The 72089-nt window shown below is 41.1% G+C and overlaps 6 protein-coding genes across 6 annotated transcripts in view; 3 read left to right on the forward strand and 3 right to left on the reverse strand.

Moving 5' to 3' along the window:
• Nucleotides 1-1541: 1541 nt before the first annotated feature.
• LOC121383915 lies at nt 1542-30601 on the reverse strand. The gene is made up of 5 exons (XM_041514013.1): nt 30587-30601; nt 29619-30306; nt 14448-14626; nt 9467-9681; nt 1542-2348 (listed from the first exon to the last, which is right to left on the reverse strand). The coding sequence occupies exons 1-5, from the start codon at nt 30599-30601 to the stop codon at nt 2183-2185; spliced, it is 1263 nt and encodes a 420-aa protein (XP_041369947.1). The 3' UTR covers nt 1542-2182.
• LOC121384144 (glutactin-like) lies at nt 15499-26075 on the forward strand. The gene is made up of 2 exons (XM_041514393.1): nt 15499-15886; nt 22983-26075. The coding sequence occupies exons 1-2, from the start codon at nt 15850-15852 to the stop codon at nt 24050-24052; spliced, it is 1107 nt and encodes a 368-aa protein (XP_041370327.1). The 5' UTR covers nt 15499-15849; the 3' UTR covers nt 24053-26075.
• Nucleotides 30602-46878: 16277 nt separating the features above from the next.
• Nucleotides 46879-55883, forward strand: LOC121383917. The gene is made up of 3 exons (XM_041514014.1): nt 46879-50030; nt 52309-52412; nt 55510-55883. Exons 1-3 carry the CDS (start codon nt 46879-46881, stop codon nt 55881-55883), a joined length of 3630 nt encoding a protein of 1209 aa, XP_041369948.1.
• Nucleotides 55371-57552, forward strand: LOC121384736. Its single transcript, XM_041515263.1, has 2 exons — nt 55371-56506; nt 56638-57552. Exons 1-2 carry the CDS (start codon nt 56240-56242, stop codon nt 57496-57498), a joined length of 1128 nt encoding a protein of 375 aa, XP_041371197.1. The 5' UTR covers nt 55371-56239; the 3' UTR covers nt 57499-57552.
• A 974-nt stretch (nt 57553-58526) lies between these two features.
• LOC121383918 lies at nt 58527-59513 on the reverse strand. The gene has a single exon (XM_041514015.1). The coding sequence runs from the start codon at nt 59511-59513 to the stop codon at nt 58527-58529; it is 987 nt and encodes a 328-aa protein (XP_041369949.1).
• Nucleotides 59514-71973: 12460 nt separating this feature from the next.
• The window catches only part of LOC121383919 (protein ANTAGONIST OF LIKE HETEROCHROMATIN PROTEIN 1-like), an 870-nt gene continuing 754 nt past the window's right edge, over nt 71974-72089 (reverse strand). Inside the window, exon 1 of the mRNA XM_041514016.1 lies at nt 71974-72089. This exon is cut by the window's right edge and continues 754 nt beyond it. Within this exon, the coding sequence (XP_041369950.1) occupies nt 71974-72089 (116 nt within the window).

Below are 72089 nucleotides of genomic sequence, written 5' to 3' on the forward strand. Positions count from 1 at the left end.
CTACTGTTAATAAGTCACATTTTGCTACCACGACTAAACAAATTCAGAAATAAATAAGTTTTGTTTAACAACACTACTAGAGCGCACTGATTAATTAATTATTGGCTACTAGATATCAAACATTTGGTACCGGCTTTGGTGGCGTCGTGGTAGGCCATCGGTCTACAGGCTGGTAGGTACTGGGTTCGGATCCCAGTCGAGGCATGGGATTTTTAATCCAGATACCGACTCCAAACCCTGAGTGAGTGCTCCGCAAGGCTCAATGGGTAGGTGTAAACCACTTGCACCAACCAGTGATCCATAACTGGTTCAACAAAGGCCATGGTTTGTGCTATCCTGCCTGTGGGAAGCGCAAATAAAAGATCCCTTGCTGTTAATCGGAAGAGTAGCCCATGTAGTGGTGACAGCGGGTTTCCTCTCAAAATCTGTGTGGTCCTTAACCATATGTCTGACGCCATATAACCGTAAATAAAATGTGTTGAGTGCGTCGTTAAATAAAACATTTCTTTCTTTCAAACATTTGGTAATTATTTCACGGTCTTCAAATATATATTGTTTTGTTTTATTATATTATATTATTACCTTATTCATTAATATTACATTATTACATTACATCATTACAATTACATTATTACATTATATCATTACATTACATTATTACATTGCATTACATTACATTGTTACATTACATTATTACATTACATCATTACAATTACATTATTACATTACATTGTTACATTACATTATTACATTACAATTACATTATTACATTACATTGTTACATTACATTATTGCATTACAATTACATTATTACATTACATTGTTACAATTACATTATTACATTACATCATTACATTATATTGTTACATTACATTATTACATTACATCATTACAATTACATTATTACATTACATTGTTACATTACATTATTACATTACATCATTACAATTACATTACATTATTACATTACATCATTACAATTACGTTATTACATTACATCATTACAATTACATTATTACATTATGTTGTTACAATTACATTATTACATTACATCATTACATTATATTGTTACATTACATCATTACAATTACATTATTACATTACATTATTACATTACATCATTACAATTACATTATTACATTACATCATTACAATTAAATTGTTACATTACATTGTTACATTACATTATTACAATTACATTATTACATTACATTGTTACAATTACATCATTACATTATATTATTACATTACATCATTACAATTACATTATTACATTACATTATTACATTACATCATTATAATTACATTATTACATTACATTGTTACATTACATTATTACATTACATCATTACAATTACATTATTACATTACATTATTACTTTACATCATTACAATTACATTATTACATTATATTATTACATTACATCATTACAATTACATTATTACATTACATCATTAAAATTACATTATTACATTACATTGTTATATTACATTATTACATTACATCATTACAATTACATTATTATATTACATTGTTACGTTACATTATTACGGTGTTCAAGTGACGCTCAGTGACACACGATCGGTGTGGAGCAGACTGTTACCAGAGCTAATTGAAGTCACTACAATCTTAAAATGGCATGCTACAGATTCTTTGGTTTCACGCTTTACATGTTGATCTCCCTCAACAATTTCCGTTAGGCCCACAGCTCCTTGTGAACATGTCGGGGTCATATTTATAGGATATTACACGCGCTTCCATTTCAGTTCGAATCATGTTTATGTCCCAAGTAAAATAATTTTCAACTGTCACGAGCTTTAGCGACTGAAAATTAAAATAATTTCAAGAGTAGCGAAACGTTTATTTCTATCAATGTTCGGTTGACTGTCGTTTCGGTAAGATTGTAGTGCGCTAATCGTATGGCTGTTCACTCCCACTTTACGTTCAAGTGGGATGTGACAGTTTGATATCAACCGAGACATTCTGAACCACGTGGTTAACAATCTGGACAGCACACAACACGTGGGTAATAATATCTGAATTAGTCCAATGTCAACTACTATCAACGGCGCAGTGTCATATTTCAGTCTTGATTTCTTCTTTTGTTATGGGTAGTGTCATTTTGTCCCAAATACTCGAGGCAGGAAAGACGTAGTTCTATGAAAACTTGAGGTGGAGCGGTTACGCCCATCCCAGATACTTGTGAACGCGTTTCAGTTTCTGCTGCAGGACGCTGGAAAATCTCAGCATTTCCTTGTCGATGATGATTTCTGGAAAACACGTCGCCCAGCCCAGCGGACACGTCCTGTAGTGGTGGATGATGGCGGCATCTCGAGACAAACTGTAACTGGAAATAAAGGAAAGGAATGTCTGTTTAACGATACCCTAGCACTTTTTAAAAGAAAAATATAAATGTTTTATTTAGCGAAGCACGCATGGCATTTTAATTACGGTTATATGCGTTGGACATATGGGTTACTCCTTTCGACTGGGAGCAAGGGATATTTTATATGCGCTATCCCATAAACAGGATAGTACAAACAACGGCCTTTGTTACACCAGCTGTGGATCCCTGAAATGAGAAATAGTCCATTGAGCACACCAGCGTGGGTCGATCAGAGGAGAGTCATTGTACATATATGGCTACTTGGCTCAGGGTACAGAGGCGTTGTACATGTATGGCTATTTGGCTCACGGCACAGAGGCGTTGTACATACATGGCTATTTGGCTCAGGACACAGAGGCGTTGTACATGTATGGCTACTTGTCTCAGGGTACAGAGGCGTTGTACATCTATGGCTACTTGGCTCAGGGTACAGAGGCGTTGTACATGTATGGCTATTTGGCTCACGGCACAGAGGCGTTGTACATACATGGCTATTTGGCTCAGGGCACAGAGGCGTTGTACATGTATGGCTACTTGGCTCAGGGTACAGAGGCGTTGTACATGTATGGCTACTTGGCTCAGGGTACAGAGGCGTTGTACATGTATGGCTATTTGGCTCACGGCACAGAGGCGTTGTACATACATGGCTATTTGGCTCAGGGCACAGACGCGTTGTACATGTATGGCTACTTGGCTCAGGGTACAGAGGCGTTGTACATCTATGGCTACTTGGCTCAGGGTACAGAGGCGTTGTACATGTATGGCTATTTGGCTCAGGGCACAGAGGCGTTGTACATACATGGCTATTTGGCTCAGGGTACAGAGACGTTGTACATACATGGCTATTTGGCTCAGGGTACAGAGGCGTTGTACAGTTTTTGATATGGCTATTTGGCTTAGGGTACAGAGGCGTTGTACAGTTTTTGATATGGCTATTTGTTTCAGGGCACAGAGGCGTTGTACAGTTTTTGATACGGCTATTTGGTTCAGGGCACAGAGGCGTTGTACAGTTTTTGATACGGCTATTTGGCTCAGGGCACAGAGGCGTTGTACAGTTTTTGATATGGCTATTTGGCTCAGGGCACAGAGGCGTTGTACAGTTTTTGATATGGCTATTTGGCTCAGGGTACAGAGGCGTTGTACAGTTTTTGATATGGCTATTTGGCTCATGTCACAGAGGCGTTGTACAGTTTTTGATATGGCTATTTGGTGTGTAACAAGGTTATCTGCACACTTGGCGGAGGACGACGAGACAACCGCTGCCGTTATGTAAGCTAAGTGGTCAGTTCTATGCACTTTTTCGTAGACACGACATATAAAAGACATACCAGTTATCCCAGTCGCGAGGCGGGGAGAAACCCCGAGTCCAATGAGAGCGATCGATCGTGCGACCCAGCACACCTCGGGTGAGGGCTCTACTTTCTGAATGGGCCATACCTCCAAACGGCAGCGCTATCCAACACACCTCGGGTGATCGCTCTACTTTCTGAATGGGCCATACCTCCAAACGGCAGCACTATCCAGCACACCTCGGGTGATCGCTCTACTTTCTGAATGGGCCATACCTCCAAACGGCAGCACTATCCAGCACACCTCGGGTGATCGCTCTACTTTCTGAATGGGCCATACCTCCAAACGGCAGCGCTATCCAACACACCTCGGGTGATCGCTCTACTTTCTGAATGGGCCATATAGCCTATCCAATCGCTCTACTGAATGGGCAGCACTATCCAGCACACCTCGGGTGATCGCTCTACTTTCTGAATGGGCCATACCTCCAAACGGCAGCACTATCCAGCACACCTCGGGTGATCGCTCTACTTTCTGAATGGGCCATACCTCCAAACGTAAGCACTATCCAGCACACCTCGGGTGATCGCTCTACTTTCTGAATGGGCCATACCTCCAAACGGCAGCGCTATCCAGCACACCTCGGGTGATCGCTCTACTTTCTGAATGGGCCATACCTCCAAACGGCAGCGCTATCCAACACACCTCGGGTGATCGCTCTACTTTCTGAATGGGCCATACCTCCAAACGGCAGCACTATCCAGCACACCTCGGGTGATCGCTCTACTTTCTGAATGGGCCATACCTCCAAACGGCAGCGCTATCCAGCACACCTCGGGTGATCGCTCTACTTTCTGAATGGGCCATACCTCCAAACGGCAGCGCTATCTCGGGTGATCGCTCTACACATACCTCCAAACGGGTGATCGCTCTACTTTCTGAATGGGCCATACCTCCAAACGGCAGCACTATCCAGCACACCTCGGGTGATCGCTCTACTTTCTGAATGGGCCATACCTCCAAACGGAAGCACTATCCAGCACACCTCGGGTAATCGCTCTACTTTCTGAATGGGCCATACCTCCAAACGGCAGCACTATCCAACACACCTCGGGTGATCGCTCTACTTTCTGAATGGGCCATGCCTCCAAACGGCACCTCCAGCACACCTCGGGTAATCGCTCTACTTTCTGAATGGGCCATGTCTCCAAACGGAAGCACTATCCAGCACACCTCGGGTAATCGCTCTACTTTCTGAATGGGCCATACCTCCAAACGGAAGCACTATCCAGCACACCTCGGGTAATCGCTCTACTTTCTGAATGGGCCATACCTCCAAACGGAAGCACTATCCAGCACACCTCGGGTAATCGCTCTACTTTCTGAATGGGCCATACCTCCAAACGGCAGCACTATCCAACACACCTCGGGTGATCGCTCTACTTTCTGAATGGGCCATACCTCCAAACGGCAGCGCTATCCAACACACCTCGGGTGATCGCTCTACTTTCTGAATGGGCCATGCCTCCAAACGGCAGCACTATCCAGCACACCTCGGGTAATCGCTCTACTTTCTGAATGGGCCATGTCTCCAAACGGAAGCACTATCCAGCACACCTCGGGTAATCGCTCTACTTTCTGAATGGGCCATGTCTCCAAACGGCAGCACTATCCAGCACACCTCGGGTGATCGCTTTACTTTCTGAATGGGCCATGTCTCCAAACGGCAGCACTATCCAACACACCTCGGGTAATCGCTCTACTTTCTGAATGGGCCATACCTCCAAACGGCAGCGCTATCCAGCACACCTCGGGTAATCGCTCTACTTTCTGAATGGGCCATACCTCCAAACGGCAGCGCTATCCAGCACACCTCGGGTGATCGCTCTACTTTCTGAATGGGCCATGTCTCCAAACGGAAGCACTATCCAGCACACCTCGGGTGATCGCTTTACTTTCTGAATGGGCCATGCCTCCAAACGGCAGCACTATCCAGCACACCTCGAGTGATCGCTCTACTTTCTGAATGGACCATGCCGCCTCCAAACGGTAGCACCATCCAGCATCACGTAACACGGAAATCAATATGCGTACACGAACAATCTGTTCACGTAAAACGGAAAACAATATGCGTACACGAACAATCTGTTCACGTAACACGGAAATCAATATACGTACACGAACAATCTGTTCACGTAAAACGGAAAACAATAAGCGTACACGAACAATCTGTTCACGTAACACGGACATCAATATGCGTAGTTCATCGGCTTGAACAAACGATGTAATCATTATGGGAAGAAATACACGTAGGTCCTAGAAAACACTTTGCTGTAAAGTTGGTAAGAATAGTCTACATTATATGACGACAACTGCCGATAATAAACAATCTATTAAAGGCACTTACCCTCATTAACAGGCAGTATAGAATATGGTAGACTATTACAACAATTTTAATAATTAAATTACACATTAGGAATTCTTCAATATATTATCCCTTTTGACAAAAGCCGACGTGTTCTAGCGTTTCGGAAGCTCCCTCTGCATTTTGACAAACGCCGACGTGTTCTAGCGTTTCGGAAGCTCCCTCTGCATTTTGACAAACGCCGACGTGTTCCAGCGTTTCGGAAGCTCCCTCTGCATTTTGACAAAAGCCGACGTGTTCCAGCGTTTCGGAAGCTCCCTCTGCATTTTGACAAACGCCGACGTGTTCCAGCGTTTCGGAAGCTCCCTCTGCATTTTGACAAACGCCGAAATGTTCCAGCGTTTCGGAAGCTCCCTCTGCATTTTGACAAAAGCCGACGTGTTCCAGCATTTCGGAAGCTCCCTCTGCATTTTGACAAACGCCGACGTGTTCCAGCGTTTCGGAAGCTCCCTCTGCATTTTGACAAACGCCGACGTGTTCCAGCGTTTCGGAAGCTCCCTCTGCATTTTGACAAACGCCGACGTGTTCCAGCGTTTCGGAATCTCCCTCTGCATTTTGACAAAAGCCGACGTGTTCCAGCGTTTCGGAAGCTCCCTCTGCATTTTGACAAAAGCCGACGTGTTCCAGCGTTTCGGGAGCTCCCTCTGCATTTTGACAAACGCCGACGTGTTCCAGCGTTTCGGGAGCTCCCTCTGCATTTTGACAAAAGCCGACGTGTTCCAGCGTTTCGGAAGCTCCCTCTGCATTTTGACAAACGCCGACGTGTTCCAGCGTTTCGGAAGCTCCCTCTGCATTTTGACAAACGCCGACGTGTTCCAGCGTTTCGGAAGCTCCCTCTGCATTTTAGGCGAACGGGGCAGGAACTAGCTCAGTCGGAAGATTTTTTTGTTTTCTTTTGTTTAACGACACCACTAGCGTACATTGATATATTAATCACCGGCTACTGGATGGCAAACATTTGGTAATTTTGACATATAGTCTTAGAGGAAACCCAGCTACATTTTTCCATTAGTAGCAAGGGATATTTTATATGCACCATCCCGCAGACAGGATAGCTCATACAACGGTCTTTGATATACAAATCGTGGTGCACTGGCTGGAACAGTCGGTAGAGCGTTCGCCTGAGGTGATCGTGCCACAGGATCGAACCATCTCGCTGGCATATGGTGTCTGCTGTCCTGTGTAGGAAAATGCGTATAATATAAAGATCACATGGTGCTAATGGGAAAATGTAGCGGGTTTCTTCTAAAACTACGAGTCAAAGATCACCAAATATTTGTCATCCAATAACTGATGACTGAAGAATCAATGTTTCCTAACTGTGTCGTTAAATAACAACAACAAAAAACAACGTTTCTAAAGTTTAAGAAGGAAGGAAATATTTTATTTAACGACGCACTCAACACATTTTATTTACGGTTATATGGCGTCGAACATATGGTTAAGGACCACACAGATATTGAGAGAGGAAACCCGCTGTCGCCACTTCATGGGCTACTTTTTTCGATTAGCAGCAAGGGATCTTTTATATGCACCATCCCACAGACAGGATAATACATACCACGGCCTTTGATATACCAGTCGTGTTGCACTGGCTGGAACGAGAAATAACCCAATGGGCCCACCGATGGGGATCGATCCCAAACCGACCGCGCATCAAGCGAGCACTTTATTCGTCTATCCTGAATAGGTAATGAACACAGCGAGATTTAGTGCCCTGGATAAGGAGAGCGTGCTTGGACCTTAAGTGGATTTCCATCTGGTCAGGTCACGTCAGGTCACGTGCACATTCAGAACAAGCTATTGTATCGCACGCCTGTCCTGGGCGCAGGTGCCGGCCTCGGTCGGCTCTTCCGTCTAGGACAGTAAAAAGGTTGGGGTGGGTGGAAGGAAGCAACAGCAGTGTGACCGGAATCGGTAGCGGGCGGGTTTTCTCCATCTGCAACAAGATGTCTTTTATGCGTAAAAAGCTATTCCGATGATTATATTATTATTATTAAGCCTGGCGTGGTGTCGTCCTTCAAGAGTAAAGGTAGACAACTCTTTAAAGCCTAAATAGCTGAAGAGTGTCTAGTACCAGATTAAATCCCAGGGATGACAAAGTTAACATGGTTAAAGCTGCATACATGCAACGTTTCAATGAATAAGTACAACATAGAGATAAATACTACAATCACTCACCCTTAAGACTATAATACGACCAGGCAAAGTGTTTCTGCCTTATTTATCCACCAGGCAAAGTGTTTCTGCCTTATTTGTCCACCAGGCAAAGTGTTGCTGCCTTATTTGTCCACCAGGCAAAGTGTTGCTGCCTTATTTATGTGGCAGTAAAGGGATACACGCAGCGCTAAAACCAATCAGGCGAACGTTTGTCTTGCTCTCTCAAAAGGAACGTAGTGTTCAGACAGACCGACAAGAAAAACGTTCGCAACGTTAAAATGATATAGTTCGCAAATTTTAGCGAAAAACGGCTAAACCAAAAGAATATGTTGAAACGGGTTAGCTTATTCTACCACCCCTCCCTCGCCCAGTGAAGCACGCCTGTCGAGGTCACAACTTTGACTTCGCCAGAGTGTTCTGCTCACAACAGACGTCATTTACCAACGGAAGCCGGGCGTGGCTTCAATCGAGTGAGTGTGGGCCAAGTGGGTTCTCTCAGTTGGGTTCTCTCGGGTGGGTTCTTTCAGGTGGGTAGGACGTCACTTACCTACGGAAGCCGGGCCTGGCTTCAAACGAGTGGGTGTTTGCCAGGTGGGTACTCTCAGGTGGGTTCTTTCGGGTAGGTTCTCTCGGGTGGGTTATCTCGGGTGGGTAGGACGTCACTTACCTACAGAAGCCGGGCTTGGCTTCAAACGAGTGGGTGTGCACCAGGTGTGTTCTCTCAGGTGTGTTCTCTCGGGTGGGTAAGACGTCACTTACCTACGGAAGCCGGGCTTGGCTTCAAACGAGTGGGTGTGGGCCAGGTGGGTTCTCTCAGGTGGGTTATTTCAGGTGGGTTCTCTCAGGTGGGTAGGACGTCACTTACCTATGGAAGCCGGGCTTGGCTTCAAACGAGTGGGTGTGCGTCAGGTGGATAGGACGTCACTTACCTACGGAAGCCGGGTTTTGGTTCAAACGAGTGGATGTGCACCAGGTGGGTTCTCTCAGGTGGGTCTCTCGGGTGGGTAGGACGTCACTTACCTACGGAAGCCGGGCTTGGCTTCAAACAAGTGGGTGTGGGCCAGGTGGGTTCCCTCAGATGGGTTATTTCAGGTGGGTTCTCTCAGGTGGGTAGGATGTCACTTACCTACGGAAGCCGGGCTTGGCTTCAAACGAGTGGGTGTGCGCCAGGTGGGTTCTCTCAGGTGGGTAGGACGTCACTTACCTACGGAAGCTGGGCTTGGCTTCAAACGAGTGGGTGTGCGCCAGATGGGTTCTCTCAGGCAGGTAGATGTACTTCTCGCACTCCCAGCGAGGTGGCGTGCTCCGCTGGTAGTCGAGGAAGAAGACGTCGTGGTGGGCGTGGCGGCCCCAACTCGTCACGTGGAACTGCACGTGGAAGAGGAAGCCAGCAGCATCCGGGAACCTCTTCAAGTAGTCCTGTGTGATAAATATAATAGTTACACCACACAGTTCCACCGTCCAACAAATATTATCATAGTGCTGCTCATATCTGTTAAAAATTAATAAATCGACGTGAAAATATCACAAAATATCAGTACTGTCTTGAGGCATTATGGGGAAAACGTCCGGAAAGCGTATTGTGAGACAGATGGATGGGCAAACAGACAGACAGAAGGACAGAGCTGAAACATATAGTCATCATCTCCGTGCGACAACATCTTGTCACCTCCATGCGACAACATGTCATCATCTCCGTACGTGCAATTATGCGATAACATCTCGTCATCTACGTGCGACATCTCGTCGTCTCCTTGCGACAACATCTCATCATCTCCATGCGACAACATCTGGTCATCTCCGTTCGTGTGACAACATCTCGTCATCTCCGTGCGACAACATCTCATCATCTCTGTGCGTGCGACAGCATCTCGTCATCTCCGCGCGTGCGACAACATATCGTCATCTCCGTGTGACAACATCTCGTCATCTCCGTGCGTGTAACAACATCTCGTCATCTCCGTGCGACAACATCTAGTCATCTCCGTGCGACAACATCTTGTTATCTCCAGCACATTAACAGCCGAGACGTGCGATCATGTTTCCCAACCCTGACAGACTAGAAATGTTACGAATCACTTTCATAACCCTGACAGACCGACTGCTGGGCCAGCGCTAGAAATGTCACGAATCACTTTCATATCCCTGACAGACCGACTGCTGGGCCAGCGTTAGAAATGTCACCAATCACTTTCATAACCCTGACTGACCGACTGCTGGGCCAGCGATAGAAATGTCACAAATCACTTTCATAACCCTGACAGACCGACTGCTGGGCAGGCGCTAGAAATGTCACCAATCACTTTCATAACCCTGACAGACCGACTGATGGGCCAGCGCTAGAAATGTCACAAATCACTTTCATAACCCTGACAGACCGACTGATGGGCCAGCGTTAGAAATGTCACAAATCACTTTCATAACCCTGACTGACCGACTGCTGGACCAGCGATAGAAATGTCACAAATCACTTTCATAACCCTGACAGACCGACTGCTGGGCCAGCGCTAGAAATGTCACAAATCACTTTCATAACCCTGACAGACCGACTGCTGGGCCAGCGCTAGAAATGTCACAAATCACTTTCATAACCCTGACAGACCGACTGATGGGCCAGCGTTAGAAATCACTTTCATAACTCTAACAGACCGACTGCTGGGCCAGCGCTAGAAATGTCACAAATATCACGACAACCCATGTATACGTGAAACTCGGTATGGACTTAGCTCAGTGGTAGAGCGCTCTCAACTGACGAGCTATATAGGTCGCAGGATCGATCCCCACCGATAGCTTTGGGGTTTTCTCTGTTCAAACCAGTGCTCCATGACTGTAACATATAAAAGGTCTTGGTATGTATTGTCAGTCTCATCACCAGCAGGTTTTCTTTCTTTGTATAGAACAAATGTGATAATGTTTAAACATGTGCTGATGTATTAATATCCTTTCCTTTTCTAGGGATGAATAAATTTCAACTAGCTAATGATGGTTATGATAAACACGATGGTGGTGACAACCACGATGACGACGATGACGATGATGATTGCGTTTGAGTCGGTACATAAATGCGAACGTACATACCAGTCTTAAGTCTTACCTCCATGAACTGTCTGAGGCCCTGGTTCCTGTAGTACACGTCGTGTGGAGTCTTAACTCCATGAACTGTTTGAGTCGCTGATTCCTGTGGTACACATCATGTGGAGTCTTACCTCCATGAACTGTTTGAGGCCCTGGTTCCTGTGGTACACGTACGTGTAGAGTCTTACCTCCATGAACTGTTTGAGTCGCTGGTTCCTGTGGTACACGTCGTGTGGAGTCTTACCTCCATGAACTGTTTGAGGCCCTGGTTCCTGTAGTACACGTCGTGTAGAGTCTTACCTCCATGAACTGTTTGAGGCCCTGGTTCCTGTGGTACACGTCGTGTGGAGTCTTACCTCCATGAACTGTTTGAGGCCCTGGTTCCTGTAGTACACGTCGTGTGGAGTCTTACCTCCATGAACTGTTTGAGGCCCTGTTTCCTGTGGTACACGTCGTGTGGAGTCTTACCTCCATGAACTGTTTGAGGCCCTGGTTCCTGTGGTACACGTCGTGTGGAGTCTTACCTCCATGAACTGTTTGTGTCCCTGGTTCCTGTGGTACACGTACGTATCGAGTCTTACCTCCATGAACTGTTTGAGGCCCTGGTTCCTGTGGTACACGTACGTGTAGAGTCTTACCTCCATGAACTGTTTGAGTCGCTGGTTCCTGTGGTACACGTCGTGTGGAGTCTTACCTCCATGAACTGTTTGAGGCCCTGGTTCCTGTAGTACACGTCGTGTGGAGTCTTACCTCCATGAACTGTTTGAGGCCCTGTTTCCTGTGGTACACGTCGTGTGGAGTCTTACCTCCATGAACTGTTTGAGGCCCTGGTTCCTGTGGTACACGTCGTGTGGAGTCTTACCTCCATGAACTGTTTGTGTCCCTGGTTCCTGTGGTACACGTACGTATCGAGTCTTACCTCCATGAACTGTTTGAGGCCCTGGTTCCTGTAGTAGACGTCGTGTAGAGTCTTACCTCCATGAACTGTTTGAGGCCCTGGTTCCTGTGGTACACGTCGTGTGGAGTCTTACCTCCATGAACTGTTTGAGGCCCTGGTTCCTGTAGTACACGTCGTGTAGAGTCTTACCTCCATGAACTGTTTGAGGCCCTCGTTCCTGTGGTACACGTCGTGTGGAGTCTTACCTCCATCAACTGTTTGAGGCCCTGGTTCCTGTGGTACACGTCGTGTGGAGTCTTACCTCCATGAACTGTTTGAGTCGCTGGTTCCTGTGGTACACGTCGTGTCGAGTCTTACCTCCATCAACTGTTTGAGGCCCTGGTTCCTGTAGTACACGTCGTGTGGAGTCTTACCTCCATGAACTGTTTGAGTCCCTGGTTCCTGTGGTACACGTACGTATCGAGTCTTACCTCCATGAACTGTTTGAATCCCTGGTTCCTGTGGTACACGTCGTGTCGAGTCTTACCTCCATGAACTGTTTGAGGCCCTGGTTCCTGTAGTACACGTCGTGTGGAGTCTTACCTCTTTGAACTGTTTGAGTCCCTGGTTCCTGTGACACATGCACGTGTCGAGTCTTACCTCCATGAACTGTTTGAGTCCCTGGTTCATGTGACACATGCACGTGTCGCGTCTTACCTCCATGAACTCTTTGAGTCCCTGGTTCCTGTGGTACACGTCCTGTCGAGTCTTACCTCCATGAACTGTTTGAGGCCCTGGTTCCTGTAGTACACGTCGTGTGGAGTCTTACCTCCGTGAACTGTTTGAGTCCCTGGTTCCTGTGACACATGCACGTGTCGAGTCTTACCTCCATGAACTGTTTGAGGCCCTGGTTCCTGTGGTACACGTACGTGTAGTCTTACCTCCATGAACTGTTTGAGTCGCTGGTTCCTGTGGTACACGTCGTGTCGAGTCTTACCTCCATGAACTGTTTGAGGCCCTGGTTCCTGTAGTACACGTCGTGTGGAGTCTTACCTCTTTGAACTGTTTGAGTCCCTGGTTCCTGTGACACATGCACGTGTCGAGTCTTACCTCCATGAACTGTTTGAGTCCCTGGTTCATGTGACACATGCACGTGTCGCGTCTTACCTCCATGAACTCTTTGAGTCCCTGGTTCCTGTGGTACACGTCCTGTCGAGTCTTACCTCCATGAACTGTTTGAGGCCCTGGTTCCTGTAGTACACGTCGTGTGGAGTCTTACCTCCGTGAACTGTTTGAGTCCCTGGTTCCTGTGACACATGCACGTGTCGAGTCTTACCTCCATGAACTGTTTGAGGCCCTGGTTCCTGTGGTACACGTACGTGTAGTCTTACCTCCATGAACTGTTTGAGTCGCTGGTTCCTGTGGTACACGTCGTGTGGAGTCTTACCTCCATGAACTGTTTGAGGCCCTGGTTCCTGTAGTACACGTCGTGTGGAGTCTTACCTCCATGAACTGTTTGAGTCCCTGGTTCCTGTGACACATGCACGTGTCGGGTCTTACCTCCATGAACTGTTTGAGTCCCTGGTTCCTGTGGTACACGCCGTGTCGAGTCTTACCTCCGTGAACTGTTTGAGTCCCTGGTTCCTGTGGTACACGTCGTGTCGAGTCTTACCTCCGTGAACTATTTGAGTCCCTGGTTCCTGTGGTACACGTCGTGTCGAGTCTTACCTCCGTGAACTGTTTGAGTCCCTGGTTCCTGTGGTACACGTCGTGTCGAGTCTTACCTCCGTGACTGTTTGAGTCCCTGGTTCCCGTGGTACACGTCGTGTCGAGTCTTACCTCCGTGAACTGTTTGAGTCCCTGGTTCCCGTGGTACACGCCGTGTCGAGTCTTACCTCCGTGAACTGTTTGAGTCCCTGGTTCCCGTGGTACACGTCGTGTCCAGTCTTACCTACGTGAACTGTTTGAGTCCCTGGTTCCCGTGGTACACGTCGTGTCAAGTCTTACCTCCGTGAACTGTTTGAGTCCCTGGTTCCCGTGGTACACGTCGTGTCATGTCTTATCTACGTGAACTGTTTGAGTCCCTGGTTCCTGTGGTACACGTCGTGTCAAGTCTTACCTCCGTGAACTGTTTGAATCCCTGGTTCCTGTGACACATGCACGTGTCGCGTCTTACCTCCATGAACTGTTTGAGTTCCTGATTCCTGTTGGTCACGTACGTGTCGAGTCTTACCTCCATGAACTGTTTGAGTCCTTGGTTCCTGTGGGGCAAAATGATCTCGTCCAAGTCTATGCCGGCCACGTACGTGTATCCCGCCAGCCGCTCCCGGCACTCGTACACGGGCAGGTTCTCGTCGTGGGAGAACTGCGGCTTCACCTGCCTCTCGAGACTCAAGCCGCGCACTGGAACACCTGGCGTTCAAAATGAAACATTCGATTGTTTAACGACATCACTAGAGTACACTGATTAATAATCATCGGCTATTGCATGTCAAATATTTCGTAATTTTGTAAACTCAGTTTTAGCGAAACCTGATAAATGTTTCTTTTATATGTACCTTCCCACATACATGACAGCACATACCAACCGTGGGTCGTCAATGGCTGGCAAGTTAAGGCAAGTACTGGATCTGATAGAAGTTTTGACATTCATAAAAACCAAAAATACATGTATGTATTGATATGGATGCACACATTAATTTTCTTTTTATTCATGCTTTTTAATGTACTGGCATTACCTCTTTATTTTAAAGAGCATAGCGCATATCGATTCAAAATAACAATACTTGTAAAGTGTTATTAGTTCAGATTAACAATATCTTCAAAGTGTGTATTAAAATCGAGGTAAAGCAATCACTTAAGTAAACTGGTAAGTGTTATTAGTTCAGATTAACAATATCTTCAAAGTGTGTATTAAAATCGCGGTAAAGCATTCACTTAAGTAAACGGGTAAGTGTTATTAGTTCAGATTAACAATATCTTCAAAGTGTGTATTAAAATCGAGGTAAAGCAATCACTTAAGTAATCTGGTAAGTGTTATTAGTTCAGATTAACAATATCTTCAAAGTGTGTATTAAAATCGCGGTAAAGCATTCACTTAAGTAAACTGGTAAGTGTTATTAGTTCAGATTAACAATATCTTCAAAGTGTGTATTAAAATCGCGGTAAAGCATTCACTTAAGTAAACTGTAAGTGTTATTAGTTCAGATTAACAATATCTTCAAAGTGTGTATTAAAATCGCGGTAAAGCATTCACTTAAGTAAACTGTAAGTGTTATTGTGAGAATCCGGGATTACGATATTGCCAGTAAATTATTTTCTATAAATTATTAAGCTATAATTCAAGTTCGTTTTGTTTTAGCGCCAACGTGCATCGTAGTCTATATTTGTTTACATTGAACAGCGCAATTCTATGCGCCGGGTCAATAAAACAAGGCCTTGTTTATCGTATAACATTTATACACTTAATCATTAGTGTTTATATTATCAGTAGTCACAGATAACTTACCTTATCAAGTGTTATTAAGTTGTTAAATTGGCATTTTTATACAGCCGCAAATGTAAAAAGATCGAAGCCATGCTTTTGTACGAGCCTCGTTCTGGATTTTTTGAGAGTTACTTCCGGGTTTTTGTCAATGCTATTTTTGACGTCTGTCACACTGTGTGAGTTAGGTAAATATTAGTAATTTCAGATATTACTAATGTAACTTATATCTAATTCGGAATGGATATGGAACTTATATTTATTTGTGTATATATGCTTAATTGTATTTATTTCGTTCCCATTATAGCATAGTAATTAAGGTATAAAGGCCTGTAGGGCCTAATGACGTTAGCCAGTAGTAAATGACGTCATTGGTTTTCTAACCCGCACTGCGGGATTTACAAATTCTGCAATGCAGGATTGTACCCCGCACTGCTGGATTTTACCCCGTTTTGCGGAATGCATAATTCTGCAGTGTTGGATATTAACCAGTATTGCTGGATTTTGGCGGGGGTATAAATACGAATCCCGCAATGATTTGTCAGTTTCGGTCAGACGTTCGCCCCGATAGGTGGGTTGGGTTTATTAACAGAATACTAAATTATACGGGTTTTACATGTGTATGTTATTGGGATAACTTGTAGAGACCAAACTCACAACCTTAATGATTAGATAATTAATAAAGATTAAAGGGTATTATTTTCGGTATTTATTATTCATAGAATTTAGGGAGATAGACAGCACCCATTACACAAAAGAGGTGTATGCCCCGGGTGTTGTGGTTTTTATGTGGTAAAGTTTAAGGCATATTATATAGAGAGGGATTGAGTTAGAGAGATGCCTATGTAGTGGAAGTAGGTCTGTGTACCCAGACAAAGTATTTAAAGTGTATATTCTTGCTGATATTGATGTTCTTGGTCCAAAATTAAGTTTGTGTATATCATAACGTTGGAGACTTAGTATATTAGGAATAATTATTATTGAGCAACTTACCGGTTTCAGGTGAATAAGACTCAGTCTTTTAAAGTAATTTAAGAATTGTGGTATATTTCAAAGCCTGAAAGTAACTTAGCCATGTTTATTCAATTATTTATGTGAATTTTATTACTAAATGAATCAGTGAACATACAGTTCAACTGCGAATGTAATTTGAGGTTATTGTTAAATAAATATTGTTGAATTTTAATCTTGTTGGTGATCTTTTGCCTTCATAGTTAGTGGTTATGGCCATTTACAAGGACACCCTCTAATCCAGGGTCGTCACATTTTCTGGTGTCAGAAGTGGGATGTGTTAAATTAATTTTTTTAATTGTCACATCCAGCGATTCGAACCTCAGGTTTTAAAATAATTTTAATTGTAAATGGTCATTCCTCCTGAGTATTTGCATTATTTTCTTGAAGGCAAAGGAACATTGTAGTAACGAGACTTAAATACATTGGGGAAAATAAGTCAGTATTAAAGTAGCAATGTCTCTTAAAGATAATAATATAATGACAAGGTCAAAGTCCCAAAAAGTGTGTCCCATGAATTCGGGTTCATTGTGTATTGAATCAGAGCAATGTAATCGAGATGTGTCGCAGTCTGGCAATACAAGAGATGATGGAGTATCTGACATTAATGAGAATACATTCAGTGTGATAGATACTTCTCCAAGGATGTCACAAGGTATTCGAGATGACACACAGAATGGATGTAGCTCGAACTGGCAGTCACATCAACATAGAGATATGGATCTACTGATGAATCAGATGAGAACAATGCAAGAAACTGTTTCGCAGCTTGCAAGCGCAGTTGGTGAACAAAGAACACACCCAGGGCACAGGCGACACGGATCATTTCTCGTCAATGAACATGAATCAGACATCGAATCAGAATATGAAACAAATACACCTAGAATTACCCCCGAAGCAAGAGGTTCTTACTCCAAATTACCACCGTTTTCAGGTCGTGAAGCTTGGAATGTTTGGTTCAATCGATTTCAAGAGATTGCAACACGACAGAATTGGTCGAATAATAGAAGACTTGACGAAATGCTACCACGGTTACAAGGTCAAGCTGGCGATTTTGTTTTTGGACAATTACCCCAGGACAAGAGGAGAAACTATAAAGATTTATGCCGCGAACTAAACAACCGCTTCAGAGCTATTGAGACCTCAAAGAGTTTTAAGACACAGTTCAGTCGACGCCGGCAGAAATCTGGAGAAAAGGTAGAAGAATATGCAGCAGAACTGAAACGGCTCTACGACAAAGCCTATCCAAGGCGAGACTCTGAGACAAGGGCAGAAGATCTTGTCAGAAAATTTCTTGATGGAGTTGATGACGAGAAAGCACGGTTTCATGTTGAGTACGTGAAGGAACCCACCGATATTGACGAAGCAGTCTTCGAGATGGTAAATTTTCAAGAAATGAAACCAGGGTCTAAAGAGCACAAAAATAGAGAATACAGATATAACCAGGTTATGCGGATGCATGACAAGTCAGACTTAAGTGAGGAAGAGGCAAATTCAGATGATTTAGAAAATCGAATTGCTCGAACCGGAATTTCAAATAAAAATAGATTAATTACAAAGCCAGCAGAGTTAGATATGAGCAAAACAACCCAGAAAGAACATGAATACAAAAGCGAGAATGAAGAAATGCAACAAATGAAGAGGGATATCCAAGCTTTGCAATATGAATTAAATAGATGCACAAAAGAACATGGAAGTCAGGGATATAAGAAACATTTTAACCAGAAGTCTCAATTCCACGATGAAGGATGGAGGAGACGACAAACAAGACAAAATGGATGTTATCATTGTGGTGAAATATCACATTTCATTAGAAATTGTCCGCACAGAGATCGAACAAACAGCGAACACATCAAGAACATTAAAGTAGCAGGCGAGGCAGGTGACGAAACAAATGCTTTAAACTACAATGGACCAACTCAAGGGGTCGAAAGTTGGTTCTCGAGAAAATAGACCCAAAAGATAATGTAACAATTCGGCGAGAAACACCTACACCATGGGATATTCAAGTTGAGGGCAGTGTCCAAGACATAAAAGTCAAGTTTATCATTGATACAGGGGCAGACAAAACATTAATATCAAAGAGAATATTTGACAGAATAGATCCTGCAATGAGGCCGCACTTAGGGAAGACAATTAAACTTACACATGCTGGTGGGGAGTCACTGCGCAATTACGGAAAGTGTACTTTGAAGATACAGCTAGGTCCACTCATCCTGCATAGGTGTGTTGTGATCGCAGACATTGCTGATGATGCTTTGATTGGTATGGATATACTAAAAGGCATAGGTGGAAAACCAGCAGATATAATCCTGAGTCAAAATAAAATTGTACTGAGCGGCGAAGAAATTTCATGTGTCCGATCAGAGAACACTGGTGTGAGAAAAGTACGAGCAGCAGATCACTTCATCATTGAACCAATGACAGAAAGAATTATTGATGCATTGGTGGACCGAACTGAAATTGATGATAGCAAAAAGACATGTGAAGTTATAATTGAGCCAACTCAAATTTTAATGAAAATCACAACGTTGTATTAGCAACTAGCCTTGCCGATTTAAATCGTGATTCCACCGTCAAAATCAGAGTGATGAATCCTTTCTATACCTATGTTTCAATCAAACAAGACACAATCATTGGAACAGCGGAAGAAATTTCATCCGATGCAGTTAGCGAAACAGTTCTGGAAATGGAAAACATGAATGAGGTCGGCAATACTAAACGAGTTCGCAGGATAACATACAGAAATATCTCTGAAAATACAACAATCTCAAGTAGAAATAAACTTTTGATAGGCAAAGAGTCAAGTGAAAAGATCAACACTTCGGAAACTGAAAATAAACAGAAAAGAGATTTAGAAAAAGGAATCCCAGAGCACTTGATGAAATTGTACTTTGATTCCATTGAAGGAAAAGAAATAGATGTTCGTGCAGAACTTGCAAAACTGCTAATAGAATATACAGACGCATTTTCCAAAGACGATAATGACCTCGGTAGAACAAACTTAGCGGAACACACTATTCGTACAGGTGAATCGAGACCAGTGAAGCAACCACCTCGCCGAGTACCCCTGGCATATGCACATGAAGAAAAGAAAGCCATCGATAAGCTTAAGTTACAAGGTGTTATACGCGAGAGTAGTTCCCCTTGGAGTTCACCATTGGTCCTGGTGCGGAAAAAGTCTGGAGAAGTCCGTACTTGCATTGATTATAGAAGACTGAATACACTGACTGAAGCAGATGCTTTTCCTTTGCCGAAGATTGCAGAATGTTTAGATACGGTGGCAGGTTGTAAAGTATTTAGTACATTAGATTTAACTGCAGGCTACTATCAAATACCACTCAGAGAAGAAGATATTCCAAAGACAGCTTTTATCAGCAAACACGGGTTGTTTGAATTTGTCACAATGCCAATGGGTCTAAAAACAGCAGGTGCAACATTCCAGAGAGTCATGGAGTTGGCGCTGAAGGGATTGCAGTGGTCATGCTGTATGTTGTATGTGGATGATTGTGTAATACCAGCTGCTGATGAATGGGAAAATCTAAGAAGGTTGAAGTTAGTACTGAGCCGACTTCGAGCAGCCAACTTGAAATTAAAACCTGAAAAATGCATGTTGCTGAAATCAGAAGTCACATTTCTGGGGCACAAAGTCTCTGCAGATGGGGTGAAGCCAGACCCAAATAACGTTGCCAAGATTCTTCAATGGAAAGAACCTAGTAACGCGAAGGAAGTGAAACAATACCTCGGTATCTGTTCTTATTACCGTCGTTTTATCAAAGATTTTTCCAAAATCGCCAAACCACTGTTCGATCTCACTAAAGATGATAGCAGTTTAATTTGGACAGAGAAGTGTCAATAGCTTTTAATACATTGAAAGGAGCACTTACAAGTCCTGACATAATGTCGAGCCCTGCTGGTGACGGTAAATTCATATTGGATACCGATGCATCAGATGTTGCAATAGGCGCAGTGCTATCCCAAGTTCAAAATAATCAAGAAAAAGTAATAGCTTATGCTAGCCGAACACTGTGCAAATCAGAAAGAAATTATTGTGTCACAGATAGAGAATTGTTGGCAGTTAGGTATTTTGTAGAATACTTTCACCACTATTTGTTAGGGAAAGAGTTTGTAATTCGATCTGATCATCAAGCTCTTAAATGGTTGATGAACTTCAAAGAACCAAAGGGACGGATAGCCCGTTGGATAGAAATACTATCTGCCTACGACTATAAAATAGAATTTCGCAGTGGAGCTCACCATGGCAATGCAGATAGTATGTCGAGATGTCCGAATCACGATGATTGTGATTGTGCTGAGGCAGGGTTAACAGAACAATTGAAATGTGGTCCCTGTAAAAAGTGTCAAAAGAGGGCTGATGACATGCAGAGTACTTTGTCATCTTCACTAAAAATACGACAGAGTGTTTACTTCGATCGTGGAGCCGGGGTAATGAAAAACCCGAAATGGTATCTGCGAAAGTTGATATCTCCATTGGTAATCATGATTTTATGCATGATTAGCGTTTTTGTTCCAGGTCATACCAGTAGTGTAACCCCTGTCACAGAAACCGTGGGAGAATGGTATGTGGGCTCGAGAAAAGGACTCGAGTATGTGTACAAGAAGCTTATGAAGAAACGGGATATGTTCAAGCTAAGCAGAGGGTTAGCAGTGAAAGCAACTGGTTGGCTGATGAACTATTTACGCTACCCAACACACAGAGTTGAAGAGTTCTGTAGAAGAGTTTCTACAAGGGAGGAAAGAGAACTGAGGAATAACTGGTTTCCGTGGATGCAGATTATGGGTTCAAGTGAGTTGCGACGTAAGCAACTGAGCGATGCGGATTTGAAACCCATTATTGAGTGGATGGAGCAAGGGAGACGACCTACTGGTCACGAGGCTTGTACAGCCAGCCCTGCTAGCAGACACTATTTGGTGTATTGGGACAGCTTGGTAATGAAACAGGGAATGCTGTTCCGGAAATATAGTGACAAAGACTGTACAGAGAGGTTACAGTATATTGTGCCAAGAGATATGAGGAAGGAGATTTTGTATCAGATGCACAATGGGATAATGTCTGGTCATTTGGGCAGGAAAAAGACCAAAGGGAAACTTCTCGCTCGTTATTATTGGTTTAAAGTGCGAGAAGATGTGAACAACTGGATTTTGCAGTGTGAGACTTGTGGGGCCAATAAGCCACCTAACAGGACACCGAGAGCCCCATTAGGAAATATGCAAGTGGGAGCACCGCTAGATCGGATTGCTACGGATTTCCTGGGACCATTACCTAGGACTCCAAGAGGAAACAGATACATTTTAGTTGTAACTGATAGCTTCACCAAGTGGGTTGAAGTTTTCGCAGTACCAGACCAAAGTGCAGAAACCGCGGCTAGGATGATACTCAACGAAGTTATTTCTAGATACGGGTACCCTCTGGATTTACATAGCGACCAGGGGGGAAATTATGAAAGTGCTATATTCAAAGAACTTTGTAAACTGCTAGAAGTTAGGAAGGACGAGAACATCGCCACGTAATCCCCGCTGTAATGGACAGACAGAAAATTTCAACAAAACTCTGGTCCGGATGATACGAGCATATCTGCAGGGTGAACAAACGGATTGGGATCTGCACTTAGGTTGTTTAGCAGCTGCATATAGATCAACCCCACACGAGAGCACAGGCCTAACACCCAATCTCTTGATGTTGGGACGTGAAGTGAGAATCCCAGCGGAAATAGCATTCGGCAGTGGTACCTCACTCATCGGTGAAACTGTGTCATCATATGGCCAATATGTAGAAATGCTGAAAAGAAACATGCAAAAGGCGCATGAGATAGCCAGAGAGCATTTGAAAGCGTCAGCCAAGAGGCAAAAAGAAACATATGATATAAAACAAAGTCTTCATCGGTATAGCCAAGGAGACCTAGTATGGTATCTTCATGAGCACAGAAGAGAGGGAGTATGCCCAAAACTCCAAATGCCTTACAGCGGTCCAGCAGTTGTGGTTAAAAGACTGAATGCACTCGATTACATAGTTCAGTTCGATGCTGAAGGTAGGCAGAAAGTAATACACCACAATAAGCTGAAGCCATTCACCAGTGAATACAGGCCCAGGTGGATAAGTAAGGTGCTTAAAAGTCTAAAATAGTGATGTGCCGAATACATGTTGGAATGCATGTTGGTAACGTAAGTCGCATACACAATTAGTTAGAGGTACGCACGTATTTAATTAACAGGTTTTTTTTTGTTTTTTTCCTTTTACTTCTTAAATTACAGGAAATTATTTAGTCATGCAGGCTCAAGTCAAGTTGCCACCAAAGAGAGGAAGGGCGTATCGATGTTTAAAGGGAGATGACTTCGTGGGAGAGAGGGGAAAAGTAATTTCCCACATCTACAAGATGCATCTACCTCTTGACCAATCACCATATTTTTGTACTTTATGCACCTTTAGATGCATGAAGTTGGAGCAGCTGGCAACGCATGTGTCTGCGTACAAAGACCACATAGACAGGGTGAGAAGAGCGGAGGAAAGTGGAGAAGAGGTGGATGAGGCAATCCACTTGAAGGAATCTACTTGTCCGTATATAGTAGCAGATGGCCTCGACATGGAGCGGTTGTCAGCTGATGAGTCCAATAGTCTGTGGCAACAAAGGGCAGGTCAACGATTTAAAAACAACACTGTTTCTAAAGCTGTCCAACCATTGCCAGCACCTCAGCCAGTGACGGCCATATGTGTCCCAACAGCAGCACCAGTCACCACCACAACATCGGAACCTTCAGCAACTGAAGTGACAGTGGTCGAAGCTATGCCAGACAACTTGTCATTATGGAGCTTTTTAAACTCCCCAGCGGAGATCCAGGAGCCACCTTCAGCGATTATTCCACCAGCTGTCGAGGAAACTCAGAAAAGACATTCAAGGTCACAGTCGAGGTCACGGTCGAGATCTCCCGAGTCTTCTGCTTCATCAGATAGCTGTAGAGATCAAATGGTAAAATTGACACAGGCGGTCGTGGAAATAGTCAGGGATAACAGGGAGCAAATGATAATATTTGCTAAAGCCATCGACGACCTAACAGCTGCAATTAGGCAACAGAACGAGCTGGTGAAAGAGGAGCGAGAGGAAAGAAGAGAGAGAGAGAGAAGAGAGACAGAGAGAGAGAGAAGAGAGATGGAGAGGCAGAGAAGAGAGACGGAGAGAGAAAGGAGAGTTACAGAGAAGGAGAGAGAGAACAGAGAGACCGGAGTGAGAGAACTGAATGGAAGAAGAGACTGGGGAAAGGAGAACAGAGAGAGGGACATCGACGACAGACGACATTGGAGGCACGAGCGGCCACAGCGGACGTAACATCAGTATCATTACCAATTGTATAGTTAGTTATGTAGCAGATATGGTTTAAAACAAGAATATTCTTTCATCACAAAATGTTGATATATTTTCATGTCTCCAATTAATTATTATTATTATAAGTATTATAAGACAAAGAAATAACTGACTATCATAAAAGAAATGTTTTTAATGTGCAGTTATGTATGTAAGTTAAAGATAAGATATCAGAGAGGCATGGAAGGGCGGAAGAATTGAGTAGAAAAGGATGGGAAGGATGCCAGGAGGTCAGGATGCCCGAACGACCAACGAGGTGACGAGCATGACCAGAGATGGCAATCGGCAGTTAATTATTTTTTTTTACTGTTCACAATTAATTTCAACCATCTGTTTTCCGTCAATTTTTTTGGTCAATTTTTGTCAAGATTGTGGTTGATCTGTAATATAAAGAGAGATACATAATGTATATTATGCATATAATAATATCAGTGAATTAGGGCATATGGAATGTATTATCCACAAATATAGACTGAATTTTGATGCAAGGTGTGATATTCTAAATGAAGTGCACAGTTGGCTCTTTTAATGATAGATGAATTATTTCAAGTTATGTGCGTTTGCGAGGACGCTTAAACGTTTAAGCAGAGGGTAATGTGAGAATCCGGGATTACGATATTGCCAGTAAATTATTTTCTATAAATTATTAAGCTATAATTCAAGTTCGTTTTGTTTTAGCGCCAACGTGCATCGTAGTCTATATTTGTTTACATTGAACAGCGCAATTCTATGCGCCGGGTCAATAAAACAAGGCCTTGTTTATCGTATAACATTTATACACTTAATCATTAGTGTTTATATTATCAGTAGTCACAGATAACTTACCTTATCAAGTGTTATTAAGTTGTTAAATTGGCATTTTTATACAGCCGCAAATGTAAAAAGATCGAAGCCATGCTTTTGTACGAGCCTCGTTCTGGATTTTTTGAGAGTTACTTCCGGGTTTTTGTCAATGCTATTTTTGACGTCTGTCACACTGTGTGAGTTAGGTAAATATTAGTAATTTCAGATATTACTAATGTAACTTATATCTAATTCGGAATGGATATGGAACTTATATTTATTTGTGTATATATGCTTAATTGTATTTATTTCGTTCCCATTATAGCATAGTAATTAAGGTATAAAGGCCTGTAGGGCCTAATGACGTTAGCCAGTAGTAAATGACGTCATTGGTTTTCTAACCCGCACTGCGGGATTTACAAATTCTGCAATGCAGGATTGTACCCCGCACTGCTGGATTTTACCCCGTTTTGCGGAATGCATAATTCTGCAGTGTTGGATATTAACCAGTATTGCTGGATTTTGGCGGGGGTATAAATACGAATCCCGCAATGATTTGTCAGTTTCGGTCAGACGTTCGCCCCGATAGGTGGGTTGGGTTTATTAACAGAATACTAAATTATACGGGTTTTACATGTGTATGTTATTGGGATAACTTGTAGAGACCAAACTCACAACCTTAATGATTAGATAATTAATAAAGATTAAAGGGTATTATTTTCGGTATTTATTATTCATAGAATTTAGGGAGATAGACAGCACCCATTACACAAAAGAGGTGTATGCCCCGGGTGTTGTGGTTTTTATGTGGTAAAGTTTAAGGCATATTATATAGAGAGGGATTGAGTTAGAGAGATGCCTATGTAGTGGAAGTAGGTCTGTGTACCCAGACAAAGTATTTAAAGTGTATATTCTTGCTGATATTGATGTTCTTGGTCCAAAATTAAGTTTGTGTATATCATAACGTTGGAGACTTAGTATATTAGGAATAATTATTATTGAGCAACTTACCGGTTTCAGGTGAATAAGACTCAGTCTTTTAAAGTAATTTAAGAATTGTGGTATATTTCAAAGCCTGAAAGTAACTTAGCCATGTTTATTCAATTATTTATGTGAATTTTATTACTAAATGAATCAGTGAACATACAGTTCAACTGCGAATGTAATTTGAGGTTATTGTTAAATAAATATTGTTGAATTTTAATCTTGTTGGTGATCTTTTGCCTTCATAGTTAGTGGTTATGGCCATTTACAAGGACACCCTCTAATCCAGGGTCGTCACATTATTAGTTCAGATTAACAATATCTTCAAAGTGTGTATTAAAATCGCGGTAGAGCATTCACTTAAGTAAACTGTAAGTGTTATTAGTTCATATTAACAATATCTTCAAAGTGTGTATTAAAATTGAGGTAGAGCATTCACTTAAGTAAACTGGTAAGTGTTATTAGTTCAGATTAACAATATCTTCAAAGTGTGTATTAAAATCGCGGTAAAGCATTCACTTAAGTAAACTGGTAAGTGTTATTAGTTCAGATTAACAATATATTCAAAGTGTGTATTAAAATCGAGGTAAAGCAATCACTTAAGTAAACGGGTAAGTGTTATTAGTTCAGATTAACAATATCTTCAAAGTGTGTATTAAAATCGCGGTAAAGCATTCACTTAAGTAAACTGTAAGTGTTATTAGTTCAGATTAACAATATCTTCAAAGTGTGTACTAAAATCGCGGTAAAGCATTCACTTAAGTAAACTGGTAAGTGTTATTAGTTCAGATTAACAATATATTCAAAGTGTGTATTAAAATCGCGGTAAAGCATTCACTTAAGTAAACGGGTAAGTGTTATTAGTTCAGATTAACAATATCTTCAAAGTGTGTATTAAAATCGCGGTAAAGCAATCACTTAAGTAAACGGGTAAGTGTTATTAGTTCAGATTAACAATATCTTCAAAGTGTGTATTAAAATCGCGGTAAAGCATTCACTTAAGTAAACGGGTAAGTGTTATTAGTTCAGATTGACAATATCTTCAAAGTGTGTATTAAAATCGCGGTAAAGCAATCACTTAAGTAAACGGGTAAGTGTTATTAGTTCAGATTAACAATATCTTCAAAGTGTGTATTAAAATCGCGGTAAAGCATTCACTTAAGTAACCGGGTAAGTGTTATTAGTTCAGATTAACAATATCTTCAAAGTGTGTATTAAAATCGCGGTAGAGCATTCACTTAAGTAAACTGGTAAGTGTTATTAGTTCAGATTAACAATATCTTCAAAGTGTGTATTAAAATCGCGGTAAAGCATTCACTTAAGTAAACTGGTAAGTGTTATTAGTTCAGATTAACAATATCTTCAAAGTGTGTATTAAAATCGAGGTAAAGCAATCACTTAAGTAAACTGGTAAGTACGTTTGGCATTCTGTTGTTAGTACGATATACTGAAAGCCATAATTCCTAAAATATTGGCATTCTGTTGTTAGTACGATATACTGAAAGCCATAATTCCTACCATATTGGATACATAATCTTAGAAATATCTCTATTTTGACATTTTACGTTCCACGATGTTGGCATATTTTTTTAATCTTTCTTTCTAATGTTTAATATTACTAGAGCTGGGCGGTATTGGAATTTTAGGTTCGGTAACGGTATCGGTATTTTGGGGTTGATTTACCCCGGTATCGGTACGGTATTCGGTATTGATACAATACCTATACCGATATCGAGCGGTATTTTCGGTATACTCGACTTTAAATGCATGTCTGTGTTAAGTCTTTCCCGTTAATTTCACCTAAATAAAAAAATGTAATTTAAAAAACAAGGCCCTCATCTCTTTTAGCTATTTTGCGTTCGTCAGATATATTGTTAGTGTTTTACTAAATGTCTGATAACATTTTTTAATACAACAATTTGGGTAATTTGAAATTTGCTCGGTACGTAAATGGGTATTGACATGATACTGAACTGTATATACCGAATACTGCCCACCTCTAAATATTACTTACATAATGTTTAGATATACTGAAAAGTTTTCTTCCCTTTAGCTTGTGGATATTTAATATCATATGTCTCAAACTCTAACAAGTATTGAAAATCGTATTTCCCAAAAGCTTATGTAGTACACGTTGGTTTTAGCATAATTATTATGTTAATAAGTTATAATTGTAAATAAATTAATTTTAAGTATTTAAGTAACTAATTGTTTATTTCAGGCTGTTTGCTTACAAAGTATACATTACAGATGTATAAAGAAGTATCCCAAGTAATTAATATTTCTTTTGGCAGGCTATTCCTATATTTAATAGATTTCATTGTTTCAGTGTAACCAGTATGGACTGAAGCCTAACCCGACAAGTACTCACGGTACAGCAGTGTGTGTGCTGTTCACCTTTATCTCACTTGTATTGATCTATTTCTATTATTTTCATCGGCTAACTCTTAACAATGTAACCGTTTTGACCTGAACACTAACTGCACATGCTTGCATGCTTTTCTCACTGACTTGGGACACACCTTTTCCTGACAGTCAAGGCAGAGACAAGCTACTTGCAGGTTGGTAACAATTTAGTTTAAATAAATACTTAATTATAAAAATAATCCGCTTACTTAAATGTAAATCTGAATAAATAAATATAAATATGTTAGTAAAATATTAGATTATATTGCTTTGGTAATGAGTATAGCTGGAGTTCTGTATGTGTGTTTTTTATATTCCAGTTGTTATTGCTATGTTATTTTCACTTGGTTATTTGTAACTGAGATATGTGTATATATCAGGTCTTCATTTGTATATGTTGGTTAGGCCAACTGTAGTAAAATAATATTGCAGAGTGAAGTTCTAATCTATATTTTATGACATGCATTATACCCTATAGGTTAATTATGTACTATTTGCTCTGCACAGGTTTTGGTAAACAGTTGGGAGCCAGCCAGTCGATATTACACCCCCGTCTTATCCACAGGGTATGTTTAAGTAATATGTTAAGTACCATAATAATATATTTTATATCTCAAATAGTTTAATTATAAATATTAATAAGTTGTATAAATAGTTTAAAGAGGATCAATGAAGTAACTGAATAGTAAATGAATCGATAAAAGGAATGTATTAAGCTTACCAACAGTTATATATATATATATATATATAGTTATATGTACCGTATATATTAGTATTAACGTCTGTAATAAACCCATTTCATTTAATATATAAGCAATATCGCCCAAGATTGTATATGCAAGAGTTCTTTACCCTTTTAGGTTGTTTTTATTATTCAGTGTTGAGCAATGTATGGTTTTATATATGTATTTGATTTTTAGGATTTAGAATGTAATAACAAATATTATATTGTACTGTATTTATTACAGGGTGTCTGTATATATGGGTTGCTGTAATTAAGAGATGAATTTTAACCACTAGTTGTTCTGAACCTTAACTGAACTGCTAAACTTATATATAATATATTGAAAATCGTATTTCCTGGAAAGCTTGGATATATTGAAAATCGTATTTCCAAAAAGCTTAAATATATTGAAAATTGTTATTCTCAAAAGATTAGATATACTGAAAAAGTTTGAATATTTTGAAAACCGTATTTGTGAAAATTTTAAATATACTATAAACAAAAATTCCAAAAGCTTAAGATATATCTAAAATATTATTTTTCAAAAACATATATACATATATACACTGAACATATTTTCAAAACTCCCAGTTATTGTTTTGCTGCTGCTGCTACTGCTATTATTACACTTACCTTGAATAACGCCTGGAAGCTCATAGGGTACAATGTCCAGTATTCCTAGATTGTGGTAAAATCGGAAGACTTGTTCCAGTTTCTCGGGAACTCCCAAGTTAAACAAGAGTATTTTGTCTACGCCTAGAAGTCGTTGTATCTCAACCCATTCAACAAACCGTTCAGGGACGGGTCCCTTTTCGAACGCAGTTTTGGCACATATCGCTAGCCCCCCTAATACTGATTGTGGGTATATCACAGGCACATAGTCACCGACATTGTCACTGCATTTTGATGACGTCAGAGAAACATTTGTCACAGATCTGTTGCCTGGGACAACACAGAGAAACTGTTTTGAAGCAAAGTGTGCTGGGTAAAAATACTGAGTAATTTTTGGCATGAAATCTATATTGTAGTGTTCTGAAAACAATTGAGCAGGGGTCGAGAATAGTCTGTCCCCGTTAATAATGATACAGCATGTGAGTGTGATTCCGGCACCGTCCATGGCTGAAATGATGACGTTCGTGTCGCCCTTGTTGGGTCGGTCTCGGTTGGCAACTGCTGACAGAAAGAAAACATGGCTTCCTCGCACTTGTTTAAAGAACTGTAATGGCTTCCTGTCTGTTGTACTGTTCGGAGATGGCAGATTGCGATTTACCAATTTCCATCGCGGAAGTTTCGAGACTGATATAAGATCAACACGTGGAACCTGTTAGAAACCAATAATATGAAACGTTACAGAAATGTTATACCATTAACAGAGACATAGCTTGCTTGGTGTAAAACGAGCTACAATTAACCAATAATATGAAACGCTACAGAATGTTATACCATTAACAGAGACATAGCTTGCCTGGAATAAAACGAGCTACAATTAACCAATAATATGAAACGCTACAGAATGTTATACCATTAACAGAGACATAGCTTGCCTGGTGTAAAACGAGCTACAATTAACCAATACTATGAAACGCTACAGAATGTTATACCATTAACAGAGACATAGCTTGCCTGGTGTAAAACGAGCTAAAATTAACAAAACATACATCTTGGAACGATGATATTGGGTATTATCAAGGTAAACAAAAAGTACAGTACCAAATTAAAATGAAAATGTTTGCTTATTGTTGTAAGGGGGAACCCCCCCCCCCCCCCCCCATACACACACACACACGGAGAGACATTCCCGGTACCCACAGCACAGGGTTAACATATTAATAAACTCGACGACATTGCTGTCATTTCTTATTAAGGTATGATGTCTCTATTAGCAAACGTTTTTAATAGCGATGACGATGCTGATTATGATGATGATGATGGTGATGATCACGACGACGATGATGATGGTGATGATGGTGATGATGGTGATGGCGATGATCATGATCATGGTGATGATCATGATGATGGTGATGATGATGACGATGATGATGATGATAATGGAGGTGGTGGTGATGATGATTATGATGATGGTGAGGATAATGATGATGATGATGATGGTGATGATGCTGGTGGTGATGATGATGATGATGGTGGTGATGATGATGTGGTGGTGATGATGATGGTGATGATAATGGTGATGATGTTGGTGGTGATGATGGTGGCGATGATGGCGATGATGATGATTGTGGTGATGATAGTGATGATGATGGTATCTAATGGCCACTCGTGTAGTATTCTCTCTATGTATTGGTGTGTGTGTGTGTGTGTGTGTGTGTGTGTGTGTGTGTGTGTGTGTGTGTGTGTGTGTGTGTGTGTGTGTGTGTGTGTGTGTGTGTGTGTGTGTTAGTATCTAATGCCCACTCGTGTAGTATTATCTCTGTTGTTGTGTGGTGTGTGGTATTGGTGTGTGTGTGTGTGTGTGTGTTAGTATCTAATGGCCATTCTCTCGTGTAGTATTATCTCTATGTATTGTTGTGTGTGTGTGTGTTAGTGGCCACTCGTGTGTGTGTGTGTGTGTGTGTTAGTATCTAATGGCCACTCGTGTAGTATTATCTCTAGGTATTGTTGTGTGGTGTGTGTTAGTATCTAATGGTCACCCGTGTTTTATTCTCTGTATGTATTGGTGTGTGGTGTGTGTTAGTATCTAATGGCCACTCGTGTAGTATTCTCTCTGTATTGTTGTGTGGTGTGTGTTAGTATCTAATGGCCACTCGTGTAGTATTTTCTCTATGTATTGTTGTGTGGTGTGTGTTAGTATCTAATGGCCACTCGTGTAGTATTCTCTCTATGTATTGGTGTGTGGTGTGTGTTAGTATCTAATGGCCACTCTCTATGTATTGTTGTGTGGTGTGTGTTAGTATCTAATGGCCACTTGTGTAGTATTCTCTCTAGATATTGTTGTGTGGTGTGTGTTAGTATCTAATGGCCACTCGTGTAGTATTCTCTCTATGAATTGGTGTGTGGTGTGTGTTAGTATATAATGGCCACTCGTGTAGTATTCTCTATGTATTGTGTGTGTGTTAGTATCTAATGGCCACTCGTGTAGTATTTTCTCTATGTATTGTTGTGTTGTGTGTGTTAGTATCTAATGGCCACTCGTGTAGTATTCTCTCTACGTATTGTTGTGTGGTGTGTGTTAGTATCTAATGGCCACTCGTGTAGTATTCTCTCTATGTATTGGTGTGTGGTGTGTGTTAATATATAATGGCCACTGGTGTAGTATTATCTCAAGGTATTGGTGTGTGGTGTGTGTTAGTATCTAATGGTCACTCGTGTAGTATTATCTCTGGGTATTGGTGTGTGGTGTGTGTTAGTATCTAATGGCCACTCGTGTAGTATTCTCTCTAGGTATTGGTGTGTGGTGTGTGATAGTATCTAATGGTCACTCGTGTTTTATTCTCTCTATGTATTGGTGTGTGGTGTGTGTTGGTATCTAATGACCACTCGTGTAGTATTCTCTCTAGGTATTGTTGTGTGGTGTGTGTTAGTATCTAATGGCCACTCGTGTAGTATTCTCTCTATGTATTGTTGTGTGGTGTGTGTCAGTATCTAATGGCCACTCGTGTAGTATTATCTCAAGGTATTGTTGTGTGGTGTGTGTTAGTATCTAATGGCCACTCGTGTAGTATTCTCTCTATGTATTGGTGTGTGGTGTGTGTTAGTATCTAATGGCCACTCGTGTAGTATTCTCTCTATGTATTGGTGCGTTGTGTGTGTTAGTATCTAACGACCACTCGTGTAATATTATCTCAAGGTATTGTTGTGTGGTGTGTGTTAGTATCTAATGGCCACTCGTGTAGTATTCTCTCTAGGTATTGTTGTGTGGTGTGTGTGTGTGTTAGTATCTAATGGCCACTCGTGTAGTATTCTCTCTAGGTATTGTTGTGTGGTGTGTGTGTGTGTTAGTATCTAATGGCTACTTGTGTAGTATTCTCTCTAGGTATTGGTCTGTGGTGTGTGTTAGTATCTAATGGCCACTCCTGTAGTATTCTCTCTTGGTATTGTTGTGTGTGTGTGTGTTAGTATCTAATGGCCACTCGTGTAGTATTCTCTCTATGTATTGGTGTGTGGTGTGTGTTAGTATCTAATGGCCACTCGTGTAGTATTCTCTCTATGTATTGTTGTGTGGTTTGTGTGTTAGTATCTAATGGCCACTCCAGTAGTATTCTCTATGTATTGGTGCGTTGTGTGTGTTGGTATCTAATGGCCACTCCTGTAGTATCCTCTCTATGTATTGGTGTGTGGTGTGTGTTTTAGGCTACTAAATATATTCAGCATTACCTATTCATCAACACCATTAAATGTACTGAATAGCAATTCTGTATCTCAGTGTGGCGCATTGATGATTTATCACAACCATCAAATACGACACGCGTTGTTCTGAATGGCAGTAATGTCGTGCATACACAGAACCAATGGCCAAATATCACATATATTGTCAGATACGCTTTTCTTTTAATTAACACATTTACAAGCAATCTTAAGGCCTTCTTACGGCCTTTCCATGATACAAATATCTTAAAAGCCAAAATAATAAATGTAATGAAATAATATTTCTAAATTACAAACAAGAAGAAAGAAAGGATACATACATACACACACACACACACACACATTATATATATATATATCTATATCTATATCTATATATATATATATATATATATATATATATATATATATATATATATATGATGAGAGAGAGAGAGAGAGAGAGAGAGAGAGAGAGAGAGAGAGAGAGAGAGAGAGAGAGAGAGAGAGAGAGAGAGAGAGAGAGAGAGAGAGAGAGAGAGAGAGAGAGAGAGAGAGAGAGAGAGAGAGAGAGAGAGAGAGAGAGAGAGAGAGAGAGAGAGAGAGAGAGAGATAGATAGATAGATAGATAGATAGAGAGATAGATAGAGAGATAGAGAGATAGATAGATAGATAGATAGATAGATAGATGATTTTTTGGTGAACGATGAACGTAAAGGAAATAACAGACAATCCTGTTTTAAAATTAGCTCTGCATGTTAATATTTAAGTATAGCTGATATCAATCTGATTGTTATGTATGTATGTATGTGTAAGCAGGGGTTGTATTGATAGCTATAAGTTATATGCTTCCTCGTTTCGATGATGTCATAGATACTCTTCAAGGTTCGAGATATTATTCCAAATTAGATCTTCGTTCTGGATATTGGCAAGTGGAAGTAAAGGAAAAAGACAAAGAAAAGACAGCATTTACAGTGGGCAAGTTAGGATTTTATGAATGTAACAGGATGGGTTTTGGCCTAACTAACGCTCCAGCTACTTTTCAAAGATTGATGGAAAAATGTATGGGAGAGATGCATTTAGAGACATGTTTGTCTTTATTGATGATATACTGATATTTTCAAAGACATTTGATGAACATTTGAGACGTCTGGAAGCAGTCTTTGCTAGACTCGTTCAACATAACTTGAAATTAAAACCATCCAAGTGTGAATGTTTTAAAACTTCTGTGACTTATCTTGGACAAGTGGTGTCAGAGGATGGTATTTCAACTGATCCAGAGAAAACTTCTGCTGTTAAGGATTGGCCTGTTCCAACTGACATCAAGGCGCTTCGACAATTTTTGGGTTTCGCAGGTTATTATCGGCGATTCCTTAAAGATTATGCGAAGATAGTGTAACCTTTGAATGTCTTATTGCAAGGCCATGGTACCAGTCCTGTTGCGAAAAAGTCCAAGAAGAAAAGGAAACCAGTCGCAGAGTATAGATGGGAAAAGGATCAGCAGTTAGCGTTTGAGAAGATTAAACGGATGTTAACACAAACTCCTGTGTTAGCCTATGCTGATTATTCTTTGCCATTTATTTTACATACTGATTCCAGTGGAACAGGATTCGGAGTTGTATTGTACCAGAAACAAGATGGCATGGATAGAGTTATTGCTTAGTCGAGGGCTAAGGACAAGTGAACGTAACTATGCAGCGTATAAGTTAGAATTTTTGTCTTTAAAGTGGGCCATAACAGACAAATTTCATGATTATCTCTATGGTAATACTTTTCATGTAATAACAGACAATAATCCACTGACATATGTGCTGACCAAAGTCAAGCTGGACGCAACAAGTCATCGGTGGGTAGTTGCTCTAGCTAATTACAACTTTATGTTATCTTACAGAGCAGGAAATTTGAACGCAGATGCAGATGGTCTTTCAAGGAAGCCAGATATATTTGCAGATGTGGTGAAAGCAGTTTGCCATGCAGCAGTATCTTCAGTTCCTTTAGTTGGGAGTGTGTCTAATCAGACGATTTCTCATTCGGCTGGTGAGGATGTACGTCCCATGGATACTTTCAACAACATTGACTGGGAGACTGAGGAGGCAAAGGATAGAGCTATTCGTAGAGTTATCCATCTTTTAAGAAGTCGTTTTGTTCCCAGGGGAAAAGACATACAGAGAGAGTTTCCAGTAGTACAGAAGTACCTCAGAGAACGGAATAATCTGGAATTGGTCAACGGTATTCTGTACAGAAACGCTTCTTTGGTTGGACAAAAGGTGAAACAACTTGTTTTACCAGAGCTGCACAGGACTACAGTGTTCAAGGGTATCCACGATGATGTCGGGCACCAAGGGAAGGAAAAGACTGTATGGTTGGCTAAACAACGTTTCTATTGGCCTGGACTTGAAACAGATATTAACAGAAGAGTAGAGCATTATGGTCGATGTATCAGGCGTAAGACACCCGTGAGACCTGCTGCAAGATTGGTTCCTGTGGAAACTACTAGACCCATTGAACTTGTCTGTATGGGTTTTTTAAGCTTGGAAACATCAAAAGGTGTCTACGAGAATATTCTGGTTATTACTGACCATTTTACTAGATATGCTCATGCTATACCATGTCGGAATCAAACCGCTCTAACAACAGCAAAAGCTCTATATTAACATTTTATTCTGTTTTATAGCTTTTCTGAGAGACTACATAGTGATCAAGGAAGAAACTTTGAGAGTACGGTGATAAAAGAGCTATGTAAGCTGGCTCACATCCAGAGGACGCGAACCACACCATACCATCCAATGGGAAATGGTTCGGTAGAACGTTTCAATCAGACTTTATTGAAAATGTTGGTGACATTGGAGGAAGATGAAAAGGTCGATTTGAAGTCATATGTAGCTCCAATGGTTCAAGCATACAATGCAACAAAGAGTGACGTCACCGGTTATTCAGCGCATTGCTTGATGTTTGGCTGGAATCCGAGATTATCTGTGGACACCTTTTTGTGTACAGACCCTCGGAGTGAAGGAGCACCACATCCAAACTCTAATGCACACAAGTTGCGGAAGAGGATGCAATTTGCATACCAATCAGCGGCAACAGAAGCTTTGAAACCTTCTGACAAGAACAAAGAAAAATATGACAAAAGAGTTCAAGATTCCAAGTTAGAAGTGGGAGACAGAGTGCTCGTTCGAAAAGTTGGTATGAAAGGAAAACACAAACTAGATGACAGATGGGAGTAGGAACCATATTTGGTAACATGTATTCCAAATATTGATATTACAGTGTACAGGGTACAGCGTGAAACCAAGAAATGGCCATTTCAGATGCTTCACCATAACATGTTACTTCCCTTTAATGCTTTGCCATCTGAGGAACTTGCTAAAGTTAACCACACGGTTAAGCCTAAATAGCTGGTTAGGAATCGATCGAGAGTTGAGTCAGTATCAAGTTCTGAGTCTTCTGATTTAAGTAGCGATGGTTCTCAAACATACGTCAAGTATGTTATTCCACAGCGAAGAAGATTAGTGCAACCAACAGTACGTTTGGAGACTTCAATTCACCTAGAAGAGGATACTCCTAGGGATTTAGGAATTGACATTATCCAAAGACAGAGTATATCAAACCAGGAACTTCTATGTAATCAGGAACACTTCGCTGTGGATGAGGGAGTTTTATCAGAGGAATCTTTGGAAACTCCAGAACAACCTAGTAGACGTTCCCAGCGGAATCGTAAACCTCCCGACAGCTATGGGGACTGGGTGCATTGTCAACAGGTACATAATGAGGTGTTTTTATGATATGTACATAGTGTATTAACCAGTTAACCAGTTTTCTAAGGATATCTGTTCCTCTAATATTAATATAGTAATCCTTTTAGACTTTCATAATTAATGTGTACATGTATGTAAATGCTATTAATTTGAATTCGTATTCAACTAATCCATATTATTTTCTTACCAGTTTTAGGATCAACTATGTAAATTATAGGTTCAGCAGAGACTAAATGTCCGGAGACATTTTCCTTCAAGAGGGGAAGTATGTAACCAGGGGTTGTTTTGTATAAGTTATAATAATAATAATTTATCATATATTATAGTACAATTGCACTATTATGAATGCACCACATTAAAGTTTGTATATTAATAAACATACATTTCACTTTATTACAGGTTTTACACTTTAATTATTAATTAAGTGTTACGACTGGCTGCATTGTATACTTAATGGTATTGTCAGTTTATGGATTGGTCAGCAATGTTACTATTTTGGGAAGTTGGGCGTTGTCAGTTACACGTGAAGTTAATGACAGGTTACGCTTGACTGAAGACATTGACACATGACAGGTAGAAATGCATGCTGGTACAAATCCAATCTTTTTCCCCGCCAAATTAACCACACCCTGAGCATTCTATTTCGACATTTCAGAGAACACACACGTTCAAAGATATTGCTAAAAAGTAATAACCGACTGCAAAGTCGTTATATTGATAGCTATAAGTTATCACCCCTAGACTGCTGTGGGTTCAGCGTTAGCTGAAGCCAGATGTTCTGGTAAGCGACTTGTTTTTATTAATTACTACTTTTATTACGGTTTTATGTACATGTGTCACATGTAACATTATATACGCGACAACGCGTTAACAAAAATATGTTTTTATTATGTACCAATGTGAACAGAGTGTAAGTAGTGTTTTAATTTATGTATTGTAGGTTTTTTTTCCTGTAGGACTCGCATAGAAGTGTTGACTCATTCTTTTTCTTCCACCGAGAGAGGGTTACATATGATGATGTACGTATGTATGTATGTATGTATGTATGTATGCAGAGAGAGAGAGAGAGAGAGAGAGAGAGAGAGAGAGAGAGAGAGAGAGAGAGAGAGAGAGAGAGAGAGAGAGAGAGAGAGAGAGAGAGAGAGAGAGAGAGAGAGAGAGAGGGAGAGACCGAGAGAGAGACGGAGACAGTCATAGGCAGAGAGACAGAGACAGATGGTGTGTGTGGGAACTGATGTTGATATTTACATTTCGTCCCATTACACATGCCCCTGCCCCCAGTGTGGGTGCCACTCAATATGAAACTTAAGCTACGCCATTGTAAACAAATTCCAATAATTAATAAATATCAAACAAAAGTGCCTAAAGTCATCTAATTATGTAATGCTTGACGAACGTAATAGTGAATCTAATATGGAATAAATGAAAACGAGCGAATGTTTAGCGACATCCTAGAATTCAATAGCTACAATTAATAAAATGTGAAAATCATAAATATCACAGATATGATTTTGAACTGGCCGTAATGCTACATGTGTTGTGTGATAGTCTGGTCAGGCTAGTATATTTGTATAGAGATAACTTATGCGGGTACACAGTCCAGGCTCAAAGATTAAAGGCATTCAGTCATTGATCTTTGACCTAACTAAGAGGCAGTTCCTAGCCCAGTGATAAACCGCTCGATTGAAACGCGGTCGGTCTAGGCCATTTTTCGTTCCATTCAGTGTACCACGACTCGTGTATCAAAAGCCGTGGTATGTGCTATCATGTCTGTGGGATAGTGCATATAAAAGATCCATTGCTACTAATGGAAAAATATAGCGGGTTTCCTCTCTAAGACTATATGTCAAATTTTCAACTGTTTGACATCCAACAGCCGATGATCAATGAAACAATGTGCTCTAGTGGTGTTGTTAAACAAAACAAACTTTAACTTTGTCTACCTAATTAATGTCCCTACAATATACACTTGATTTATCCCTTAATGTTTTAATGACACAAAATAAATAAAAATCATAATGCATTTTTTTTAAATCATAATGCAGGAGTGATAGCTATATATTTCCTAGTATTACTGAATTATCACTATCAAGTTGTGACAAACATTAAAACAGTATGACTGAAAAGAAATATGCGGCAGGAATTCAAAGAGAAAAACTACAAGATTCGTTTACACGTTAGTATTGGCGGGGTTTGTTGTTTTGTTTTGTGGGGTTTTTTTGCTGGGGGTTTTCTGGAGTGTTTTTATTTTGAGGTTTTTGGAGGTTTGTTTGTTTGGAGTTATGGGGTGGGGTGGGGTTTGTGGGTGTGTGTGTGTGTGTGTGTGGTTTTTTTGTGTGGTGTTTTTTTTTTTTTGGGGGGGGGGGGTTGCTAAACAAATATAGCATTCTGACAGTGCTTTAAACGATTTCGAAAAACATTACATTATGTAACAAGATGAAGGTGCGGAAAATAGCCTAGTGGTAAAGCATTCGCTTGATACTCGGTCAGTCTAGGATCGATCCCCGTCGGTGGACCCATTGGGCTATTTCTCGTTCCAGCCAGTGCTCCACAACTGGTGTAACAAAGGCTGTGGTATGTACTATCCTGTCCGTGGGATGGTACATTTAAATATCCCTTGCTGCTAATCGAAAAGAGTAGCTCATGAAGTGGCGACAGCGAGTTTCCTCTCTCGATATCTATGGGGTCCTTAACCATATGTCTGATGCCATATAACCATAAATAAAATGTGTTGAGAGCGTCGTTAAATAAAACATTTCTTTCCTTCTTCGATTACATACAATAGCCGGCGCATTGTTTTCATTGTATTAATTAAATATACCAATGTACTTGTTGATATTAAGCAATGGTTATGGCATTAGCTTCAATGAAGCTGGTCGGATATAACAATATGGTTTAATATCTCTGTCTCTCAGAGTAATGACTATAAAATGGACACACTCATAAGAAGTCATCTTCAACTGCATGCTTGTAGCACAGACCTTTCTCATCTTTCAGTATACATCTTCAACTGCATGCTTGTAGCACAGACCTTTCTCATCTTTCAGTATACATCTTCAACTGCATGCTTGTAGCACAGACCTTTCTCATCTTTCAGTATACATCTTCAACTGCATGCTTGTAGCACAGACCTTTCTCATCTTTCAGTATACATCTTCAACTGCATGCTTGTAGCACAGACCTTTCTCATCTTTCAGTATATATTATATAGATTTTTGTACAATAACGAGGTTTGGTGTTCCAAATCAATGTAATTTTCATTTATTATCCATATTTAGATAAAGAAGGCACGGTCAACCCGTGACTATATATTGTATTCCTTTAACTCTAACCTGACCGGCCTCGGTGGGGTCGTGGTTAGGCTATCGGTCTACAGGCCGGTAGGTACTGGGTTCGGATCCCAGTCTAGGCATGGGACTTTTAATCCAGATGCCGACTCCAAACCCTGAGTGAGTGCTCCGCAAGGATCAATGGGTGAACCACTTGCACCGACCAGTGATCCATAACTGGTTCAACAAACGCCATGGTTTGTGCTATCCTGCCTGTGGGGAAACGCAAATAAAAGATCCCTTGCTGCCTATCGTAAAAGAGTAGCTCGTGTGGCCACAGCGGGTTTCCTCTAACAAACAGTGTCAAAATGACCATATGTTTGACGTCCAATAGCCGATGATAAGATAAAAATCAATGTGCTCTAGTGACTTCGTTAAATAAAACAAACTTTACTTTAACTCTACTCTGATCCGTGACTGTGTAGTGTATGTCTTTAACTCTACTCTGTTTCGTGACTGTGTAGTGTATGCCTTTAACTCTACTCTGATCCGTGACTGTGTAGTGTATGCCTTTAACTCTACTCTGTTCCGTGACTGTGTAGTGTATGCCTTTAACTCTACTCTGTTCCGTGACTGTGTAGTGTATGTCTTTTACTCTACTCTGATCCGTGACTGTGTAGTGTATGTCTTTTACTCTACTCTGTTACGTGACTGTGTAGTGTATGTCTTTAACTCTACTCTGTTCCGTGACTGTGTAGTGTATGTCTTTAACTCTACTCTGTTCCGTGACTGTGTAGTGTATGCCTTTAACTCTACTCTGGTCCGTGACTGTGTAGTGTATGCCTTTAACTCTACTCTGATCCGTGACTGTGTAGTGTATGCCTTTAACTCTACTCTGTTCCGTGACTGTGTAGTGTATGTCTTTTACTCTACTCTGATCCGTGACTGTGTAGTGTATGTCTTTAACTCTACTCTGTTCCGTGACTGTGTAGTGTATGTCTTTAACTCTACTCTGTTCCGTGACTGTGTAGTGTATGCCTTTAACTCTACTCTGATCCGTGACTGTGTAGTGTATGTCTTTAACTCTACTCTGATCCGTGACTGTGTAGTGTATGTCTTTAACTCTACTCTGATCCGTGACTGTGTAGTGTATGCCTTTAACTCTACTCTGATCCGTGACTGTGTAGTGTATGCCTTTAACTCTACTCTGTTCCGTGACTGTGTAGTGTATGTCTTTAACTCTACTCTGTTCCGTGACTGTGTAGTGTATGTCTTAACTCTACTCTGTTCCGTGACTGTGTAGTGTATGTCTTTAACTCTACTCTGTTCCGTGACTGTGTAGTGTATATCTTTAACTCTACTCTGTTCCGTGACTGTGTAGTGTATATCTTTAACTCTTACTCTGATCCGTGACTGTGTAGTGTATATATTTAACTCTACTCTGATCCGTGACTGTGTAGTGTATGTCTTTAACTCTACTTTGATCCTCCGCTGTGTAGTGTATGTCTTTAACTCTACTCTGTTCCGTGACTGTGTAGTGTATCCGTGACTGTGTAGTGTATGCCTTTAACTATACTCTGATCCGTGACTGTGTAGTGTATCCGTGACTTTGTAGTGTATGTCTTTAACTCTACTCTGTTCCGTGACTGTGTAGTGTATCCGTGACTGTGTAGTGTATGTCTTTAACTATACTCTGATCCGTGACTGTGTAGTGTATCCGTGACTGTGTAGTGTATGCCTTTAACTCTACTCTGTTCCGTGACTGTGTAGTGTATCCGTGACTGTGTAGTATATGTCTTTAACTATACTCTGATCCGTGACACTGTAGTGTATGCCTTTAACTCTACTCTGTTCCGTGACTGTGTAGTGTATGCCTTTAACTCTACTCTGATCCGTGACTGTGTAGTATATGTCTTTAACTCTACTCTGATCCGTGACTGTGTAGTGTATGCCTTTAACTCTACACTTGATCCGTGACTGTGTAGTGTATATCTTTAACTCTACTTTGATCCGTGACTGTGTAGTGTATATCTTTAACTCTACTTTGATCCGTGACTGTGTAGTGTATATCTTTAACTCTACTTTGATCCGTGACTGTGTAGTGTATATCTTTAACTCTACTTTGATCCGTGACTGTGTAGTGTATGTCTTTAACTCTACTTTGATCCGTGACTGTGTAGTGTATATCTTTAACTCTACTTTGATCCTCCGCTGTGTAGTGCATTACAGCGGATGGCTGAAATCGAGTTGTGACTGATGGCAATAAGAGTGATGGCTCAAATCAGTTTGGGACTGATGGCAATAAGAGTGATGGCTCAAATCAGTTTGGGACTGATGGCAATAAGAGTGATGGCTCAAATCAGTTTGGGACTGATGGCAATAAGAGTGATGGCTCAAATCGAGTTGTGACTGATGGCAATAAGAGTAATGGCTCAAATCAGTTTGGGACTGATGGCAATAAGAGTGATGGTTCAAATCGGCTTGGGACTGATGGCAATAAGAGTGATGGCTCAAATCGGTTTGTGACTGATGGCTATAAGAGTGATGCCTCAAATCGGGTTCGTGGCTTGTAGTTCCAATATACCGAGTCTACGCCATTGGCGTCTTTTAAGCTACCAATAAGAGGACAGTCAGTGGTGGATCCATTGGCGTCATTTGACCTACCAATAAGAGTACAGTCAGTGGTGGATCCACTGGCGTCATTTGACCTACCAATAAGAGTACAGTCGGTGGTGGATCCATTGGCGTCATTTGACCTACCAATAAGAGTAGTCAGTGGTGGATCCATTGGCGTCATTTGACCTACCAATAAGAGTACAGCCAGTGGTGGATCCATTGGCGTCATTTGACCTACCAATAAGAATACAGTCAGTGGTGGATCCATTGGCGTCATTTGACATACCAATAAGAGTACAGTCAGTGGTGGATCCATTGGCGTCATTTGACCTACCAATAAGAGGACAGTCAGTGGTGGATCCATTGGCGTCATTTGACCTACCAATAAGAGTACAGTCAGTGGTGGAGCCATTGGCGTCATTTGACCTACCAATAAGAGTACAGTCAGTGGTGGATCCATTGGCGTCATTTGACCTACCAATAAGAGTACAGTCAGTGGTGGATCCATTGGCGTCATTTGACCTACCAATAAGAGTAGTCGGTGGTGGATCCATTTGTGTCATTTGACCTACCAATAAGAGGACAGTCAGTGGTGGATCCATTGGCGTCATTTGACCTACCAATAACACGACAGTCAGTGGTGGATCCATTGGCGTCATTTGACCTACCAATAAGAGGACAGTCAGTGGTGGATCCATTGGCGTCATTTGAACTACCAATAAGAGTACAGTCAGTGGTGGAGCCATTGGCGTCATTTGACCTACCAATAAGAGTACAGTCAGTGGTGGAGCCATTGGCGTCATTTGACCTACCAATAAGAGTACAGTCAGTGGTGGATCCATTGGCGTCATTTGACCTACCAATAAGAGTAGTCAGTGGTGGATCCATTTGTGTCATTTGACCTACCAATAAGAGGACAGTCAGTGGTGGATCCATTGGCGTCATTTGACCTACCAATAACACGACAGTCAGTGGTGGATCCATTGGCGTCATTTGACCTACCAATAAGAGGACAGTCAGTGGTGAATCCATTTGCGTCATTTGACCTACCAATAACACGATAGTCAGTGGTGGATCCATTGGCGTCATTTGACCTACCAATAAGAGGACAGTCAGTGGTGGATCCATTGGCGTCATTTGACCTACCAATAAGAGGACAGTCAGTGGTGGATCCATTGGCGTCATTTTACCTACCAATAAGAGGACAGTCAGTGGTGGATCCATTGGCGTCATTTGACCTACCAATAAGAGGACAGTCAGTGGTGGATCCATTGGCGTCATTTGACCTACCAATAAGAGGACAGTCAGTGGTGGATCCATTGGCGTCATTTGACCTACCAATAAGAGTAGTCAGTGGTGGATCCATTTGTGTCATTTGACCTACCAATAAGAGGACAGTCAGTGGTGGATCCATTGACGTTTATTTGTTTAACAAGTGTGTACAGTCTATCAAGTCATATCTCAACGTGTGGCAAAGTCAGCGATACTGATACATGACGTCACAAACAGCATTCCCATACAGCATACACGTACAATATGCTAGGCATATGCGATGAGAGATGATCTAGAGCGAATAGGTATAACACTATGCATTTTTCTAATGTGTATAATATTTTCTCTTCGTTTTGTATAATTTGATGAATATAGATATAGATCAATTATTCGCCCCTTATTCTCTCCCCTCTCTCTCTCTCTCTCTCTCTCTCTCTCTCTCTCTCTCTCTCTCTCTCTCTCTCTCTCTCTCTCTCTCTCTCTCTCTCTCTCTCTCTCTCTCTCTCTCTCAGTAATTGAATGAAAATTGCATCAGGTACATCTATTCATGTATCTCACAAAAAAATGTCTTATATCAACTTATATATACGAATAACGCATGGCGCATGTGATACATAAATTTAAATTGTGCTTTACAACAACAACAATAATAATAATAATATACGTTCAGTGGGTGAATCATAGAAGTAAACTCACCGCATCATTATAGAGCCATCGCAGCTGAAAGACACAAACGACCAGCACTGTGAGCAGCAGAACTTTACCGATTCGCGGACGTCTGAGCGCTATGGCCACTCTAGCCAGAAGAACAGCCATAACGCATCAGCCACGATGCGTCAAGACAAGCATGCTGCATAGCCGAGGCAGGCCAACCATTTTGTGGAATAAAATGTGATTTCGGTAACAGTATCGATCCCTCGAGTGCGAGCACTGTCGTCTGCGACCTTACCCAGCAGCCAATGGGCAGTCGGTGTCCTCCACGATCGATTCTTTTTCCAGAAGACATGTTAGTCTCTTTAAACGGATGTGAGCTGGTCGCCTCTCACCAGTCTTTTAGCGCTGTGGGTTTACGCCCGTTGACCTTTCACTTGATATGATTGCATAGGCGTCGCAAGATGATAGAAACTCGAGATTAACTAGATTTTCAATTGGTGGGCATGCATTATCATCAGAGTTGGGAGTATAGTGCCCTTTACCCCCCCCCCCCCCCACACACACACACACACACCCAGGCATACACCTTCTCCATCTCTCGCTTCCAACACCTACTGCTTGCATAATAAAAGTGATAATTGGATGGTGAGACAGCATCAGGGTGTTGCAACATGTGTTTCATTTATTTCCATATTCGTTGTGGTCGTCTGTTTAAATCGTGAACTGTGCATCCACTTGCTAAACGAGCCTAATGAACCTGTTTTTTTTATTCAAGTACGTAAATAATGTATCGCGATAACAATTATGTTTTTAAAAATCCATTGTATCGCATTCGTGGAATCTGGCTGTGGCCGAGAAACCATGTTCCGCCGACTCCTTCACCTCGTTTAGTATTTTCTATTTCTCGTTCCATTCAGTGCACCACGACTGGTATATTAAAGGCCGTGGTATGTGGTAACCTGTCTGTGGGATGGTGCATATAAAAGATCTGTTGCTACTAATGGGAAAATGTAGCGTGTTTCCTTTAAGACTAAATGTCAGTATTACCAAAAGGTTGACATCCAGTAGCCAATGATTAATAAAACAAACTTATTGTTTTAATATTATTTTATTACGTTATCGAATTTATCGGTTTTTTATTTTGGAACAGTGTTAAATAAATTTTAATTGTTAATAAAAAAAATAGTTTTCTTTAAATATTAAATATATATATTAAAAAATGTCGTAGAAAAAAGTGAACAAAAATAACGAAAATTAATATTAAACAATTATAGCAGGCGACATTGGGATCAGTAAACGGAAATAACATTCTGTGTTGTATAATAACTTGTGTTAAAAATATCGAAACAAGCAAACACGATATTAAAACTATCATAATTAGACAATATGATAAACTCGTTCTCTACACAATTCATTTAGTTTCCACACTATTTGGTGAGGATCAGACCCAATATGTTGTGGTTATGTGGATTTTTGTTAAGGGTTTTAGACAAATTATTTAAAGCACTGAATGATTCAGCGTTGATTTTATACACAAGTTAAAGGTTGTTTTGTTTAACGACATCACTGGAACACATTGATTATCAATCATCGCCTATTGGATGTCAAACTCACACTACAAAATCACATTGCTTTATTAAGAATTGGATATTGGATGTCAAACATTCTATAATTCTGACATATAGTCTCAGAGAAGAAACCCGCTACATTTGTTCATTAGTAGCAATCGATCTTTTATATGTACCATCCCACATACAGGATAACACACCACAGCCTTTGATATATCATTCGTGGTTCTCGGACTGAAACGACAAATATGTCAATGGGCCCACCGACGGGAATTGATCCTAAACCGACCGCGAATCAGGCGAACGCTTTCCCACTGGGCTTCATCTAATAAATGTAGAAACTGTGCAAACGTTTATGCTTGTGTCATGTTAGTCTCGACAGTGTTCATCACAGATCACTTGGCTTGTGTCATGTTAGTCCCGCCAGTGTCCATCACTGTAGACTTGGCTTGTCATGTTAGTCCCGCCAGTGTTCATCACTGTAGACTTGGCTTGTGTCATGTTAGTCTCGCCAGTGTTCATCAGACATCACCTGGCTTGTGTCATGTTAGTCCCGCCAGTGTTCATCACAGATCACTTGGCTTGTGTCATGTTAGTCCCGCCAGTGTTCATCACAGATCACTTGGCTTGTGTCATGTTAGTCCCGCCAGTGTTCATCACAGATCACTTGGCTTGTGTCATGTTAGTCCCGCCAGTGTTCACCACAGATCACTTGGCTTGTGTCATGTTAGTCCCGCCAGTGTTCACCACAGATCACTTGGCTTGTGTCATGTTAGTCCCGCCAGTGTTCATCACAGATCACTTGGCCTGTGTCATGTTAGTCTCGCCAGTGTTCATCAGAGATCACTTGGCTTGTGTCATGTTAGTCCCGCCAGTGTTCATCACAGATCACTTGGCTTGTGTCATGTTAGTCTCGCCGGTGTTCATCACAGATCACTTGGCTTTTGTCATGTTAGTCCCGCCAGTGTTCATCACAGATCACTTGGCTTGTGTCATGTTAGTCTCGCCGGTGTTCATCACAGTAGACTTGGCTTGTGTCATGTTAGTCCCGCCAGTGGTCATCACAGATCACTTGGCCTGTGTCATGTTAGTCCCGCCGGTGTTCATCACAGATCACTTGGCTTGTGTCATGTTAGTCCCGCCGGTGTTCATCACAGATCACTTGGCTTGTGTCATGTTAGTCTCGCCAGTGTTCATCAGAGATTACTTGGCTTGTGTCATGTTAGTCCCGCCGGTGTTCATCACAGTAGACTTGGCTTGTGTCATGTTAGTCCCGCCGGTGTTCATCACAGATCACTTGGCTTGTGTCATGTTAGTCCCGCCGGTGTTCATCACAGATCACTTGGCTTGTGTCATGTTAGTCCCGCCGGTGTTCATCACAGATCACTTGGCTTGTGTCATGTTAGTCTCGCCAGTGTTCATCGGAGATTACTTGGCTTGTGTCATGTTAGTCCCGCCGGTGTTCATCACAGTAGACTTGGCTTGTGTCATGTTAGTCCCGCCAGTGTTCATCACAGATCACTTGGCTTGTGTCATGTTAGTCCCGCCGGTGTTCATCAGAGATCACTTGGCTTGTGTCATGTTAGTCCCGCCGGTGTTCATCACAGATCACTTGGCTTGTGTCATGTTAGTCCCGCCAGTGTTCATCACAGATCACTTGGCTTGTGTCATGTTAGTCCCGCCGGTGTTCATCACAGTAGACTTGGCTTGTGTCATGTTAGTCCCGCCAGTGTTCATCACAGATCACTTGGCCTGTGTCATGTTAGTCTCGCCAGTGTTCATCAGAGATCACTTGGCTTGTGTCATGTTAGTCCCGCCAGTGTTCATCACAGATCACTTGGCTTGTGTCATGTTAGTCTCGCCGGTGTTCATCACAGATCACTTGGCTTTTGTCATGTTAGTCCCGCCAGTGTTCATCACAGATCACTTGGCTTGTGTCATGTTAGTCTCGCCGGTGTTCATCACAGTAGACTTGGCTTGTGTCATGTTAGTCCCGCCAGTGGTCATCACAGATCACTTGGCCTGTGTCATGTTAGTCCCGCCGGTGTTCATCACAGATCACTTGGCTTGTGTCATGTTAGTCCCGCCGGTGTTCATCACAGATCACTTGGCTTGTGTCATGTTAGTCTCGCCAGTGTTCATCAGAGATTACTTGGCTTGTGTCATGTTAGTCCCGCCGGTGTTCATCACAGTAGACTTGGCTTGTGTCATGTTAGTCCCGCCGGTGTTCATCACAGATCACTTGGCTTGTGTCATGTTAGTCCCGCCGGTGTTCATCACAGATCACTTGGCTTGTGTCATGTTAGTCCCGCCGGTGTTCATCACAGATCACTTGGCTTGTGTCATGTTAGTCTCGCCAGTGTTCATCGGAGATTACTTGGCTTGTGTCATGTTAGTCCCGCCGGTGTTCATCACAGTAGACTTGGCTTGTGTCATGTTAGTCCCGCCAGTGTTCATCACAGATCACTTGGCTTGTGTCATGTTAGTCCCGCCGGTGTTCATCAGAGATCACTTGGCTTGTGTCATGTTAGTCCCGCCGGTGTTCATCACAGATCACTTGGCTTGTGTCATGTTAGTCCCGCCAGTGTTCATCACAGATCACTTGGCTTGTGTCATGTTAGTCCCGCCGGTGTTCATCACAGTAGACTTGGCTTGTGTCATGTTAGTCCCGCCAGTGTTCATCACAGATCACTTGGCTTGTGTCATGTTAGTCCCGCCGGTGTTCATCAGAGATCACTTGGCTTGTGTCATGTTAGTCCCGCCAGTGTTCATCACAGATCACTTGGCTTGTGTCATGTTAGTCCCGCCAGTGTTCATCACAGATCACTTGGCTTGTGTCATGTTAGTCCCGCCAGTGTTCACCACAGATCACTTGGCTTGTGTCATGTTAGTCCCGCCAGTGTTCACCACAGATCACTTGGCTTGTGTCATGTTAGTCCCGCCAGTGTTCACCACAGATCACTTGGCTTGTGTCATGTTAGTCCCGCCAGTGTTCATCACAGATCACTTGGCCTGTGTCATGTTAGTCCCGTCAGTGTTCATCACAGATCACTTGGCCTGTGTCATGTTAGTCTCGCCAGTGTTCATCACAGATCACTTGGCTTGTGTCATGTTAGTCCCGCCAGTGTTCATCAGAGATCACTTGGCTTGTGTCATGTTAGTCCCGCCGGTGTTCATCACAGATCACTTGGCTTGTGTCATGTTAGTCTCGCCGGTGTTCATCACAGATCACTTGGCTTTTGTCATGTTAGTCCCGCCAGTGTTCATCACAGATCACTTGGCTTGTGTCATGTTAGTCTCGCCGGTGTTCATCACAGTAGACTTGGCTTGTGTCATGTTAGTCCCGCCAGTGGTCATCACAGATCACTTGGCTTGTGTCATGTTAGTCCCGCCAGTGGTCATCACAGATCACTTGGCCTGTGTCATGTTAGTCCCGCCGGTGTTCATCACAGATCACTTGGCTTGTGTCATGTTAGTCTCGCCAGTGTTCATCAGAGATTACTTGGCTTGTGTCATGTTAGTCCCGCCGGTGTTCATCACAGTAGACTTGGCCTGTGTCATGTTAGTCCCGCCAGTGTTCATCACAGATCACTTGGCCTGTGTCATGTTAGTCCCGCCAGTGGTCATCACAGATCACTTGAATAGGTGTATGCGCTTCCATTATTGAGGGGGGGGGGGGGGGGGGGGGGGTGAGCTGGTTTTTGCCCGAATTGATCTAAAATGTCCGAATCTGGATGACAACATTTATTCACATTACTGACAAACAGTTATATAGGGATGCATATGGATTACAACAAATTTTGCGGGTAGAATGATGAAAATACATGCTTAAAACGTCTCATGATAGCATATTTTCCCCCATCCCCGATTTGCTCCAGCACTAGGGCAGTTCGCCCCTTACCCCCCCCCCCCCCCCATCCCCACACCACCCCACCTCGTATGCTTATGATGGCATTGTGCATATGTTGTTGTTTGTTTGGGTTTTTTCGTTGGTTTGTTGTTGGTTTGCGGGGTTGGGGGGGTCTTTCTTTTTTTTCTTCATAATTTATGAGAACTACTAAATCACGCATTCGACTAGGATTCGATACACGTTGGTTCGTAGCGATACTTGTCAGTTTTTAACGATACTTGTCAGTTCGTAGCGATACTTGTCAGTTCGTAGCAATACTTGTCAGTCCATAGCGATACTTGTCAGTCCGTAACTATACTTCTCAGTTCGTAGCGATACTTGTCAGTTCGTAACGATACTTTTCAATTCGTAGCGATATTTGTCAGTTCGTAACTATACTTGTAAGTTCGTAACTACACTTGTCAGTTCGTAACGATACTTGTCAATTCGTAACGATACGTCTCAGTTCATAGCGATGCTTGTCAGTTCATAGCGATACTTGTCAGTCCGTAACTATACTTCTCAGTTCGTAACTTATACTTGTCAGTTCGTAACGATACTTATCAGTTCGTAACGATACTCATCAATTCGTAACGATACTTGTCAGTTCGTAACGATACGTCTCAGTTCGTAGCGATACTTGTCAGTTCATAGCGATACGTCTTAGTCCGTAACTATACTTCTCAGTTCGTAGCGATACTTGTCAGTTCGTAACGATACTTGTCAATTCGTAGCGATATTTCTCAGTTCGTAACTATACTTGTCAGTTCGTAGCGATACTTGTCACTTCGCACCGATACTTGTGAGTTCATAACTATACATGTCACTTCGTAACGATGCTTGTCAGTTCGTAACGATACTGTCAGTTCGTAACTATACTTGTCAGTTCGTAACGATATTTTCAGTTCGTAACGATACTTGTCAGTTCGTAACGATACTTGTCAGTGCGTATCGATACTTTTCAGTTCGTAATGATACTTGTCAGTGCGTAACGATACTTGTCAGTTCGTAACGATGCTTGTCAGTTCGAAACTATACATGTCAGTTCGTAACGATACTTGTCAGTTCGTAACTATACATGTCAGTTCGTAGCGATACTTGTCACTTCGTAACTATACATGTCAGTTCGTAACGATACTTGTCAGTTCGTAACTATACATGTCAGTTCGTAGCGATACTTGTCAGTTCATAACGATACTTGTCAGTTCGTAACGATACTTGTCAGCTCGTCCATTCTAAATTGCTGTTTAGAATCATTCACTTTCAGAATAGGCCACAACGTCGACCCTTTGCAACGGAAGATGTTGGATTTTTGTGAACTATACTTGTCAGTTCATACCGATACTTGTCAGTCCGTAACTATACTTCTCAGTTCGTAACTTATATTTGTCAGTTCGTAACGATACTTATCAGTTCGTAACGATACTCATCAATTCGTAACGATACTTGTCAGTTCGTAACGATACGTCTCAGTTCGTAGCGATACTTGTCAGTTCATAGCGATACTTGTTAGTCCGTAACTATACTTCTCAGTTCGTAGCGATACTTGTCAGTTCGTAGCAATACTTCTCAGTTCGCACCGATACTTGTGAGTTCATAACTATACATGTCACTTCGTAACGATACTTGTCAGTTCGTAACGATACTTGTCAGTTCGTAACGATACTTGTCAGTGCGTATCGATACTTTTCAGTTCGTAATGATACTCGTCAGTGCGTAACGATACTTGTCACTTCGTAAAGATGCTTGTCAGTTCGTAACTATACGTGTCAGTTCGTAACGATACTTGTCAGTTCGTAACTATACATGTCAGTTCGTAGCGATACTTGTCAGTTCGTAACTATACATGTCAGTTCGTAACGATACTTGTCAGTTCGTAACTATACATGTCAGTTCGTAGCGATACTTGTCAGTTCATAACGATACTTGTCAGTTCGTAACGATACTTGTCAGCTCGTCCATTCTAAATTGCTTTTTAGAATCATTCACTTTCAGAATAGGCCACAACGTCGACCCTTTGCAACGGAAGATGTTGGATTTTTGTGAACTATACTTGTCAGTTCGTAACGATTCTTCTCAGTTTGTAGCGATACTTGTCAGTTCGTAACGATACTTGTCAGTTCGTAACTACACATGTCAGTTCGTAACTATACATGTCAGTTCGTAACTATACTTGTCAGTTCGTAACGATACATGTCAGTTACAGTGAGCCACGACTAGTATCGAATACCGTGGTATGGGCCTATAAAGATCCCTTGCCTCGTCTCAGCCAGAGAGCCACGTCTAGTATCAAATGCCGTGGTATGGGCCTATAAAGATCCCTTGCCTCGTCCCAGCCAGAGAGCCATGACTAGTATCAAATAGTATCAAATGTGTGGTATGGGCCTATAAAGATCCCTTGCCTCGTCCCAGCCAGTGAGCCACGACTAGTATCAAATGCCGTGGTATGGGCCTATAAAGATCCCTTGCCTCGTCCCAGCCAGAGAGCCATGACTAGTATCAAATGTCGTGGTATGGGCCTATAACGATCCTTGCCTCGTCCCAGCCAGAGAGCCACGACTAGTATCAAATGCCGTGGTATGGGCCTATAAAGATCCCTTGCTTCGTCCCAGTCAGTGAGCCACGACTAGTATTAAATGCCGTGGTATGGGCCTATAAAGATCCCTTGCCTCGTCCCAGCCAGTGAGCCACGTCTAGTATCAAATGCCGTGGTATGGGCCTATAAAGATCCCTTGCCTCGTCCCAGCCAGTGAGCCACGACTAGTATCAAATGCCGTGGTATGGGCCTATAAAGATCCCTTGCCTCGTCCCAGCCAGTGAGCCACGTCTAGTATCAAATGCCGTGGTATGGGCCTATAAAGATCCCTTGCCTCGTCCCAGCCAGAGAGCCACGTCTAGTATCAAATGCCGTGGTATGGGCCTATAAAGATCCCTTGCTTCGTCCCAGCCAGTGAGCCACGACTAGTATCAAATGCCGTGGTATGGGCCTATAAAGATCCCTTGCCTCGTCCCAGCCAGTGAGCCACGTCTAGTATCAAATGCCGTGGTATGGGCCTATAAAGATCCCTTGCCTCGTCCCAGCCAGTGAGCCACGTCTAGTATCAAATGCCGTGGTATGGGCCTATAAAGATCCCTTGCCTCGTCCCAACCAGAGAGCCACGACTAGTATCAAATGCCGTGGTATGGGCCTATAAAGATCCCTTGCCTCGTCCCAGCCAGTGAGCCACGACTAGTATCAAATGCCGTGGTATGGGCCTATAAAGATCCCTTGCCTCGTCCCAGCCAGTGAGCCACGACTAGTATCAAATGCCGTGGTATGGGCCTATAAAGATCCCTTGCCTCGTCCCAGCCAGTGAGCCACGTCTAGTATCAAATGCCGTGGTATGGGCCTATAAAGATCCCTTGCCTCGTTCCAGCCAGAGAGCCACGTCTAGTATCAAATGTCGTGGTATGGGCCTATAAAGATCCCTTGCCTCGTCCCAGCCAGTGAGCCACGTCTAGTATCAAATGCCGTGGTATGGGCCTATAAAGATCCCTTGCCTCGTCCCAGCCAGTGAGCCACGTCTAGTATCAAATGCCGTGGTATGGGCTTATAAAGATCCCTTGCCTCGTCCCAGCCAGTGAGCCACGACTGGTATCAAATGCCGTGTTATGGGCCTATAAAGATCCCTTGCTGCTGATGGAAAAATGTAGGTTTCCTCTGAAAACCGTCAAAATTATTAAATATTTGACATCCAATAGTCGATGATAAATTAATCAATGTGCTCTAGTGGTATGGTCAAACAAAGTTTAAGTCTATAAAAACAAGGTGTAAACCAGGCGCAGATCCAGGTGGAGGGTACTGAGGTTTGCACCCCCACCCCACCCTAACCCCCACCCTCACACTGATTAGTATATGTTACACATTTCTACTTATTGCAGATCGATACTTTATATTGTATTATGTATATGTCAGTATGTTTTACTATTTAAATATAGTTTTAGTCTCTCATAAGTTCATGGTATGTTAGTATGTTTTACTGTTCATGGTGAGTAATCTTTATATTTTTAATAATAATGTTTTTCCTGTATTTTATTGTATGTTTTACGATTTTATTATTGTTTTAGTCTGTCTTCCTCCATAAGGAGTGACTTTTATACTGTTCATTAAGAATGTTTCTCGTGTATTTTACTGTGTATACATTGGGTGAGAGACTTTAATAATATACCTGCCTGTCTAATAATTATTCCTTCGTTCTTTGAAGTCCTTGAACTATTGTCACAGTGCTAAACTTCAACTTTATAACAATACAGATTATATCTTTATTTTTACATGTGCATTAATTAGAATTAGTTAATTGGTAATCTGACGTCTGCCATGGTATCCACTTAGAGACATGCCAATCAAACCAATTAGTGTCAAGCACTAATTAAATATGTAACAAGCAATATAATGCAGTGCAATTTAATTGTTGCCACGGGTATTGCAGACGTCTGAACGAGTACACCTTTACAACTGTATGTTACATAGATACGTGTTTAGTATGCGTCTTATAAATAAGGATAATTTACCAATGAAAGACCGACTTGGGGAGAACAGATACTGTTCACATGCCTTGAAGTTCTCTCACAAAGCACAAACTCTACTGGAAGATCCGAGAGACAGTTTTGTAACATAAGCAATGTCAACTCTATCGGGAGACCTGTGTGTCATTCACCCAAGAGCTCTGACTTGTATATTATCTGTATCACCATGTTGTTAATTTATTAATTACGTTTCATGTTTGGAAAGTACAATACAAGAAACTACATCACCAACTTGAGACTTCTCTTCCTTCCTTCAAATTCTTTAACATTCAAAAACTATGCTGTGTTACTATTAATACTGTTGATGCGTTAGTACTGTGTACTGAGTATTCTTGCAACTATGGGGATGTTTTTTTGTGTGAGAGTTCATGGTGTTTTGGCATAAATAAATTACAGACCCTGTTCTTGAGTGGTGTGCTGCCATTAATAAATCCCTTTTAACGACAAATGAAATACATATTCTTGTTTATAATATTAATGTTTGTACATAGGTCGATATCATCAACTGAGGTAGCCAGCCTTTAAGCCCCAGTCCCATAAAAGCACGGATGGACACGGCAGTCCCGGAAAGTGTGGGATCCCGCCGGATCAAGATCCGGGACGATCATTGCTCTTTTTTGGGTTTTTGAGCGTCGACGGTCGTCCAACGACCATCACGCCGGTGGCAACACGGCAGCTACACGGAAGAACCCGTACAAACACGGACAAACACGGCAGCAACACGGACGAACCCGTACAAACACGGACAAACACGGCAGCAACACGCAATCAACACGGCGCCCACACGGATGACCAAGGACCGTCCCGGACAGTCACGGCAGAGCGACGGACTAACACGGACCAACACGGCAGAGACACGGACAGCCCCGAATAAACACGGACCAACACGGCGTCTACACAGACCATCCCGAACCTACACGGCAGCGACACGGACCAACACGGCAGCGACACGGACCAACACGGTCCACCCCGGACCGTTAATAACTTGTATGAAAGCAGGCTGATTTTCGGTGATTCCATCATTCTGCAATCGGATCTCGAACGTGTCACATCGTATTTCAGCATATTATACATTAGCGAAAACGTCAAAACGCCAGCCAAAAAGAAACCTACTGTCAGAGTGGGCCTTCCAGTTCCCAAAAGGTCGTCACGAGCAGCATCCGCTACCGAAGAAGCAACAGAACAACAGCAACAACAAGAAAAAAGATCGCGATCAAGATCCAGATCAAGATCGCCATCACCTTCACAAGTACAAGCATCAGCACCACCCACAGCTATTGCCACTAAGAAAAAGAAGAAGTCCCTGATCCTGTCAGACGAACAGGAGGTGGAGTTGGCCGATTGGCTCAAGGAGAACCCTATGCTGTACACGAAGAGCATGAAGGAATACAAAAACACGGCAAAGAAGATAGACCTCTGGAATTCAAAGGCAGCAGAGCTTGATCTGGAGTCCGGGCCTATGCTGAAGACCTGGTACGAGAGCGTCAGGACGAAGGTCGGGAAGATGTCCGACAAGAAGAGCAGCTCGGCAACAAAAGACATGAGTGACAGGGACACCTTCCTTATGCAGAACTTTGCGTTCCTGGCGTCTCACATAGCGAGAGTGAAGAGCAGACCAGCATGCAGTGTGAGTATAAATTTACATTACTAATGTGATTTTTCTTGTAATTTTTTTATTACATGATGTTATGATTGAATGTATACTTTTATAATTTTTACCAAATACTTACAGCGTGTTTTACCTTTTTGTCTTTGCAGTTGAAGCCTCGCCTGGACACGGCACTCCCCATGGTTTCCTCAGACTCAGAGCAGGAGATGGAGCATAACACCCAGGAGGAACCAGAGGAGACCGGTGACCAGTCTCCAGCACCAGAACCACCCACGTCCAAGGGGAAGTCCTGCACTGTGAGGGGAAGAAGCATTCCCACCAAATCATCATCATCACAGAAAAAGACCAGCACGCCTGTCCCAGCCCTGGACGACACCGCTGAGGTTGTGAACCTCATCAGCTCGCTTCAATCTCAGCAGGAACGCTCCGACGCTATCCAGAGACAGATAACAGGGCTTCTGTCGCGTGAACAGAGGTCGGCCACAGCTGCATGGGGGACATGGTTCGGGGCAATGGCTGCAAACTTGGACCCGACACGTCTTCCGAGGTTTTATCGTGCCAGCTTCGACATGATGTTCAGCTTTGCAGAGGAGTCCCTACAACTACAAATACCTCGTGCTGGACAGCAATTCGTTCCCATGAATTTTGACGTGCAGCCCCGTCAACAGCCTCAGCAGCAGCAGCAGCACCATGATCAGACTACGTTAACAACATTTATTGACTCCCGTTCAGCAGCAACAACAGCAGCAGTATCAGCAGCAGCAACAGACTTTCTTCGGTGGTGCCCGCACCACTCCTACGTGGGACACCATGGGACCAACAGCAGGACAGAACGTCGCGTCCACGTCGACGTCGCAACCACCTCGCCCAGCCAGTACTCCAACCAGCTTGAACTCCAGCTTTCAACTGCCAAGTATTCCAGACTTCTCCAATTTAAACACAACGCCGTCTCCTGCGGGTCGACAACCAGATGGCACCTTCAACTGAACATTTGTGAATATGAACTTTGAAATGTGATTTTTTATTATTTTTTGAACTGTGAACTTTAACTGCATTATGGACTATTGAAATTACTTGCGATTGTGTTCATTTGATTTACCTGTTATATGTAATGTGTAATAAAAAAGTTTGTTTTGTTTGAAACTTAATTCACTTGTTGAGTTCTTAATAAAAAAAGGTCATTAAAAAGTTGGAAAATCTATTTTTAAAAATAAGGTCCGATAGACCGAAGGTCCGATAGTCCAAAGGATTATAAACTGATTACACGTTTAATTGATCACACAATATAAATACTATTAGTATAAGGGTGTTAATGTACAAAATCATTTCATCTAGTTTGAAATCATTACTCAACCACGGCATTGGCATGCTATACCCGTATATATATATATATATATATATATATATATATATATATATATATATATATATATATATATATATATATATATATATAGGCTCTCTTTTTTTGGCACATTGAAACGAACAATGTTTTATTTTGATATAACACTTTATTACATAACATTTCAGTTTATTATTATCACACATCACAGAATTTTGCACATATTATTATCAAATGACATTCACTTCTTAAATATCATGAAATAAAAGTCCACAGAATATTGTTCATAATTATAACTCCACATCATAAAATTATAAGTCCATAGAATATTTTGTTCATGCACAATGTTCATATCATGTCGTCCTGCCAGGACACTGATCCGGCTTCTGAGCTGAAGTAGGCCCGAAGGTATTCCCGTTGGTTCTTTGCTGCCTTCGTGGTTGAGTTGGGAGGCAGCTCCGACACCCCATCTATGAGAGGGTTGTCCTTTCGCCATTCTCCTGGTATGATGTTGTGATTGTTGTCCTCCTGGTCAGCGACACTCACGTGCTCATTTCTATTGCGCAGTCTCAGAAGATTGTGTAAGCAGATGCAAGACAGCACAATGGACGTCACTGTCTCTGGAGACTGCAACATCGTGGTGAGTAGACACCGAAAGCGATGAGCAAGAATCCCGAACGCGTTTTCCACAATTCGTCACCCCCTGGACAGTCGGTAGTTGTAGACTCTCTCGGAATGTGACATGTTCTTCTTAGAGAAAGGTTTCATGAGCCTCTTCTTCAAGGTGAAGGCGTCATCCGCAGCAATATAGAGCGGCATTGGTTTGTCGTCGTTTGGTAAAGGTTCAGGATCAGGTAGGCCCAACACTCCATTGTCGATGGCTTCCTTCAGCTCACTATTGTTGAACACTTGAGCATCACCGGCTGATCCATTGCTGCCTACTTCCACCCAAATGAACTTGTAGTCGGCGTCGACCAAGGCCATGAGGATTATGGAATGGTACCCCTTGTAGTTGTAGTACAACGAGCCACCACGCCGAGGACACTGTATGGCGATGTGCTTCCCGTCCAAGGCACCCACACAGTTGTGCAGCTGCCATCGGCCGCCGAACTGCTTGGCGATCTTCTTCCACTCATCTGGCGTTTCAGGACAGGGAATTAGTTCCTCAGCAAACTCTACAAGTATTGCATCGCAGACCTGACGGATGACCTTGGAGATGGTGTTGTGTGCGACCCTGAAGGCATACATCAGACAGTGGTAGCTGTCCCCTGATGCTAGGTACCGCAATGTTATTGCCAACTTAATGCCAGCTGTCAGAGGCTTCCTGTACTTTGACTTCTTCGGCTTGATTCTGTGCTCAATGCGTGTCAGGATCTCTTGGTATATCTGATAGCTCATGCGCAGGAAATTACAGAAGCCCTTGGCGTCTTCTTTCTTCAGTTCGTCCATCAGCCGTGCGTACTGACCCAGGTCTGGTCTTCTGGCGAGCCATTTTCTGAGCCAGATGGTTCTCTTTTTCCTTCTATTCAGTGGTGTAGATACAACTTTTTTCACGACTTCTCTATCTCTCTGTCGTAGCTTCGCTTTGGCAATCAGGATAGTGTTTTCAACCTGAGCTTTTTGCAATTGAAGCTGGCATCTCATCAGCATCAGCTTGTCCTCGGCCGTCATCTCATCGCCCATGTTGCATCGTCGGTAGGACAGAAAAGAAGTGAATCGATGTTCAAACTGCTCCTATTTATATGAGCATCCGCCATCGTCCGTGTTATTCCGTGTTCCTCCGTGATAGTCCGTAATAGTCCGTGTTTTCACCGTGTTTACACCGTGAAGGTCCTTGTTGGCACCCTGTCTATCCGTCATCGTCCGTGTTATTCCGTTTTCTTCCGTGATAGTCCGTGTATCCGCCGTGTTTCCACCGTGTTTGTCCGTGTTTGCACCGTCTTCGTCCGTAGTAGCTCCGTGTTGATCCGTGATGGTAGCCCTAAAAATCAAACTGTACCGGCGTGTTCCGTGTAACCGCCGTGAAGGGTCCGGGGACAACCGTACCTCTGCCGTCATGATCCTTGATGGTCCGGGGTCTGAAATTTGTTCCCGGACTGTCAAGGACGCTCACGGACAATCAAGGCAGAGATACGGCTGTCCCCGGACCCTACACGGCAGCTACACGGACCACCCCGGATGTTGCCATCTCCCCGGACCGTCACGGAAGAACACGGCAGTTTTGAACTTCCCAAAACTGCGGTGTTGGCCTCCCGGAGCCCCAAGGACATTCCCGAACGTTCCAGGACCAACAGGGATCGCCGCGGAGCTACACGGCGGCTACACGGTTCACACGCCGGATCGTGCCGGATGTAATCCGTGTTGATCCGGCACCTATATGGGACTGGGGCTTTAGGAGTCGTTCTTTTCATAATAATGTTCGTATGATAGTCAGTTATTTTAATTTGTAAGTAAGTAGTACTTTGCAACATAAACAACCCCATTTCACACACGATATTGTTATGAGCATGGCTAATGATAAATACCGACCCAGTTAATTGGTGCTATTGCTTACCGTGTGTGTAAATCCATCATGTCGCTATGTAGGGCAAAACAAAAAACCATGCCAGGGGACGCGGGAAAATGCTTTTGCTACGCAACCGCGGCGCGTGATTGTTTGGGCCATACACAAAGAGAAACTGGGTCACGGCCTATCGCTGAATGCAGTCGTTACACAAATAGCGCAGTTAAGCCTTCTGACGTATGTTGAGGCCCATTTTGTAATAAACGACCCATTTTGTAATATGTACCCATTTTGTAATAAAAAACGACCCATTTTGTAATTATATGTACCCATTTTGTAATAAAAAACGACACATTCTGTAATAAACGTAGGTACCCATTTTGTAATAAAATCGGACCCATTTTGTAATAATAAATAGGTGCCCATTTTGTAATAAAAAAATGCCCATTCTGTAATAAAGGCTTAAAACGTCAGATTACAACATAGGTGTAGGCCTTTGTTTAATATATACAAAGTGAAATAATATTAAACTTTGTGTTTAGATTTATTTTGATGGTCGATGGTTCGCCTGGGATACGAAATTTCTAACGCTAACCCTATAAATATACATTGTTTTCTTGTTCCAACCAGTGCTATTCGGTTGGGGTATGAAGAACCAAGTATGTTCTACAGCTGTGTATCAAAAATAGTAGCTTGTGTGGGTAGTCTGTATCATAATTATCGGAACAGCAACAGCTGATTAAAATACTTTGTGATGTTAAAGAAGCATACATTAAAGATTTAATTAATATTGATAAGTGTATTAGTTTGGCATAAAAATTATAAGTTAAGGCACTCTCTTGTCTAAAAGCATACTAGTTGTCACTTTTCTTTTATACTGTTTGTGAATGTAATACTTTTATACATGTAGGTAATTTTTTATTTTATATATTTCATTGTATTACCTAACATGAAAACCAAAAGCGTGTAATTGATGAATATACTAATTGAATTCTCTTGTGCGTTTATACATACTGTGTATATATGCTGTGCTGATAAGCTTACTAATATGGATAATAGTGGTACTTTCGGTGATCATATCACCCTGCAGCGAGCTGCGCAATTGTTCTTTGTGAACATTTTAATATTTTCTAGTCTCGGACCTCATGCAACAACCTTACTATCTCCCTCAACTCATTTTAATCCAGCATTGCCAACACTCGTTCTTGGTCATATTGCTGAAGGTCACGGGGAACATTACGTCAGTTTAAGTAATTCAGCCGAAATAGTTCATGACACTATGCATCGTTTACAGTCCGACGATGATTCTATATTAGATGATGATCACGAGTATCCTTCTCTTGTAACACATTCCACACCAGTAACTGACGGTGATACGGAATGTCTAATTAGCAACACCGGTATAATTAATGCATCTAACAAAGGGGAGTGCGGTGACGGACAGGCTTTACCAAACGAGATTTTTAAGGAAATCATTAGATGGTGTATGTATGATGACTGTCACATGCTCGGAACGTTTAATAGGGTATCCACAGGACTTAGAAAACTGACAGAATCTTTCTTACCAGAAATACATATTGACGATTTCTTAGCTGAACGACTGCGTTTATGTGGCGCACTTGAAAAAGTTATAAGTGTTCAGAAATTAATTAGAATTGCGGGTAAAAACAGTGGGCTTGGCCTGAGAATACGACAGTTATTCTCACAAAACCGCAGATGGTACAGTGTCTGGTTGGTTGTTTCCGCGTTATATTTTGGGAAATTTAGCATAAACGATATATTTTGGAAATGATCGAATTTCTTACATTTTTAAATTCATATTATTCATCATATGGTGGTTACGATCACTAATCATTATTCTATTTCGGCAGTCCTCTAACGACATCCTGCTTCTGCATAATAATAATGTTAGAATAAGTTGTATTGGGAAAAGAAAATTATAAATGTTACGCAACCAAACGGATGCTCTCTCTCTCTCTTTGTCTCTCTGTCTGTCTGTCTGTCTGCTCTCTCTCTCTCTCTCTCTCTCTCTCTCTCTCTCTCTCTCTCTCTCTCTCTCTCTCTCTCTCTCTCTCTCTCTCTCTCTCTCTCTCTCTCTCTCTCTCTCCCTCCCTCCCTCCCTCCTCTCTCTCTCTGTGTTTGTGTGTCTGTTGTTTTGTCTATCCGTGTGTGTCTCTGTGAATATATAGTTTTGAAAAGTTTCATTATTCAAGGAGAACTTTTCTTTGTTAGAAACGATGACAGTTTGGTTTTCTTTTCGCAACACAGGTCTGTCTGTTTCTCTCTCTCCCTCACTGGTTCTCTGTATGTCTCATTCATTATGTATCTCTGTCTATATTGTTTTCTCTGCATATGTCTGCCTGCCTGCCTGCCTGTGTCTGTCTGTCAGTCAGTCAGTCAGTCAGTCAGTCAGTCAGTCAGTCAGTCAGTCTCTCTCTCTCTCTCTCTCTCTCTCTCTCTCTCTCTCTCTCTCTCTCTCTCTCTCTCTCTCTCTCTCTCTCTCTCTCTCTCTCTCTCTCTCTCTCTGTGTCTCTCTCTGTGTGTGTGTCTGTGTGTCCATCTTTGTATTTATCTGTGTGTGTCTCTGTGAATATATAGTTTTAATAACGGTTTTTTTTTCATGAAAATTTTCATTATTCAAGGAGAACTTTCCTTTGTTAGAAACGATGACAGTTTGGCCAACAACTTTCAGTTCCTTTTGCAATAGCCTTGTTCGATAACGTGAGTTAAGTCCCCTACCAACGTAATCTCCTGTAAAAAAAACTATTCATTGGAGCTTCCGGTGATTAAGTCGCCAAATTTTTTAATGGCTGACAAAGCGTTTACTCAAGCGTTCAACTCTGATGTAGCCAATGTTCGAGAACTGAAGACTTTTTTGAGAGATCGCGGTGAACAGGTCAGCGGGAATAAGCCAGAACTGGTTAGACGGGCGAAAGGAGTGCTTGATTTAGGACTAAAACCATTAAAAGTAATCCAACAGACGGACAAAGAGAATGCAGGCCACCGAGAAGTAACGAAGTTTAAAACCCCGTTAGCTGAAATTTTACCAGATCCTTCTCGATTACCAAATTGGTTAGATTCCCTAAACGACGTACCAAACTTCACAGACAAAGATCTTTATAACTACCTTGTTTTAAATTGCCAAAGGACTTTTGATCATGATTACTTAAAAGCAAACAGAGCTTTGAAAGCCAAAGTTTTCTACGAAGATCGCCATGTTCATAGTGTGAAATACCACAAGATATCTGAAAAATGTAGCCATTGTTTTGTAAAATGTACAGTAATCCCATCATATCCAACCAAGAATGAAAAGGAGAAACCCGACTATGATGTGTGGCTGTCCTTGTCAAAAATATCTGGACATGTTCACTCAGCAGGATGCAGTTGCAGTGCAGGGTAAGAATAATTTCTGTATATAAATAACAACAACAACACAAGATACAATAATATTAGCTGCATATATTTTGATGTGCATGATTTATTTCAGTCATCACCATCAGGCCTACACATAATAATAATAATAATATAATAGAATACTTGTCATTTCGTACCATATTTTATGGTCATTTCGTACCACCGGTCTTTGGTAATTTTGTACCATAGTAAATTTTTACTATATTATTTGGTCGTTTCATATCATACAAAAAATATGTTGAATTTTGTGACTATGTCATAACAATTGTGGTCATGAATTATGTAAAATTATTTGTTTTTGTAACTAATTTGAAATGTTACATTGGGTACGAAATGACTATGGTACGAATTGAACACAAAACAACAAAAACATTCACAGTGGCATCGAATCTACAATGTAATTTTTAAATATATAAACAAAACAAAAAATATATATATATATATATATGTACATCATAGTTTTCAGTTCCTTTGGTGAGGCAGTCAAATTTGTAGTTACATTAATACAAACAATCTTCATCAGTAAGTCATCAAAGTTACTATCTTACAATGGAGTCTGATATATTACAATATTTGGCCCAGAATTGGAGCAATTTAGTTTTTATGCAAATTGTTGGGTAGCCATCAGTGACATGTACATATACAAAATTATACATGTATATATTTGGTTACTAGTCATTTTGTACCATATTTTATGGTCATTTCGTACCACAGTCATTTCGTACTTTGGTCATTTCGTACTTTGGTCATTTCATACCATAGTTATTTCATATCTTATATTTACCATTTCGTACCTAACATGACTGCGATACGAAATAACCAATTCGCTATGGTACGAAATGACCAATTCATTGTGGTACAAATTGACGAAATGGTAAAATTGGGTACAAAAGGACTATGGTACAAATTGACTGGATACCATATATGTATATATGCATTAGCCCTTATGTAAAATTAATTAATTTTTCATTTCAGTGAAGGCGAATCATGTAATCACATTGCAGCCCTGCTGTATGCACTTGTGGACATTTCTAGGAGTCAAATAGATGGACTGCATGCATCTACATCCATGAAATGCAAGTGGAACGAGCCCAGAAAAAGAAGACTAAGTCCAAATAGGGTTGAGGATATTGTTTTCAAAAAACATAAATTTTCTGATGTAGCAGGTGAAGGGAATGCTAGAAACATTCAGTTACACACAAGTGGGAGTACATGTACATCAGCCACAAATGTTACACCAGTAAATCTTGAACATTTCAGCAGGAAATTACAATCATGTAATAAACATGCAGCATGGCTTTATGGGAATGCATTTTCCATACCAGTGATTGAAAAAAAAATTCCTCCGCTTCACAATATAATTTTTCTGTACAAGAACTCAATTAATTTGGCCTCTGAACAATGTCAGGCTACCTTTAGCCAATATTTTTATAATTTGAAAATTTCTGGAAGTGACTGTGCCTCAATTGAACAGCAGACACAACAGCAGGCAAAATCTTCAAAGTGGCAGCAGGCTAGAGTTGGTAGGATTACCACATCTAATTTTGGATTGGTATGTAAAACCAAACAAACCACCTCCCCAGAAAACCTAATTGGCACACTATTTGGATACAATGGGGATGTAAACACAGCTAGTGTTCGGTGGGGACAGTCCCATGAGGCTGCGGCTCTCAGAGTTTACACCAAGAAACTGAACCGGAAACATTGTGATTTAGAAGTAACTAAATGTGGCCTGCATGTAAATCCAAAATACCCACATCTCGGAAGTAGCCCAGATGGACTAGTTTTATGCTCCTGCCATGATAAGGGCCTGGTTGAAATAAAATGTCCATTTAAATACCGCTTTAAGACACCCGCAGAAGCTAGCATGGAAAAAGACTTTTACTGCCATTTTGTCAATGGTAAAATAACATTAAAAGAAAATCATTCATACCATTATCAAATTCAGGGACAGATGGCAGTGTGCCAAAGAAACTTTTGTGACTTTTTTGTGTGGACACTGAGAGGAGATTTTCTGCAAAGAATTGATTTTGACATTAAATTTTGGGAAAACTGTTTGAACAAAATTAACAGTTTTTATTTGAAAGCAGTAATTCCAGAATTGTTCTCAGAACGTGTTAAACGTAGTTTGAAGTTGTATTAAGCAATATTTAACTTGTTTTGTTACTCACTTTACTGATTTAGATTATCACACATTACAGATTTATGCTATTTGTTACAATATATCACAGGATTTAGAATAAATGTTGTGACAGATTTGTGTGTGTGAACAAACAATATATGACATGTCCACACACCTTACTAATAAACTTGGTCCACAACTGGTTCATCAAAGGCCGTGGTATGTGCTGTCCTGTCTGTGGGAAAGTGCATATAAAAGACCCCTTGCTGCTTATCGGAAAGAGTAGCCTATGTGGCGGCAGAAGGTTTCCTCTGAAGAAATATGTCGGAACGACCATACATGTATGTTTGACGTCCAATAGTCACGACTGGCGGACTGCTACGAAGTGGTCGTGTTTTGCTAATTGTCATTTACAAGTGGAAGCTGTAAATTGGAAAGACAAGCACATATCTTCCAAATTTTGGAAACTTGTCCCGATAACGTAATTGGTATGTAATTATCCCACGTGGATTTATTCCCAACAATGCTTTGTATGTCATGTGGGATTTGTAAGAGGAATACATTAATGTTTTATTTGTTAGTGATTGGGGAGTTTGTGTGAAAAGTTCGGTGCAGTCAATTATCACTCTACAGTTGGGATATTTGGATTTAAACTGCTTTGGCATTGTTTCCAAATTCACCTGTCGAGTAGGCCAAACGAGCAGAAATGAAAGTTTTATGTGCAGGTAGTTAACCCATCTTGATATAATTACACTGCATGTCCCTTTAGAAATGTTAAACCTGTCTGCTAGGTCTTCAATGAGCAATCCCAGTCGAAGACGCATCAATACCATAAAAAACTCATCAATGAGTCGACGATTACGAGGTCTTCCACCCTTTCTTTCATCATGAACATCATACATATCATGCATTTCATTAAACAACAACGCAAATGTTGCACCATTGGGAACCCCAGTGTAAAACATGACTTTGTCATCCCTGTTACCGATGTCTTCAATCGTTATGTCAGGTTTCATTGTTTGGAGAGCTATGTGATTGACTGTGTTCAAAATGTGTGGTATTGGTTGCAACGGTTCACTGAGTATATGTACAAAATCTGTTTGGGTGCCAATATCTTCATAAGAAATACATGTTTGTGAAGAACAATTTGTAACTAAAATAGCATCTGTTTGTTCATTTTTGTTTACAAAATTAGTAACATCATCTGATTGCACTGGTCCAAAATAATCATGAAATCTGACTGACGTGTTAAGCGCACTGTCATCTGTTTGTAATACAGGTCCTGGTTCATAGTTGTCTCGCAGGTCGTTGATATTGTCCGGATTTGTAGGGTCTGCTTCTTGCACAGCATTTAGATGAATGTCTGTGTTGTCATCTGTTGTAGACTAAAAAAAAAAAATGGGTTTAGTGTTAGTACTGTTTGTTAAGATGTGTGTGTTCTGTGTAATTTATGTAATATTTGACAACAGGCACAAAGGAAGGACATGGCTGAAGAAGAATTTTGTTAAATTAGTATTGCCAGCACACGTTTGGTGTGTGATATCTGAACTGTGTGATTGTACTTTACATTCTATTTATACATTCTTTATAAATACGTGTAAGAAAACCAAAGATCTACAATTGAGGGAATCGTATTTCTCCAGTCAAAATTTTAACTGATGGTACCATCGTGTATTCAAAACATTCATGAGTGGTCAATGCAAATTGATTATTACTGTTAATCATAATAAAATTGTAACTGATTCCTAATATGCATGCACATAACAATTTATAACCAAATCATGTATGTTGTGTTTACACACTCCAGAAAGAAAACAACACTGCATATATAATGTTGAACTGTATTTGAAAAGTTGAAGTGAAAACTGCCATGACTGAAAATTTCTACATTAAAAATTTATGAATATTTCAGTACAATAGGATTGTTTTCTATATGTATATATTTTTTAACATTTAATGAACACTGTATAATAACATCATTATTTAATGGAATAATGACGCCTTGATTTGAACTGGGTTTTTTAAATGTAAAATTCCAATAACTACATTGTATACGTTTTTATTAATGGGTGAAAATGTGTTAGACTATTATCACTATAAATTGATGAATATTACAAAACTAATTACAATATAAATAATCAATCAGCTAAAACACTCATTTCTATTTTCGAAAAAGTTTACAGCTTAAAACTAACATTACAAAAAATTATATATTTTATACTTTTCCAGGAATAAATTTTGCACTGAAATCACTTCCTTGTAAATGTAGACACACCTGGTTGTTTTTGTTTTTTGTTCTTGTGTGACATTAATTTAACGAACGACCGTATTAAAATATAATATACTTACTGTCAATGTTCTGAAAGTTTTTCCCTCAAATATACTAGGAAATTTGTTGATCTTCGTTTCCTTCCGCCCGGAAAATGAACAGAACAAAGCCGATCATTGTTACTGTTGGAATAGTTCCCATACACTAATTTAATTCGCCGAAGCCACAATCGCTTAAGTATGACATTGGCCGGAAATCTGTGCAATTGAATGGTCAGGCCATTGACAATCTTCCCTGTATAATTCGAGCAAACACAGCAATAATGTCGTTGTTTTTCTGTGGATTTCAACATATTTCGAACCTTTCAGCATTCCAAGCGTCAGATGTTAATCGCCAATAATTTTTTTAAACTTTTTTTATTGAAGAGTTCTTACAAGGGAGGTCAATTTTCAGGGGAAATAACTCACGTTATCGAACAAGGCTATACAGGTCTGTCTGTCTGTTTCTCTCTCTCCCTCACTGTTTCTCTGTATGTCTCATTATATCTGTATCTCTGTCTCTGTTTCTCTCTGCTTATCTGTTTGTTTTTCTCTCTGCTTGTCTGTCTGTCTGTCTGTCTGTCTGTCTGTCTGTCTCTCTCTCTCTCTCTCTCTCTCTCTCTCTCTCTCTCTCTCTCTCTCTCTCTCTCTCTCTCTCTCTCTCTCTCTCTCTCTCTCTCTCTCTCTCTCTCTGTGTGTGTGTGTCTGTGTGTGTCTGTGTGTCCATCTTTGTATTTATCTGTGTGTGTCTCTGTGAATATATAGTTTTGAAAACAAGGGGTTTTTTCCAGTTCCTTTCAAAACATACGTTTATTTTTCAGTGAATTCATACATTTATAATAATATTTTATATTGACTTCAGGAGGAAGTACCTGTACATGCTTATAATTTATGTAAAAAATAAACCGGTTTTGATACACAAAGTTCCTTATCGAAATATTATTAGCACATTTATGAATTAACTTAAATAGTTCCTATTGTCATGCATAAGGGATAGTTCATGTTCAGTTACTACGATTTAACATTTCCTGACACTTCTAGTGTCTCACGTGGTATATTTTTAATCTATGGGATCGTTCAATTAGTCGTGCAGCAATTTATTCAAATACATCAAATCTTATTCAAAATTCTGTAATATTATTACAGTGTATATATTTAAAATGTTCATATTTATGGGATTATTAGCAAATGTATATAGAAGTTTAGAAAGAAATATATATATATATACCTAATATTTCCGGTAACCTTAACAAAAGAAGAATAAGAATAAGAAAGGCAAGTGTGGGTAGTTATATATATATATATATATATATATATATATATATATATATATATATATATATATGCATTCAAGACCGCATATGAGCACATAGTCAGGAGGCAAACTAAAGTACAGTGTAAGCGGTAAATCGGTTAATGGACAGTACCTGTACACAATAATTGTAGAATTAACTTCCACAACCATCGGCTGAATGATCACATGTGTTTTATGTGTATTGTTCACTTTCTCGTGGGGGATGGGGTAGGGCGGCTGGGGTGTGTGCGAAGGGAGTGTCAGTGGGAAATCACTTTTGACGGATACTAGTTTGAGTGTATTTCAGCTTAAGTAGTTGTTGATTAAACCCACTGTTTTTAATCAGCTGCTACGGCTTTTACAACACATTCATGTAGGTTACTTTCTCTTACACATATCTACACGTATACCCCAAACGCATGCACATGTATACTCACGTAAGCAAATTTACTTATATAAGTAAATATACTCATTTGAGTATACATGTCATGCGAACGCATTTGCTCACGTGAGTAAAATTACTTCAGGAGTAAATTTGCATGTGGTCCGGAGCACATGCAAAAGTATATTTACTCATGAGCAAATCTGCCCCATATGCAATTCTGTCATGCGAACGCTTAGTAAAAATATTCACATAAGTATTACCATTTTAATAAACTTGAGATTGGGAAGGTTTAAAAAAACAATCATCATCAGACCAGACATGTAGATTTCATAAGCACTACTTGTAGTAAAAGGCTGTCTAGACATTTGGCCAAAACGGCCTTCACTGCATAAATTATTTTGAAAACTTAACACAGCTGCTTTCATTTTCTTGTGCTTTACGGGGATTAAATGTGAAAATGGCTGCAAAATCAAAATCTATCTCAAGACGAGGACACGCATGGACGGATGATGAAACTTTAACTGTTCTAAATTTATGGAAGGAATTGAATATTGAAGAAAGATTGGATGATCCAAAAGTCAACAAGTCAAACCTTTATAAAACTTTATCGTCTGCCCTGGAGGATTTTGATTTCGAAAAATGATCAGAACAGTGCAAGATAAAAATGCATACTTTAAAACGTACATACCGAAATTGCAAAAATAAACTAAATAAGAGTGGGGCCAGTCGGTGATTGTGCAAGCATTTTGATAAACTTGATGAAATCCTGGGAAACAGACCAGCTACATCTCCCATTAAGGTCATTGAATCATTAACCAGAGCCAGAGGCAATGCATCTGATGAAGGAAGTGATATCGGTGAAGAAAATAGTGTTCACAATGACCAAGGTCTAACACTGGATAGTGATATTGAACAGGATCCTATTGAACCGAGCGTCATTGATGAAGTTTTGGAACCATCGGATACAATCCCAAACAAAAAAACAAAGAAATCTCTTTTTGAAACCACACCATCATCCTCTACACAAAACACTTCTAAATCATTGAGTGACAAGACCAACGCTGCTTCCACTACTTCCACCAATAAAAAAGCTCGCAAAAATCGCCTGGAACTTGTTCTTGGGACTGTCATGTCAGAGTTTTCATCTGCTAATCAAATAATTGAAAATAAGTACGTTGAGCTAGAGAAACAGAAGATCGAAGTTGAAATTAAACGCATAGAAATGGAGAAATGCAAGATGGAAATGGAAGAGCGACAGAGGAGGGAAGAGCGTAAACACCAATATGATATGATGCAGATGATCCTTGAATGTGTTAACCAGAGGGCCACACCAGGTCCTAATAGAAACGCACATAATATGGGACCAGGATCCTCCAATTGGCAAATGCCTAATGCCATGGACACAGCAAACACTATTTCCTTCGACTCTTCTGGTTCTTCATTTTATGACATGTGAATGTTTTACACAAAATGTAAACAAAGTTACAGCATTTTATTTTCCCCACTGTTTTTAATTTGAAATGTTTTTTTTTTTTTTTTTTTTTTTTAGTTAATGTTATAGTTAATGTTCTTTAAGTTTAAGAGGAACATAAAATCTCATTTTCACAATATGTATGTGCATAATAAACAGAGAGGGAGAATACTTTCCACACTTATCTCAGGTCTGCATAAGTTGCGGTGGGAAGTCGGATCGATTCCCCTTGGTGAACCCATTAAATTACTTCCCGTTCCAACCTGTGATCCACAACAGGTATAACAAAAGCTGTGTTATTTACTATCCTGCCTGTGGAATGGAGGATATAAAATACCCCTTACTGCTAATTAAGAGTGGCAGCAGGTGTCCGCTCTTGTTATCTGAACGTTCCTTAACCATATGTCGGACTTCATATAACCGTAAATAAAATATGTTGAGTGCATCATTAAATAAAACAACTGGTGATCAAAGACTATATAAGAGTATTTCGACAGTTAGGTCAACATTTAAAACAATAATAATGATACAAAAGAAACACACATTTGTTTATTGCAATAAAACAAAAAATCAAAAGCATTGTTTATTTGAATAAAACAAATATCTGCCATCAGCGTTTATTTGAATGAACAAACGAACATTCGCATTCAAAAACCATTAGCAAAGGCTTGAGTAATATGTTTTCGAATCAGAACTCCTGATTTTTCCCCAGCATCCAAGTTTCTGTCATTTTCTATCTCACCAGTAACATCCTGTGGATCCT

The sequence above is a fragment of the Gigantopelta aegis genome, chromosome 10 (assembly GCF_016097555.1).
Source record: "Gigantopelta aegis isolate Gae_Host chromosome 10, Gae_host_genome, whole genome shotgun sequence".
Classification (NCBI taxonomy): Eukaryota; Metazoa; Mollusca; class Gastropoda; order Neomphalida; family Peltospiridae; genus Gigantopelta; species Gigantopelta aegis.

Bases quoted from the DNA above. Each gene is read 5' to 3' on its own strand.
- LOC121384144 (XM_041514393.1), top strand. From the start codon at position 15,850: ATGCTATTTTTGACGTCTGTCACACTGTGTGAGTTAG. The intron at 15,887-22,982 runs GTAAATATTAGT...CTTAAATTACAG, and splicing joins TGTCACACTGTGTGAGTTAG to GAAATTATTTAGTCATGCAG.
- LOC121383915 (XM_041514013.1), bottom strand. The intron at 14,627-29,618 runs GTAAGTGTAATA...TTTGAACGCCAG, and splicing joins GCTTCCAGGCGTTATTCAAG to GTGTTCCAGTGCGCGGCTTG. The intron at 2,349-9,466 runs GTAAGTGACGTC...CTTTATTTCCAG, and splicing joins GCCAAGCCCAGCTTCCGTAG to TTACAGTTTGTCTCGAGATG.
- LOC121383917 (XM_041514014.1), top strand. From the start codon at position 46,879: ATGTTAGTCCCGCCAGTGTTCATCACTGTAGACTTGGCTTGTGTCATG. The intron at 50,031-52,308 runs GTTAGTCCCGCC...ATTCACTTTCAG, and splicing joins GATCACTTGGCCTGTGTCAT to AATAGGCCACAACGTCGACC. The intron at 52,413-55,509 runs GTTCGTAACGAT...TGGGTTTTTGAG, and splicing joins GTTTGTAGCGATACTTGTCA to CGTCGACGGTCGTCCAACGA.
- LOC121384736 (XM_041515263.1), top strand. From the start codon at position 56,240: ATGCTGTACACGAAGAGCATGAAGGAATACAAAAACACGGCAAAGAAG. The intron at 56,507-56,637 runs GTGAGTATAAAT...TTGTCTTTGCAG, and splicing joins AGAGCAGACCAGCATGCAGT to TTGAAGCCTCGCCTGGACAC.
- LOC121383918 (XM_041514015.1), bottom strand. From the start codon at position 59,513: ATGGGCGATGAGATGACGGCCGAGGACAAGCTGATGCTGATGAGATGC.